At 38.3% G+C, this 72,089-nt stretch overlaps 1 non-coding gene across 1 annotated transcript; it reads right to left on the bottom strand.

Moving 5' to 3' along the window:
• Positions 1 to 28,932: 28,932 nt before the first annotated feature.
• TRNAA-AGC (transfer RNA alanine (anticodon AGC)) lies at positions 28,933 to 29,008 on the bottom strand. The gene has a single exon. It is a non-coding gene; the product is annotated as a tRNA-Ala (tRNA).
• Positions 29,009 to 72,089: the final 43,081 nt, after the last annotated feature.

Genomic DNA, 72,089 nt, shown 5'->3' on the forward strand with positions numbered 1-72,089 from the left:
TTGGGGGGGTCATATTTCCTACTTCTTTCCTCTGTTTATTTTTTTTAAGCGGTGTATTTCAGTGGTGGCTTTCTTTTGTGGGTGATTATCACTAGGATATTAAGAGAAAAATGTTCATATGTACAAATATCCTTTGTCATATGAATACTTCTTAACTCCATCCACCTTTGCTATTGCAGATCTTTATTCCCTCCCCTTTTATGTTATTATTGTCAAAGATTATCTTTGTTTTTATTGAGACTTTGCGGGAGCTTTTACTTGTAGTTTTGATTTGTTTTGTTCTTTGTATCTGGTGGAATAACCCTCTTGAGTATTTCTTGCTGTGGAGGTTTTCTGGTGATACATTCCCTAAGCTTCTGTATGTCTGCAAAAGTTTGAAGGATAACTTTGATGGATATAGTATTCTTCGCTGGTAATTCTCTTTCAGTACTTTGAATGTTTGGGTCCACTCTCTTCTGGCTTGTAGAGTTTCTGCTGAGAAGTCTGATGACACCAAAATGGGCCTTCCTTTGTATATTATGTTCTTTTCCCTAGCTGCCTTGAGGATTCTTTTTTTGTCATTGATTTTTTGACAGTTTTATAGCCATGTGCCTTGGAGTAGGTCTGTTTGGGTTGAGGTAACTCGATTTTCTGTTTGCTTCTTGGATTTGAAGCTCTAACTCTTTCCATAGGCTTGAGAAATTTTCATCCATTATTTGTTTAAATAGGCTTTCCATTCCTTTCTCCCTCTCTTCTTCTTCTGATATACCCATTATTCTTAAATTGCTCTTTCTGATGGAGTCAGGCAATTTTTGTAGAGCTCTCTCTTTTTTTTAAGTCACGAATCTCTCTCCTCTTCTCTTTGTAGCATTTCTAGTTGCCTGTCTTCAGTGTCACTGATTCTTTCCTCTATCTGGCTTGTTCTATTAGCTAAACTTACTACCTCAATTTTCAATTTATGTATTGAGTTCTTCATCTTTGTTTTTAAAGTTTTAACCTCCTTGGTGACGTGTTTGTTTTGTTTTCTGAGCACATAAAGTTGCCTATTGGTGTTTTCTCACATCTCATTGAGTATTTTTAGAACTTCACGTTTGAATTCTCCTTTATTTAACTCCAGAGTTTCCATGAAGTTGAGATTTTTTTCTGGAGATTTTTAATTTTCTTTCTGAATTACATCTTCTGTCTTATGTAGCCATGGTACTCAATTTCTTCTTCCTTCCTTGATGGCATTTGAGACTGGTATTGTTAAAAACTCTAACAAGAAAACCCCATTAAAAATATAAAAAATAAAAATTGAAAAAATAGAATATAAATATAAAAAATTTAAAAATGACAAGTAAAAAGAAAAATCACAGAAAAAAAAATAAAAAATAAAAAAATTTAAAACAAATAATACATCCACAAAAACATAATAAAAATATAAAATTAACAAAAATGAAATTCGAAAGAGAATAAAAGAAAATAAAGAAAAAAGGAATAAAATCTATTTCAGTTTTGACAGGTTACTGTATTCTTCCAGTTGTTGTCATTGTACTGCAGTTTTAGCTCTGTGAAATTTCTGAGCTGTCCTTGCTGAGATGTTTCTGTCACAATGATGTAGGCAGAACTGTAGTCACATTGGTGGGTGTGGCTTGTTGAGAGGGCTTTATGGCTTTGCAGCTTTAACAGTGCTGATCTCAAGCCTCCTGGTACTCCTCCCCATGTCTCAACAGACCAGTAGACCAGACACGAGTACTTCTGTTCTTCATGGGAGAGAGTGGCTTTGTAGAGTTAGCTGTGGGGTCTGTCTCTGACACTCTTTGTACTTGGTAGGTAAGGAAGGCAGTATCTGGGAGGCAAGGGGGCTGTACTTTGGTTTTCTCTCTCTGCTGAGTGCAGGCTGCAGGCAGACCATGGGAACACTGGCTGTGACCCCATGCTCTGCTGCCCCTTTGATTTAGTGTCTCCCCTTTTGCCTCTCAATCTATCTGTTGCTCCTGTCAGATGAAGGCTCAGGTTTCCATCTTTGTATCTCAGCAGACAAAACTCAGACAACCTGAGCTTCCCTCCTCCCTGTAGTCCAGCAGAGAAAACAAACAAACAAACAAACAAACAAACAAAAAAACACCGAGTCACTCGAGGTTTGTCTCCTCTTTGGAGCTGACTACAAGTGCATTTTACCTTCTGCTTCTCCTTTTCATCCCACCCCATCTTTAGTCCATTCATTGCGTGGATCTTTCAGGCACACCTGTGAGCCCAGTTGAAGTTCCTTTGCTGCATTATAGTTGTTCAATTTGTTGAAATTTCAAGGGGAGATATCAGGAGTATCTCTCATGGTGCCATTTTTCTGACATCAAGTTCTACATCGTCATTTTTCATGGCTCTATAATATTCCATTTTACACATGTATTATCTTCTACTTAACCAAATTCCCTATTAGGGAGCTCTGGGGCACAAAGCCATAATAAAGATATATACACTAGTTTTACAAAAATATTTGCAAATAAGCAAAAAGGTAAATATATCATTAAGAATATGTACAAGAACACAGACAATTCACAGGAAAACAATAGGTCAATATAGACATGAAATTATGTTCAGCTTCACATCTTACCATGCAGGTAAGGACACTGAATTATGTTTTATTGACTCGATTGCCAAAGAATGAAAAGACTAACAAACTCAACATTAGTGTTTGAGAAAATGTATACTTTTTCTCTATTAGTAAAAAGTTTAAATTGGCGCCATCTTTCATGGGGGTAGATTATCTATACTTTTAAAAATTTTTAATGAGCATATCCTTAAAACCAGCAGGTACCCTGTTTGGCTAATAAATCTCTATTGACTTTTATAAACAATTCCTTATTTAGGTCTCACTGTGGACTGCATGCTTTGTTAGATTGATGGGCATGAAGAATCTCTGTTCTTTACTTTTCCTCAAAAGCTTGTGATAAACACACTTTTGAGCAAATTGGGCTTACAAAGAACCACAAGACTTTCCCCAAGACTTCTGAATACCCATTAATAATAATACATTTGGCTATAATCATAATTAGAATACTGAAATTAATCAAGCTTTTCCTAAACAGATATTTTCTCCACTTTCAGGAGGGATGAAAAGAAAGTTTAAATTGTCAGAAGTTCCTGGCAGGGCTAGCCTTTGTTCTTAGTTGTGTGCTAGCATTATACCACTGGCAAGCCTTCTAGTGAGTGCTAATGAAGGGCAGCTTTCAGAAATCAAGGTTTTGTATTCTGAGACAGGTGCATGTCTTTTTTATCTTGCACACTGTCTCTACTGTATTTCCATCATGTTCCCTACTTTAGTCACTGAACAGTAGTCAACTGGATAAATAAGATAAAGAAGATAAACCAATTCAGCTAGAGGCTTCTTGAAGAAATGAGTTATACTATACCCACCGTGGTGACCCTAGTAACCAGGGCTTGTTGCCTAGCCTATTGGGTGGACTCAGTAAGTATTTGTTATGAAAGAACTTCATGAAAGGTAATGTTAAGAGCTTAGACCTTTGAAAGTGAGCTCTAGATAGAAAGCCTGGTCATGGATCCTGTCCACATTCATGTACTTTTCAACTGTAATTTCCTAGATATAAAATCACCAAGTGTAGAAACTTGATGGACAAATGGAAATTTAGCTAAATGAGAATTTTGAAGATCAAGTATTTATAAGTGCTCCTTTGTCAAAATCAGACCATGTGATTAAGATGGAGTATCAATACACAGGTGATTTCATAAATATGAAAATAAAATGGAAGGAGGAGGAAAGGGATAAGAACAAATATGTGTTAAGTACCTTAGTATTTCTAGTGCCTGTATGCATATATTGCAATAATTCTCCCTACAATGCTGCAAGATTACTGATATTGTGCTTTTTTTACACATGAGTTTCTAACACTTTAAATAATTTGCTGCAGACTACTGTTTGCTCATGGAATAAATGGAAAATAAAATTCCCTCTTCCTTGTTACATGAACAGACCTGCTGAAGATGGCTAATCAAAGGGACAGCATCAGAATAATCAGTTTGATAAACTGGGACAGTAGTTCTCAAACTTTAATGTATACCAGAGTCATGTGAGAGCTAGTTATAACCAGCTTTTTGGTCCCCAGCACCAGAGTATCTGAGTCAAAAGGTCTAGCAGGGGCCAGTCAATCTGTATTTCTAACTAGCTCCCAGGTGCTGTTGCTGCTGCCAGAAAGGGGACCATACTTTAAGAAGCACTGGAACTTGACTATTATCATTTGTATTGATTTTTAAAAAGCATTTGAAAATGCTTTTTTATAATATTCATTTGGTCGAGACTTTTCCAGGATTAACCCAGACTTGGTTCATTCAATGAACAGTTCATTCAACAAACTCTTCACTCAACAAGTAGAGTAATGAGGGAGATGGGACATGGAATTACAGATTGAAAGCTGCTCCCAACCAATGAAATATTATTTAATGGGAATTAAAGACAAGTTCTGATCATAAAGTCAATATATGGTTAACAAGAAAGAGAACCTCTAAAAATTCCTAAGGTTACTTCAGAACTTATTAATACGGTCTGACATTACAATTATATCCTCTGTACCCTGGGGTGCAGAGAATAGCTGGATTAAAGTGGTTTAATCCCAGCTGCCACAGAAGGGAGTAAAATAGAGTCTAAGTGCAGAGAGTTTAGCTAAGCTACTCCATGCCATTGCTGCCCTGGCCTCCCTTTTCTTTGGCAAAGTGGTCTACAGTGGCCCTAAATCAACACAAGTGATGTCCCCACCCATGCAAGTGCAAACCCTAGGTAGCCCACAATGTCACAAGTAAAGAAGTTCCTGATATAACTTTTCCAATGGCTTTGTGATAAACAGTCTCCCCACCCCCATCCCAGGGACTTCCTCTGTGCTCCTCAGATAAGACTCCCAAACAGCTTACTAAAACCTTACTCTTTTTGGTTTAAAATGACCGATCAGTGAGGCTCAGAAACCCCAGAGCACTCCTCTATGGACCCTAATAAAGACATTTGCCCAAGTCCTGTCACGTATTCTTGATCTACCTGAGTGGCCCCTTCAGTTGTGCCTGCACTTCCTCCAGGCCCTGTGAGTAATACAGTTTTCTGTTTCAATCTCCCTGTGATCTTTTATTAACCAACCTCACCATCTGACATTGCAGGACTCTACTTAGCAAATGTTTATCTAGCAAAGTCACAATACTGTGGTACTGAGAGGTCTAGAACTGCCACAGTTTTTACTGAGAGGTAAAAATGCCAGAACACAGATTTGATGACTGAAAATGCTGGGGATGTAATAGCAGTACTGCAATGGTGAGAAGTTGTACTAAAAAATAAACTCTATCTGCTTCTGACCTAAGATTTAGGATAAAACTATGTCTAAAGACACATAAGCCATTGTTATGCTATAAAACAGGAAGAGCTAACTGATACCATTGGGCTGATTAAAAATGTGCTGGGAGACAACAGGAGAGAGAAAATAGATAAGACCACCAAAATCTGGCAAGGTCTTACAATGATGTTCCATCTGAGGTGGGTCATGGGAAAGAAAAGAATTTTCAAATGTAGAATTTAAACTTCTTCAATTCAACCAACACTTGTGGGTCATTCATTGCACATGGAGCCTGCACCTGGGATATGAAGACAAATCAAACACACTGTCTACCTCCAGAGTGCCTAGAGAGTAGGGTGGTGAGAAGAAAATAAAGTGGGTTCCAGGTCTTAGGAGGTTCACATCGTAGTGGAGAGAAATTTGCAGTGTAGTGGGATAAAAATTTTGGAAAAGGGTGGTAAGGGCCTCTGGGGAAAGGCCATGAACCAAAACACAAGCATGGTTGTGACATGGAGAATGCCCTCTGAGTGACGGAGTAATCTAGTGGTTGGCATTTATGGGAATAAAGAGTGAATAGATGCAGTGGGAGACTTGTGTGGGAGAGTGATAATGGAAATGAATGAAGTAGACATGCCTGGTGAAGTTTGGGACTAATTATTGGAGTAACAAGATTTATAGAAAAAGTATTGGAGAGTAGAGGATGACATAACCCAATCTGTATTTTGGGTGGATAAATCTAATTAAGGATAGATTTGAGAAGCAAGAAGTTGGATGTGAGGAATTAGGTGAGAGGTCACTGCTAGAGAACACGTGAAAGATGAGTGCTTTTGTTTCATCATATTAGAAACTTCAAAGATGAATCCAGGTCAAATCATTTGAAAAGGAAAATATATATGATGTATACTTAAAAATAATCGATAGTCATTGCTTTCTTCCCTCCCTTTTATGTCTATTTATTTCTACCCATCCCTCCCCTTCCCCCTCCCCAACACTTTTCTTACAAACTGTTTGGGAAGATTGTCTCTAAGTCCAGAAAGATTCTTTTGTTAAAATCAGTAGAGTGTTTGGCTTAGAAATTCTAAAAGCTGTATTACTAAATTACATTTCTTATTTATCAGTTGATAACAACTGAATTTATATTTTTATGTCATTCACTATGATTTGGACCATAGGACAAGGGCACACATTATATATTTTTGTTACATTTTCCTTTCTGGTTTGCTGCATGTTAGAATTACTTTTTTATGAAACCCTACTTTTAATGCAGTGCTATTCTGTGTTGAAGAGATTGTGTCATCTGGTCAGTGAATTTTCTAGACTACTTAACTGCTTGTGTGCTTATTTTATACTGGTGTACTATCCTTTAGTGTGGGAAGATGACAGGAAACAGGTTTTTAGGCTAAACAGTTTTGAAGCCAACAACATTTTTTATTTCAAACAAGGCAGTAAGTTTCCTCTTAGAAGTAAATGTCAAATATTCTACCTAGTGAGTAGTGAGTCTAAGGAGTTAAATAACAAAGGCATATAAAATAAAACTTACTTTAGCACTAAATTGCTCTAAAAATTTATTACCTAATTCTCTTATTTTGGCTATATTGCATCAATAAAAATAACGAGAGGAAATTCTACCTAATTTCTTGATAATAATCATATATGATAGTGATTAAAATTTGTAATACTATTTGTTTTCATAGAGAGGGTACTTGATGTGGTTTTGAGCCATTCTTTGAAGGGATTTTATTTATTGAAAAGGTATTTCCAATGGCTATGGATTGAGATAGCATTTATTTGTACATAAGGTTGATCAGGTTACTCCAACTAATTTTAAAATGAGCAAGACAGATAATTGCATTTCCTTTCTCCCTTCCTTCCTTCCTTCCTTCCTTCCTTCCTTCCTTCCTTCCTTCCTTCCTTCCTTCCTTCCTTCCTTTCCTCCTTCCCTCTCTCCCTACCTCCCTCCTTTCCTTTATTGGTGTAGATAAAGCTAATTTTATTTTCTTGGATAAAATAAATCTTAGGATAGTACTATTTCTGTTAGTTATTATCAATAGAATAAGAGTATGTGATAATTATTGAGGGACCACAGCTCTAACATTTAGCAATTCTTTTTCTTATTGACTTTTTAAAAATTGAATTTATTAGGGTGATATTGGTTAATAAAATTATATAGGTTTTAGGTGTACAATTCTCTAATCCATCATCTGTATATTGCACTGTGTGTTCACCACCCCAAGTCAAGTCTCCCTCCATTACATGACATTTTGCATAGAACAATAAGAATACATTTCACAGTTATGCAGCAATACTGGTGGTATTCTTGACTGTTTCTATAAATCTAGCCCTTGATGCTAGGACTAGAAGTGCTATTTTTGAGTAAAGAAATATATGAATTTGCAATTCTAAGTGGATGAATAAGAAATGAAATTCACTTAAATAATCTCAACTAAGACTCATCTAGGAGTCTGCTCTTTATGAGTGAACAGATATTAGCATATTCCATTTCAGTTGTTTTAGGGGACTTCTCTTTTCCCTAGGTCACATCAGAATCAGGAAGGCTTTGAGGAGCTGTGAGAGAGCCTCTAATCTCAGTCCTGAGAGGTTGCTGATATATCATTTATGAGGCTGGCCTGAGCCACGTAGTCTGGGGTGCTGCTACTCCTGGACCAACCTCAGTGTGAAGTCCTGGCTTAAGCTGACAACAACTGCTATTGGGCCTTTTATTGCACAGTCTTACCCTCTGAAGTATTTCTTCAAAGTTCTGGCACTGCATGGAAAGTGGCTTCCCAGTAGTCTTGGGACAATGCAGACCTTATCTCCTCTCCAGCCTCTGGAAATTTCTTGTTTCTCTTCTTACAAGACAATTCTTTTTTCTCCCACTCTTCTTTTGGGATACACAGGACAATCTTTAGTAGTACAGACATTTAGAGAAGACAAGAAGAGTCTATGAATTTAAATCCCAGGGAAATAATAAAGGTCTTGCTGCTTGCTTGGAATGGGACAAAATTATAAGGCATACAAACATAAAATAGTATGTTGGTGCATCGTAAACTATCTTATGTGGCTCCCTTCTTCTGGTAATACAATGCAGGGTTTGCTAGTCTAGACTGGTTTTGTGTCTTTATGACTGTCCAGGCTGCTGTGCTACACAGTTCAGGGCACCGTTCCCATCAGAGTCTGCGTGCATGGTGCCCCCTGTAGTTGAGCAGTGCAGAGGTAGCATGGCTGTGTACAGCCATGTACTTACTACTTCAGGGCTGGCAATGCAGGAAACCTCCGCTACTATTGTGGGTTACAAGGCTAATCCTAGATTTTGCCAACTCCATTCACTACTCCCCCATCCTCCTATACTTTGGAATATGTAACTTTGGCTTATTTTCCTATATTTTCTTTTGCTTACTTATTTGACTCCATTCTTCTGATTTTCTAATCTTAAGTTTCCCTTTGATGCAACATTTCAAAAATTTAAACATATATGCAATGGATTAGTATTTTGAATGACATCTGAAATGTGTAGATGTGACTCAGGCCAATATAGCTTCTTAAATAGCTGTCTCTCAGAGTATGAATGACATCAGTTTCTTTAAAGCAGAGCGCTCTCTTCAGACATTTTTTGAAGTTTCCATGTCTAATAGCATTATTTTTAATGTGAATGGAATGCCTAAGTTTTGTTCTAGACTATAATCTCAAACAAATGGCACAGAAGATCTGTGAAATTCCTGGTGTGATTTCCTAATATTGTGTTTATTGATTATATTTTAAGTAAATAAAACTAAATATTTTCTCAAATGAAAGCATACACATTAAATTTTAAGGAAATAAAATGAAATAATAAAAATTGATTCACTGACCAAGAAGTACATTTTTGAGACATGATATACCTAATACTGTTTTAAGTGCCCAAGGACACCCAAAAGACATAGAAGAATTGTTTCTGCCTATAAGCATCTTTAAATCTAGTTGGAAAAAACTATACATAGGAAATAAAACAAGGACAGTGTAAAAATCAACAAATTTCATTTGATAGGTAAAAATATTAAGTACAATACTAACCAGAATATAGTCTCATTGTAGGTTAAATTAGAAAAATGGAACCAACAGGAAAAAAAAAAAGGAATAAATTTTCCACTTTGTAGATATATTTGAGGTCTTGCTGGTGGTTTGAAAAAGATACACTGATGCTGAACACGCTTTATTAAACTAAAGCAGTGGTCCCCAACCCTCGGGCCACGGACCGGTACCAGTCCGTGGGCCATTTGGTACCGGTCCGCAGAGAAAGAATAAATAACTTACATTATTTCCATTTTATTTATATTTAAGTCTGAATGATGTTTTATTTTTTAAAAATGACCAGATTCCCTCTGTTACATCCATCTAAGACTCACTCTTGACGCTAGTCTCTATCACGTGATACATTTCTCCGTCCCACTCTGAAGGCCGGTCCGTGAAAATATTTTCTGACATTAAACAGGTCCGTGACCCAAAAAAGGTTGGAGACCACTGAACTAAAGATATCATTGGTCATGCTGGGAGGTAGTAACTCCCAACTCAGGCCAAATAGACAGTAGAGAAAACATTGTCTTGGCAAGAAAACACAAGGAAAGATGAAACAATAAGGCACTTGCTAGGTTCAACAAAGATCTGTATAGACTGAAGAAGTCAGGGGAGAACAGACAGAATTATGAAAAGATCAGACAGAAAAGAATTGTGAACAAGTTTGTCTCCATGAGTCACTAAGAGTGAAATTGCTATCACATGAGCCATTTCCTGAGGTCTTTGAACTCTATGTCCATCTCCCTCCAAACCCTATGTTTCTACATCTTATATCTTTTTATGAGTGACCACTGAAGGAGTTGTTGGGAAGGTAACATAATGAAATTGCTTGAGGCTTTTTTAGAAGACAGAATACTTGAGGGAACCCTGAGTAGAACAAAAAGATTCAAACTCCAATGGCTCAAAAAATGCTACAGGTCTAGGAGACAACTGAGGCTGGTGGTGAGTAGGGGCAATTGGAGAGTACGTGTAGGTGTCAACGAACCCCCTGAAAATCAGCTTCACCATCTGTTGTTATAAGGGAGATATGGACATTTCTGGTCTTCCAATGTTTCAAGAGGAGCCAAAAATCCAATTGTTCGTGTAAAAACATCATCCACATTTAAAATACTGGTATTTATTTGTTTAAAAAAATAAAATATTGTGTAAACTAGATAAGACATGTATCTACTGTATTTTTCGCTCCATAAGACATTCGCTTCCTGACCATAAGATGCACCTAGGGTTTTAAGGAGGAAAATAAAAAAAAATATTCTGAACCAAATGGTGTGTTAAAATATTTAACAAAATATACCACAATAATATTTCAACAATGTAAACTCAACAGCAGTATTAACAACCACTGGCACTGTTATTAACAAATGAGAAGAGACTTTAATGTTCAAATACTCTTATAGTTATCTGGGAAACTGCAGCAGCTAAAAAAAATGAACATTCACTCCATAAGACGTACGGGCATTATCCTCTTCACTTTTGGGGAAAAAAGGTGCATCTTATGGAGCGAAAAGTACTGTAGTTAGTAATTGGTCTGTGGGTCAATAGGTGCAAACTCTGAGATGGTGTACCGAGCTGAACAGCCTTTATTACTTGAAGGTTTCTGCCTTTCTTTCACCAGAGAAAGCACATAGGGAGAAAGAATTATTTCTCTTTGCGCTTTTGACTTCTAGAGGGAGAGTGGAGCAATTCAGGAGAAGGAGAATGGCTTAGAGCAGGGGTCCCCAAACTACGGCCCGCGGGCCGCATGCAGCCCCCAGAGGCCATTTATCCGGCCCCCGTCGCACTTCTGGAAGGGGCACCTCTTTCATTGGTGGTCAGTGAGAGGAGCACATTGACCATCTCATTAGCCAAAAGCAGGCCCATAGTTCCCATTGAAATACTGGTCAGTTTGTTGATTTAAATTTACTTGTTCTTTATTTTAAATATTGTATTTGTTCCCATTTTGTTTTTTTACTTTAAAATAAGATACGTGTAGTGTGCACAGAGATTTGTTCATAGTTTTTTTTATAGTCCGGCCCTCCAACGATCTGAGGAACAGCGAACTGGCCCCCTGTGTAAAAAGTTTGGGGACCCCTGGCTTAGAGACTGTATGGCTGTCAATCACAGAAGCCCCAAATAACCCTTTGACCCTGTTGCTACCCTCCATACTTTATGTACCTCAGGACATCATTGTAACTAGTATAGGACTAGGTAGAACGTGAATGCTCAAGGAACATTTAAGTATTGACTCAAATATTTAATGTAGACACTACCATAGAAATGACCAATATATTATATATTTACCTAAAAAAGTCATATTTATAGTATATTTTCAGATATAATCCAGATAAACATGATTGGCTTTGGGTAGATTTTGTAAAATTATCAGAACTTATTTTAAAGGGAGTTTAACATAATAAATAAAAATATGGGCTATGGAATTAGATTGTCTATGTTTGAAAACTGGCTCTGCCATTTTGTAGCTGGTTTGCCTCAGTTTCCTCATATCTCTGATGGGTCTAAAAGAAGAATCTACCTGCTATTGACATTGTGAAGGTCAAAGGAGTTATTGCAGATGATACTTAGGAGGGTCTGGGCACATATTCAGCTGTTAGTAAATGAGAGCTATTATTTCCACTTTCTCTTTCTTCACTTCTCATAATCTGCTTAGGAATCCTCTCCTGCTACACCTGACTCTATCTAGCTTTCTCCTGACAGCACTTTATTTTATTTATTTATTTTTTAAAATATTTTACTTATTGATTTTTTAGAGAGAGAGGAGTGAGAGAGAGAGACAGAGAGAGAGAGAAGGGGGAGGAGCAGGAAGCTTCGACTCCCATATGTGCCTTGACCGGGCGAGCCCAAGGTTTTGAACCGGCGACCTCAGTGTTCCAGGTTGACACTTTATCCCACTGCGCCACCACAGGTCAGGTCCTGACAGCACTTTAAAGTGACCTCTATTCATCTTCTCCAATTTTTTTCCCCTCAATTCTAATTAGTTGTCACAAGAAATGCAGTTGAGTGAATTATGATTGACATAAGTTTAGTAAATGACCATTCCCAGTGAAATTTGCATTTAAAATAAAACAAATAAAGAAGCAATTTTTTGTTTCCCAAAACTTGTCTGGTGGTAAGAAACACCCACAACTGTGAAACTTCCAGATCCTGTCCTTGAGATTTGAATTCAGTTCATCCAGGATGAATGCTGGGAGTCTGTATTTTTAATAACTACCTCAGCAATTATTTTCAGGCAAGGTTGGAAAAACTACTTTAAGCCCAATAACTCAATTTCTGATATACACATGGCATCCTCTGTAATTGGCTTGTTTTATTATTCTTTCTTGGAGGAGGAGGAGTTTGTGTATGTACTTCTAATGTCGCCTAAATCACAAACATGTGCTACTCTCTTGTCTATTCACACTAATAACCTAAGATCTTAATTTCAGAATTAACTGTGAAACTCCAAAACTTTAAAGTTTCTTTTCTATACAGACTACAAGGAGAAAATCATGGTCATACAAATACTCTTCAGACCACTGCTATTTAAAGTGGGGAGGAAGAGTAGCATCTGAAAACTTGTCTGACATGCTCCATCTCGGGCCCCGCCTGGACTTTGTGAATCAGAGGCTGCATTTCACAGCGTCTTGGGGGTGATTCACGTGCATATTAAAGCTTGAGAGGCACAGCCTCAGAATGTGAGGAGACCTTGCTGGTACACTGAATTGACCTTATGTAAGTTTCTTGGCAGTGAAATTAAAAATGTTTTCTCCTGTATTCTTGATGCTCTTTTATATAATGAGGTAATTTTAGTGTTTGGTATTTTTTAAATATCATTTTGATGAAAATAAAAACATTCTATTATATATTACTATCGGTGAAGAGCCTCTTCTGTATCCAAATTTCCTGAACATGTGCAATATCTTAACAATTGCCCTTCAATAAAAATGTAACCATGTTGTAGATAACCATTCTGAACATCAGTTCAGCAAAAGTGCTCACATGCCTTTCATGCACCGATTTCTTGTAGAAAAACCACATTAGCATGAGCTGTATGGATATATCTGTGATTTCTTTGTAGACTGTGTCTTATCCACCTCACTAACTTTTTAGTGAAAAGTTACAGAGAAAAACTACACCCAATTCAGATTAATGACATTTATTTACTCAATAATATCCTCATTTCCATGTTTAGTAGAGAGAACAGTTTACATTTAAAAAAATCAGGCCAATTTAGATACATGTGAGAAAATTAACATTATCTTTTTGTCTTCTTAATTTTTACCTCTCATTTCCCCACCTCCAGCCTCCAACCCTCTCATGTAGTGTATGCCCCACGTGCAGTTATTGCTCATTTAATGTTTTTTGAATTAATATGCCATTGTTTCATTCTCTCTGTATGCTCTTGGTCCTATAATTAGTCTTTTAAATCATTCTTAAATAAACATATAATGTAGCATATTGTGTATAACAAAATGCATGAGGTCTGCACCATCTTTAAATGTGAAAGTGATTCAGTTCTATGTGGACACTCATCGAAGATTATATTGCTTCCACAGAGTATGTTTCTTTGAAGAGAAACATAAACAAGGCATGTTTATATACATTTTTAGTTTCTTTTTAGTCTTTTTTGGAAGCTCATCAACTTCTAAGTGACTCAGATAAAATGTTATTTCACGTAAGAAAAAGAAGCTACTGACTCAATATCTAGAGCGTGTGTTTTTATGGGAAAGATAATTAGCCTTTTTGGACAGTCATCTGCACTCTTCAGTGGGACATATTTTGGGAGAGGGGATATCTGGTTATAATTTTACTTATTAGGAATCACAGGGTTTAAATAAGGACAACCACAGATCCTGGTATTGCTGTCTTATTTGTGACAATGAGGACCTCTTTTTCTACCCACATTTATAAGTCAGATCGTATGGTTTATTTGAAATAACACTTTAGCTAATACAAACAACTTAGAAATAGAATTGTTGCTGCTTCTTAGAATTGAAATTGATGTAGGACTATCTTTGTCATCAGAATATTGTTGGTATGACTCTTATAAAGTTCAAGGTACAAAAAAAGCATAGAGTCAGTGTAATTTGGGATGGTATATAATATGATATCAACTGTTATATTTATATATAAGTATCATTTTATTTTATGATAGCTATTATATTTCACAGTTTTTCATTGCCACATGTGTTAATGTTTTCAAAAAATATCTTCTCTTTTAAATTCAAACTGGTTTGAAATTTTAAACATCTAAGTAAAGGGTTCTCTTGAAAATTTATTCATTTCATAATACTTTATTGTATTTTCAGAATATCTTATATTTCAAACTAAATTACCTATATATTCCAACACAAAGAGAGCAGACTCAAGTTCATTATGTAGTGAAATGCCAAGACCAACTGTTTTTACGATGATCTTGGGTGTATAGGTTCTAAGGACATAAAAAGGCATTAGAGAAAAACATGTTTCAACTGAAAATTCTGATAAACAAAATTGTTTCCATATTTTTCTAATTAAGAAGAAAGTGGGATATCTACATTATTATATTATTGTGCATTTTAAGCTGAATTTTTTAAAAAAATATTTTTTAAATTTATTAATTTTAGAGGAGAGAGAGCGCAAGGCAGTGGGGAAGGAGCGGGAAGCATCAACTTGTAGGTAGTTGCTTCTTGTATGTCCTGACCAGGCAAGCCCAAGGCTTCACACTGGTGAGCTCAGTGTTCCAGGTCAACACTTTATCTTTAAAAAAAATTTTTTAAATTTATATATTCATTTTTAGAGAGGAGAGAGGAAGAGAGAAAAAGAGAGAGAGAAAGGGGAAGGAACAGAAAGCATCAACTCCCATATGTGCTTTGACCAGGCAAGCCCAGGGTTTTGAATTGGTGACCTCAGCATTCCAAGTCGAAGCTTTATCCACTGCACCAGGGCAGGACAGGGTTAACTTTTTTTTTCTTTTTTTTAATGAAGGATGCTACACAGAGTGATGCAAGGCCGAGGCCCCCTTCAGAGTTCCTTATTGGCTCCACTACCTCTTCTGGATGAAGCTTAAGTCTGTGCTCCTGATGTAGTAGTCACTAGACCAAGGGGCACTGAGTGGTCAAAGTGTGACTACCGAGACTAAAAAGACGAATTTTTAATTTCATTAAACTTAATTAATTAAAATTAAAGTTTAAATGGTCATGTATGGCTAATGGTTGTAATCTTGGTAAGAGCAACTCTGTACAGTAAAAACGGAAGAGAATTCTAGTTCCTGGGGAACCATCTTGGCTTTTCTGGTGACTAGAATTCTATCAGTAGATCGCCATATCTCAGAAATTGGGGTTTGTCTTTTTGATTTTTCTAGACTAAACAGTTAATTTAAATCAAATTTTAAGTACAGTTTGTATAGAGGAGTGGTATGTGTGTTTTCTCAAGTACTTTACTACTAGGATTGCTAATGTCATTATGGGGATGTCTCCCTTCCAAGTTTTCTGGTTTTGCAAGAAGCTCGCCCCAAAAATGTGCATGAGGGAGAACGATGTTAGTGTAAGTTCTCACTCCTCTTGGCTCCATTCCACTCACCACTTCGCCCACGTAACATGTCCCCCGAGTTACTCGTTTGGGGAAAAGGAGGAATGGCTAGGATTGCAACCATATTCCACATCTTTTTATTCAGTTTCTGGAGATAGAAGGGCTATGCAAATGTGATTTCCATTCATGCTGGCAGAGACAGGGAGGTAAAGCCGCAAGCGCGCATTGCAAAGTGTAAAAGCTGAGGCCTCTTCTGATACAAGTCAGAGATGGGACAGCAGCCTGAGGAGCCAACCAAGTTCTTGAATGAAATGTGTGTACCAGTGGTGGAGAAAAGATGTTTAATGCTCTAATTTAAGTTAGAAGACATGAGGGTACAGAACCTGACCAAACAATTTCTGGATCAGTCAGATTTTAATGGTGCAAGGGATCTTATAAAGAACCATTCCCACACTTTAAGTAATGAAATTTGTCCAGGGACGATAAATGAGTCAGATCACATGTATATGGGAAGAGAACTCTGGTCAGCAGTCTGAATCGGCTGCAAGGCTAGTGGTTTTAACTTGAGAACATGTTTCTTATCTAATACTCTGTGGAGAAGGCCATTTACTGTTGCTTCTGAGGTAGGCCTAAAGACAGCATTAGAGAGCCAACCTAAAGCAGGAATGTCTCTTATCTTCTATTCCCAGAGCTACCCAGAAGAGAAATTCTTCAAACAAGTCTTCAAATATGAGCTTTTCAGTTACTCACAATAACCTATAATTTTAAGCCTTTTAAGGTCATTCTGGGAGAGAGGTTTAAGATGAGAGAGTTCTTTTTCCTTTTGAAAAAAGAAACCTCTGGTTTTCCAAACATTTCATAAACCTCTGGAACTCTTTGCAGTGAGCCAGAAGTGGAAAAAGTAACTGGAACTTCTTGGGAAAAATTAGTAGTAGCTGTTGAAAAGAGCATTTATCAGTAATCCAGACAGTAAGGAAGTTTGGACATTGCTGAACAAGCAGTGTGGCCAGAAATGACCAGACTTGGGACATTGCTGGTCAGGTAACTTGGTTTAGATGTGGTTGGGTTTGAATAATTTTCTAGGATTACCATAACAAAATGCCACAAACTTAAAACAATGGAAATTTATTTTCTCAGAGATCTGGAGTCTAGAAGTCGAAAATCAAAGCTTCTCTTTGAAGCCTCTGGGACAGTTTGTTCCACGCCTTTCTCTTACCTTCTGGTGTTGCAGGCAGTCTTAGGTGTTTCTTGGCTTATACGATAGATGCCAAGACATGACCATTTCTACCTCTGTTGTCACAAGGCGTTCTATCTTTTGGTAGTTCTTTCTTCTTCAGCATGTGTCAGTCTAATTTAGGTGTACTCCCGCACACAGTGACATTATTGGGTCTAGACACAGGCATCTGAACCGCCTTAACTGCTGGGATTCCTGTTGGTTTGACTATCCCTTAATCTGACCCTTCAGGTCTATATGTGCTTCCAAAGAATTTCACTGACACTATAGAGCTAACAACATGAAACAAATGTTCAAGTCTATTAACAGCTCTGCAAACCTGATATGTTTGTATGTTTTATCTCCCTGTTTTTGAGAGCCAATAAAATTCTAGATGAGCCAAAAAGAAACATGTCATGCAGTCATTTCCTCCACATTCTTAATAGTTTTAAGCCATAAAAGGGGCAGACTCCATCTAAAAGAAACTTTACATCTTTGGATATGATAGTTTGTTTTTATCAAATGTATCTCTTAAAAGGAAGACGAGAGATATTTTTCTCAGTCTCCTCATTGACTTTTCCTTTGCTCCCCTGCCCCTCTCCCATAGTTAACTTTGTTTTCAGCCCCTGAAAGAGGCAATTGTTTTATCCACAGTTGAGTTGATGGATCATGTTTATCTAGAGCATCTGTATACATAATCACATCCTAAGCGAAAGCTTCTTAAGATGTTCAAGTGTGGTTTGGTTTAAATATTTATACTGAGACATATAGAGAGCTGATATGAATGAGGGGACCACATATTAAATTTTAAACACCAGGTGAATAACACCAAACCAAGTAGAAATGTTTGTTTCTTGTGAATATAATCATTTGGTCAAATTTGAGTGTTAATATATCACTAGATTACTGTATAATGTTTTTGAAGTGCACAAGAACTAAAGTGACTATTTGTTCTAAGGTGAAAATTCTTGCAAAAGATATGCTATCATTTCTATTTCCTTTCTAAAAGCAGCTAAATTGGAATAGCCATAGCTAACTAATTTTTATGACTATAAATTTCATTATATAAGAACTTTCTTAGAACATGCATCATAAAATAGAGATTATTTTTTAAGTGTCTAGCTCATCTTCCTGCCTCTTTCTGCATTCCTGAGGTAGAGCTACGTTCAGACCCAAACATCGTCTGGCTTCTTAGCCACGAGTGACCTGACATGGTGGATCTTTTTGCTGAGAATTGAGTTACATTATGTTTGGAATGGCACTAGCTGAGCCAGGTCTCCTCAATTTGGAGCCCTGATACCTTAGTTAATGCTTCCTCACATTTTCCCCAAGGATTTTGACTTTGTTCTCTGAACCTCCAGCCCGGGTTGGGGTCCTGCTGTGAGTGCATCTACCTCCCAGGACCAAGATGCTGCAAACTTTCCTTCCCTTGCTGGCTCATGCCAATGGCTGTTGCTATGTCACTGGCTAGTTTGGAATTCGTGTTACCATCACTTCTGTGAGCCACACTTAAACATGTTTTGACACTGCCACGAACTGACAGGTTGCTTTCCCCTCTCTGTTTCTCAAACTTTCACAAGTCAGCCTCTCAGATACCGAGTGCCACTCTCTAGCCCTGCAGAAATATCACTTTGGGGCCACTGGCTCTGCTCATGGTGGGGAAGGGCCTGCGGTCTGGCCACTGCAGACTTTGGGTAAGGAAATGAGGACGGAAATCTCATTGGAAGGGAAAGTCTGTGAGACGTGCTGTGAAGCTGCATTTGGAAACAGACACCCCCTTTCTTCAGCTTGAGCATGTGTTTGAGGTGGCTGGGGAGAGGCTCCAGCAGCTTCTCAGTAGTGGGGTTTAAGTCCTCCAGGGACATTGTGCTGTTACTAAAACAATGTTTCTTTCTTGTTGTCTAGGAAAGCTTTCTTTAGTCAATTTCAAAACCTTGATAAATGGTAGAAAAAAAAATAACTGACCATTGTCTGTTTCTTTTTTAAAACAATATAATCATGTTAACACTTGACCAGTGGCCCTAAACTATCTTAATCCAAAGGAGCAATTAATTTCAATTACTTTAGGCATTATACTATGTCAAGGAAGGGGCACTATGCTTAGTAATTCACAATGCCTGGATTAAGATGTGGCTGGCTTCTCTAACTTTATGCATGAGGCCATCCAAATAACAGGAATAAAGTTCTTACTTTTATGTCATTTTCCCCCTAAAGTCTCAGGCATGGTATTTTGGTAACCAAACTAGCAAACTTCCTCTTGAGTATGAATATTTACTTTCTGTTTCAAGTTTCTCCATTAAAGCAAAGTCCTTATTATTGAAGTTTTTTATTGTTTGTTTGTTTTTTACAAAATACCCATTCAGGTCATTTATTCTTCTTATTATTTTCTTGACTGCTTTCCTATTTATTCTTTCTTTCTCTCTCCTTCTTTCTATAATAACTCACACTCCTGTTTGGCTACTTGCTGAGAAAATGGAATATGGGACAGAGAGAACCAGAAGACAGTTTTGATTTTGGGGGAAAAACCCAAATCTGAAATTAAGATAATCTTAGGTAAAAATTTCCACTAAAAGCCTAAACATCAGGATAGTAGTAAGAATTATTATTGAAGTAGTATTCTTATTTTTACTTTTAATGCAGTCACTGATTAGCAGCCCAAATCATCAAACAAAGACCTTTTTCTCAGAAAGTGTGAAGTCACGGAGGTTTATAACTGGTTTGAGAGTTAAATTTTGAACAAAAGAGTCAGGAACAAAGATGGCAGACGCTAAGCTTTTTCAAATAACCTGATATTGACTTGAATAATCTCCTTCACATTAGTTTTGAGTGATAGGACTACAGGTTCCAGATTTGCCTTCTATTCACTTCAAAATGGACACACATCTTCCTAGATTACTTTCTTAAGGAGCTGACGGTCTATAATATAGTTCATAGGAATATTACCCATGCGGATAGCACTCCCTAGATCTGCACAGTGAGGAGCCTGTGCAGCTGTGTGTTGAGTCCTAGCATGAGGTGGACATGAGAACTGCAGGAATATAAGTGGAGGTAGCTTTCTGACTTATTTCATAAGGCATGCCACATGATGATCTTGGCCATAGAATTGGCTTGCTTCTTCTTTCTTTACCTGGCATCACTTGTTTTTATCTCATTGTTTCTCTTTTGTGTTTTACTTTGAATCTGTGTGTGTGTGTGTGTGTGTGTGTGTGTGTGTGTGTGTGTGTGCATGCGTGTATGTGCGCACTGTGTGGCTATGTCCTAACATAGCTGGTGAGGATTCCATTTTAAATAACAAAGACAGAGTAAATCTGCTTTTCTTAAGGGGTTGAAGTTATTTAATACTTTCTTTTTTCTAATTCTAAAAGCAGTGACATTTATTGAGATAGATGGTTACAGATATGGGATGCTGTCTTCAGCAGTATGAATGGACTCAACCTGCAGGGGTGCACACGCCTCCAGAGTGAAGCACACAGCCCCAGGAGCCAGCTCTGTAAAGCATCGCCTGCACTCTGGCTTCCAAGTTACCTGAGAGAACTGAAGGAAGGCCATTGTTCTAGGCAAGTGCCCTGGTGTAGTGACATCATAACTTCTGTAATCATAACTGAAGACCCTTGATTCTCTTATTGTCAGGTTATCTTATAAATTTCTCTAATATAATCTATATAATCTTTTTTTGTGGGGGTACAGCTAAAAATGCAATATTACATGTGCAGTTTCACCTGAACCTCCTGAATCCCCACCCTAACATGTAGAATTCTTCTTATAGACCCCATGAATAGGGCTTATATAAATCTTGGACATATTTAGAGGAATTCAATAGACTGGCAACCAAAAATGCAAATTGTTAAAATATGAAAAAAAAATAGGACTTCATCTTTGCAAATTAGCATGTAAAATTTTGCTGAAAATTAGTGGGACAAAACTCAAAAGTAACTAAAACGAATGAAAAATACTGTTCAGATAAGGCATGCCACATGATAAGACCCTTTGTAAGGCTTTGGATACTGGTGATCTGCTCTGTGTTGGCCGGTCAGGGTGCTCATTATGGGCCATTTTCCATCTTGCTGAAATGACTACACGCTCAGCTCCAGGCTCAGGGGTGGACCTGCACCTCTGCATTGCATCAGACTGGGGCTAGTGACCCCACAGTGCCTCGTTGCAGCTTGGCTAGTATCTAATGAGGTGACTTGTCATAAAGCACTTTGGGGATCAGTTAAGGCTGTGGAATGAAAAGAACAATGAGAGTCAAAAAGAGGAATTAGCAAGCCACTAATACTAGTTCGATCGCAAGTATCCTCAGTGACAGTGAACTGAGGGAGCCTCTGTCACAGGCAGCCAATTAACACTTGACCCTACACGTTGCCACGATAGTTGCTGGCTTCTCAGAAAAGAGATCTGACTACTGAGCCTGGTTTCAGCACCCCTTGTAGGAAAGACCACAACACCTGCTTTACCTGAAAACCTTAACCAGCCAAACTAATGGGTAGTAAAGAGTGACTGTGGAAACAGAAAAGATGGGGTTGTGCAAATCATGGGGGTACAGGTTCTCTCTCTCTGCACGCTCCTCCGTCCTTTCCGAAGACTTCTACCTTCATCCAAATTAAAACAAAACCCTCGTTTGTGCAAATATCAACCAGTCAATGCAAAAATGAATGACTGAGGATGCTTGCAAACCATGACCTGGATTTTAAGCACACGAGCACTTTTAAATTCTGAATAATTACATGAACAAACTCATTTTAAAGTTGAACAGACAGGCTGACAGCAGAAAATCTCGAGAATTAAGCAAGGGAGCTCCTGAAATTTGTTAGTACATCATTTTAAGAAGGAGGGTGTGCCTGTGTGCATTTTTGGCAGCCGTGGTTCTGTGGGTAGGTGAAAGCATTCAGACTAACCATGAATGGGAAAGAGCTGATAATTTAGGGCAGAACACAATACGTTCAATTCAGCACGCAGGGAGTAAGATGATATGATACAATGCCAACTGTTTCCCTGAGCTCTGATGGATCTACTATATTAGTGAACTGGAAAAGTTATCTCCTCTGTTTGTACAAGCATGCCACCGATATTCCTCATCCCAAGATGCATTCCAACTGTTTAGTTTCATGCTTCCTGGAAAACAAAATCTCAGACTGCCTGGAAGGCTTTGCTACTTTATGACATTACTGCCAGCATTTCATTAAAACCATATTTCGTCGAATACCTTTGAAAGAATTTTATATACAAAAAAAGAAAAAAAGAAAAGAAAAAGACCATGAACTAAATCTTACTATGATGATATATTTTGACGAATAATTAACTAGAAAGAGAAGCAAAATTCTTTGATGATAACATTATTTGTTGACTCAGTATTTACCTATATAGCAAACTAAAATTAACTGTTACAAAAAAGAAATGATTGACTGTTTGGTTTACATGGTGCCACATGGGCACATTCTAAAGGCTCAAGAGGCAAGCTCTCAGAGGCAGCATGCAATCCGATTCCGCACGCTGTCACGGGGCCAAGCACTGGTGGTGGAGCTTTGGCCTCGGCGAAACCACTGCATATACATCAAATTCGTTGTTTAACAATAACAATAATTTGTAGTCTTCAGTTGGTTTTGTGGCTGTTAGTTCCTGGGTACCCTAAAAAATGAAGTCTTACAGAGATTCAAAAAGAAGAAAAATTTTACTTAGAATCAATCAATTGGTGGAGAGAACCTGTCAAATCATTTGGCTCAGGGGTCCCCAAACTTTTTACACAGGTGACCAGTTCACTGTCCCTCAGACCGTTGGAGGGCCGGACTATAAAAAAAAACACCTATGAACAAATCCCTATGCACACTGCACATATCTTATTTTAAAGTAAAAAAAAACAAAACGGGAACAAATACAATATTTAAAATAAAGAACAAGTAAATTTAAATCAACAAACTGACCAGTATTTCAATGGGAACTATGCTCCTCTCACTGACCACCAATGAAAGAGGTGCTCCTTCCGGAAGTGTGGCGGGGGTGGATAAATGGCCTCAGGGGGCCGCATGCAGCCCGCAGGCTGTAGCTTGGGGACCCCAGATTTGGCTGATTATAGTATACAGACTGAAGTATATAGGTCAGTAAAGAAATATTAGCACAAGTATGTACAAGAGTGAGCTCTGAATAGGACTCAAAACAGCAGTATCACAAACTTCAGATCTTTATGAGATAAAAAGAACTGTATTAGAATTTATTTTAAATATATTTATAAGAAATTCAAGCTCCATGTCCTTACTAATTGCAGAACTAAACCTCTTTTATCAAGTTGGCTTAGCCATTAAAGTCGGGGAAAATAGTAACAAAGAGTTTGATCAGCTGCTGCTGATGAATATATGGTACACAATTTCATCGAATTCAGTATCTTTGATATATAGAGAGAATAAGTTCTTTAATAAAAGAGTATTTGATTTATGAAAATTAGATATACTTCATGCAATTTTATTAACAAGAAGTTCCTTTCATGGACAATTTTATGTAAATACTGCTTTGAACCAGGTTTAACTTTTATATACTTCACTATTATGAAGTTTAAATTAATGATATTTAAAACTAGTGAGTACAAAACAAAACAAAGTCCAGGTTTATTTTTAATATTTTTAGATGCTTTTGAAAGAGAAATGGATATGATAAAACTCGTTGTATTACTAACACGTGCATAAAGAGGCTCTATAATTTGGAGATATCTATAATTAATCTATATTTTGAGATTCATTCCTAAAATTAAATCTGAGTTTGTCTTTCTGAAGTGTATTACACCACATTGACATGTGGAACGTTAGATATCCATTCAGGATTAGATTTTCCTCCTGTGACAGTTTAGAGTAATTTGCAACAGGCAAGAGTCTTCCATGCTCCGCACCTGTACTTGTGCCCTGTGCCAGACACTCCCACACAACCACATAGCATGGCTGCCTTTTCTCTTGAATCTTCATCTCTTTCTCCCTGTGGGTTCGTGGATTTTCTTTCAGGATTTTGCTTCCTATTCCTCCCCTTCCTCCTCTTTTTCTCCTCTTGCCCTCACTCTTCTTCCTCTCCAAATGCTTCTTATCTTCCTCCTTTCCTCCCCCTCCTTTCGCCTTCCTCCTCTTCTCTCTTGAGAAGCATTAAAGTATCTCAGAAAACCATTGGTATGTGGTGACAAAAAAGCAAGATAAAGAGTATACTAAAAGACAGGGTGGGCCATGTAAGGAAGGAAGTATGTGGGGAAACATAAAAGTACTCAAAGCCCTTTTTAAACTGGAGAGGTGAGGAAGCAGGTAGGATTAGAACAGCATGGTGGGGAAACAGAGATATAGTTAATACTTTGTTTTTAAAATGATCCATAGTGACACATGTGTTTGATAAAGAGAGCAGGGAAAGTGACAGTTACTATTAAGAAAAAAAAAAAATATCAGAACCTTTAAACTAAGGTGGGGAAGTAGAAATGAGCAGCAATTCAATCACACTAACAAAACTAAGGCAGAAACTAGGGAAATAACAATGTAAATTAGTAGTAAACACTGGAGTAAGGTGGAAGAAATAAAATCAACAGTAGACCTCTGCTAAATGGGAATGGACATAATTTACCCATTAAAAGTCAGAAACTGCTACTTTGGGTTAAAAAACAAAATTCAAAATTCAAATGAATTTACAAAAATGTATTAACGGTCAAGAATAGCTTGAGTTTGAAAATGAGGAACAAACTAAACCCAAAGAAATTGTGAAGAAGGAATTAACTGATATAACACCTAAACTTAATGACATAAAGAACAAAAATTATTAAAAAGATAAATAAGTCCAAAAGAATGTTCTTGGAAAGAGAATTACATATTTCCATTAAGCTTTACCTAAATATCTGACAAAATCAAGCTCCAGGAAAAAAAAATTGCTCACTTAAATTTGGATAAATTCAGGAAGGTTTGAAAAAGATGCTGTTGGCTGGTTGGCTGGCTCAGTGGATAGAGCATTGGCTGGGCATCTGGATGTCCTGGCTTGGAGTGGCGGGTTCAATTGCTGGTCAGGGCACATAAGAGAAGCAACCAGCTGCTTCTCTCTCCCTCCCTCTCCTCTTTTTCTTCCTCTTCCCCTCCTGCAGCCAGTGTCTTGATTGGTTTGAGCATTGGCCACCTGGTGCTGAGGATTGCTCTGGTTGGTCCAAGTGTCAGCCTCAGGCACTAAAAATATAGCTTGGTTTATTTGAGGTTTGGCCCCAGTCAAGGGTTGCCAGGTGGATCCTGGTCGGGGCACATGTGGGAGTCTGTTTCTCTATCTACCCTTCTCTCACTTAAAAAAAAAGAAGAAGAAAAAGATGCTCTTTATTAAGACAAGGGCATGGGGTGGGAAAAACAAAAAAGAGTAGCACAGTGTCTTCAGGTAGTAATAGCACAACTGTTACTACCATTTGCTCCTGAAGGGATGAGGAGAGCAAGCTATAACCAGAACTTGGAAAGAGAGAGGTATTCAGAGAAGCCACCTTCTGTGGCTTTCAATCAAGAGTCATTTAAAAATCTGAGGTGGACATTATAGGTAATAGCCAATAAACTATTGATTTAAGCCATAATATTTATTGGTTTTTTCTGTAGGAAAAAAACAATTGAACAATGTTTTGTTTCATCACCAAGTAGGGAAAGTTGTTAAAGTACAATTATAATTTATTATTGTCAAGAGCATAACTTACTTAAAGTTTTGAAATCATATAGAGATTTTAATTAGAAAATCTTAAAAGCTTATTTAAGAAGTTTTAGTGTCTTAACTCTCCATGTTAATCAATAGCTAAGTGACGCATATGCTACTCAGGGGAACTGAGGTTGAAATCTTATTTTGATCGAAGAAAAATTGTCCCCATCTGGTAAAGAGAAGACAGCAGCTTTTATGGTGACTTGTATTTCACTTGTCAACTCATAGTACCAGCTTTGGCTACTATGTGGTTTTACAGTCATATTGATGTGGGATTGAAGAAAATCAAGTGTGAAGCATCAATCAGTACTCTAACCAATATTAATCAGCACTGTGGCTTGACATTTGAGGCTGCTGCAGACATTTCGGAATGGCTTCCTAACCCTTGCCAAAGAAATTCCATTTTTCTCAACTGCTGCAATATAGTAGGTTTTTGAGCAGAATTGAATGGAAGAAAAAGAACAAACATGATATAGGTTTATCCCTCTTGCTCTTAGTCACATGTGCACTCTATCCCCTCTTTAATTTCATCATGCCAGACAGGACTATATGAATGATTAATCTTAAAAACCTTGTGATTTCTAAGATTAGTGGATTGGGTAGCCACAGTTTTGTTCAAACCTTTATATGTCAGTAATAATATGTGAGTCACCAGGATGTAAAGGAGGCTTGGATCTGTCCTATCCTTTTGATTTCCTGGCCTCACCCCTTTTTATAACTCCTTGAAGTCTTCTAGACTTACATCGGTAGTTTTAGTAGTAACTTCACCTATGATGTCAAGTAATAAAATAATACAAAATAAAAGATAAGAGAAATCTCAGTGATAATATAGTACAAATTCTAATTTTAAGGATGAGAAAAATGAGATCCAGGGACTTATTAATTGGCTAGAAGACACAGTTAGTGGCCAGAATGCTATTATAGAAGTCAACTCAAAATGTTATAGCACTGGAAACAAACTAAAGCTAACAAGCTATCTCTTGGTATCTAATAAATAGCTTTTTTCATTATTCCCTAATGACTCATAAATGAAAAGTTTAACTTACAGAAAATCTTTATACCTACTTGAAAAATGTATATCTAGGGAACATTTAAATAAAAATCAAAAAAGATAAATAGGACAGGACTGTGCTGCTAAAACTGATATGTATTCTTACTCTATACCTAAAGTAACCTATGATCATATGTAAGAAAAAGGTGACATAAACTATAATTTTTTATTATAACTTCAAATTAGGGTACTTATTTAATTATGTAACCTAGTGTTTGAAAGATAATATATTTCTTTCAAGATTTCTAAAAGCTATTGAGAGTAAGGAGAAAAATTTATTTCAAATACATTTTCTTTTGTAAAGAATAGTTAAATATTTTGCTTTTAATAAAAGAATGGTTAGAGTCATGGAATCCCAGAATTGGAAGGGCAAGTAGAACTTTCTAGTCTAACGTTATACCCAAAATAGGAATCCTTTCTGTAGTGTCTCTGAGAAGCAGTCTTGTGGTCTCTGCTTGCATATTTCCAGTAATAAGAAACACATTATCTGTGAAGCAGCACTTTTTACCAAGATGTCATAAAATTCTTTCATATTGAGCATGTCTGCCACCCCATCCTTATAATTTCAACTTAATAGTATTAGTTCTTCCCTCTAAAGTAAGAGGAGTTTGTTCCTTTTATTTTATTTTTATTTTTGGTAGTCATCACACAAATATTTAGAGATTGTTATCCTGTCTATTCTAAGCGTTCTCTTCTGTTGCACCAGCATTTCAAGTTTCTTTAGTTTTTCCATGGAAAGCATAACTTTGAGATGCCCAGCCATTTTAGCAGTTCCTCTGAATATAGTGATTCCTCAGTGTACCCCTAGAAACTGATGCTCATGTAATGATTGTGGCTTCCCAACACTTTCTTGTATATTTTAGGTATTGCTTACCAGCTCAAGTATGGTTGACCATTTACGTTCTTGGATTGGGGCATCAAGCTTTTATTCAGTCCTGATTCACATTGAGCTTGGGGGTAAGTAAAATATCCCTGACCATGAACTTTGTTAAGTCATCTTCCTGATTCTGATGAAATTTGGTCAATAAAACTTAAATGCAGAACTCTACATTTTTTTTCTGCTAAATTTTTTTCATGGTTAGTTCCAGGATGCTAGCATTTTTGAGCTGACATAGTTATGGCTAATCCAGAGCTTAGCCTAGGTAAGGATGGTATGGTATCTAGTGACAACTCTGGAAATGAGCTTGCATGGGGATATTCTAGCATTTAAAGAATCACACTGATAAGAATAAAAGGGTATCAAAGGGGGAGTGAGGCAGAAGGGTAAAAGTGGAAAAGCTTCCTAAGACAAAGTCCATTAATTTGCAGTTTGGACTAGAGATGGCTAGGAATAAGACATTTTTTTTCTTCTTTTCTTAGTGAGAGGAGAAGAGATAGAGAGACAGACTCCTACATGTACCCCAACTGGGATCCAATGGACAACCCCCATCTGGGGCTGATGCTCTGCCCATCTGGGGCCATGCTCATGACTGAGCCATTCTTAGCACCTGAGGAGAAGCATCCTCAGGGCCAGGGGCTGATGCATTCAAATCAATTGAGCCATGGCTGTGAGAGGGAGAGAGAGAGAGAGAGAGAAACAGAAGGGGGGAGGGAGAGGAGTAGAGAGGCAGATGGTTGCTTTCCCTGTGTGCCCTGACCAGGAATCGGACCTGGGACATCCACATGCCCGGCCAGTGCTCTACCACTGAGCCAACTGGGCTGGGCCAGGATAGGGCATTTTAAAAAAGATATTGTAAAGCCAGCAGCCAAGGCCACCATCAAAGCAGCCTGGCCCATGCAGGTTCGCATTGGATTCGGACAGTCGGTAAAGAAACAACGAAGCCAAGTACTGATGGGCTGTCATCTTTATTTTTCTTTTTTTTTTTTTCATTTTTCTGAAGCTGGAAACGGGGAGAGACAGTCAGACAGACTCCCGCATGCGCCCGACCGGGATCCACCCGGCACGCCCACCAGGGGGCGACGCTCTGCCCACCAGGGGGCGATGCTCTGCCCATCCTGGGCGTCGCCATATTGCGACCAGAGCCACTCTAGCGCCTGGGGCAGAGGCCACAGAGCCATCCCCAGCGCCCGGGCCATCTTTGCTCCAATGGAGCCTTGGCTGCGGGAGGGGAAGAGAGAGACAGAGAGGAAAGTGCGGCGGAGGGGTGGAGAAGCAAATGGGCGCTTCTCCTGTGTGCCCTGGCCGGGAATCGAACCCGGGTCTTCCGCACGCTAGGCCGACGCTCTACCGCTGAGCCAACCGGCCAGGGCCTGGGCTGTCATCTTTAATTTTAGCTTGCACCCAGCGGGCAAGTAAAAACATACACTGGGTTCCAAAACCCACTCACATTCAGTGCTCACAAAGCTACTGACTTATCCGAGTTTCCTAGAATCAAAGGTTTCTAGCTCACCAGACTTATTCACCTCTGTTCCCCATCTCCTTCCTTCTCCCTGTACAAACTCTGCACTAACTCTCTTCTCACTCAGCACTCCGCCATCTTGGCTGCTTCTCCTGGCCACATGGCCTCTTTCTGCTCTCTGCTCTGCTCTCTCCTCTAATGATAATCTCAGGAACCAAGAGAGCAAGCTCCCGCTCTGCCCCTATTTTATAATGTAGAAATCCAAACCTTTAATCCAATATACAAAATAGGGAAGTCTCTAATACAAAGTCACTTTCTGAGGCATGATAGGATTGTACCACCTCATATAAAAAAGGGTGGGAAAGGCTTAATCCCAAAACCAAGCCCCAGGCTACAAGGATCCTGCCTGCCCACAGCCTGCCCCCAACACACATTAATATCACCTGGGCGACGGCCTCCTTGTGGGCAGCGCCATCCTCAACAAAGTGAGCATAATACACTTTATCTGCCCAACAGATATTTTAATATTTTATTATATAGAGCCCATTATTTATGCTAAAAAACACATATGAGTAAATTAGGGGTGAATTAATCAAAGAATATTATTCTAATTTAAATTTTTTTAGGGCAGAGTTTTTTTAACCACAGCTTTATTAACATTTCAGGTAAAAAACTTTTTTGTTGTGGGAAGCTGTCTGTTGAATTATATATTGCTTAACAGGACACCTGACCCCTACCTACTTAAATGTCAGTAGCAGGCCTACCCCAGTTGTGACAACCAAAAATATATCAGATGTTGCCAGATGTCCTCTGGGGAGATAAAATTGTCCTTGGTTGAAAACAACTTGATCTATTTCAGTAGTTAATAGTGATAGCAATCATAATAAAACATAGGCTGTTAAATTTGTCGTTAAATAGCCAACAACAAACATTAATTTTAAGGAGAATGGCCAGTAATAACATGTCCCATGCTCATTTTTGTGCACGGTCTATATAAAGGATTGTTAATATTTTACCCAGCCTCTTTATACTATTAGAAGGACCTCATGAATTTTTCTTTACAAAATTCTCAAAATATTAATTCATTTATTGATTTCTTAAGTAAGTATTTGCTGACCTGAGAGTATGTCCCCAGTACAATTATACACACTGGGCTTATAGCAATAAATAATGTAGATAAAAATTTCTACCTTCTTAAAGCATTAATTTATATGTGCACATGTGTTCTGGAAGTGAGGATAAAAAAATGAAAATTAAAATACAAGTTATAAAGGGCTATGAAGTTATTGAGGTATTATGAAGAAAACAAAAGCAAGGTCATGATTAGAATGTAGAGGGCATATGTGCTGTTTGTGGAGGGATAGTATATAAAAAATACAAATTTGAACTCAGGTGAACATGAACCATAAGGGTCACAAAAAGTGGTTACAGGAATGACTGAGTCATTTACTCAGGACAGGATAGAACCTCCTGCTGCAGTTTCCCCTGAAGCCAGGGAGGACATTCTTATCACTTGACTGCCAGCATAGTTAATTATTCTGGAATATGGTGAACTTCCTTTGTTTCTAGAGGCTATGCACAAAAGGCTCTTCTGTAATAGTCTCCAGACAAAAATTTCCCCTAAAATAGGTAACCCCTGAAGCTCTAGAGAACTCTTCCTTATAGGTGAGCTCTTGGGTAGCTTCCCAGTCTTGTGATGTGTTCAGGGTTTGGTAAGATATGTACATGCTCATAATTCTCTTTTTTTAGTCTATTGCTTTAACACTAGAGCCCAGGCTGATGTGTCTCCATCTGGTGATGTTGTGTAGCTTATTGTTGAGTTGATTCTTTCTTTTTATTCTACTTTAGGTTACATAAATTCAATCCCCTTTTAATTTTGCCTTGATTATTTTTTAATTGTTATTAATCATAATAAACTTTCCCCTAGAATCCATCTGTTGGCCAGATAAAATGTATTATGCTCACTTTGTTAAAGATTACATTGCCCACGAGGAGGCCATCACCCAGGTGATATTAATGTGTGTTGAGAATCCTTGTAGCCTGGGGCTTGGTTTTGGGATTAAGCCTTTCCCACCCTTTTTGATGTGGGGTGGTACAATCCAATCATGCCTCAGAAAGTGACTTTGTATTAGAGACTTCCCTATTTTGTATATTGGATTAAGGGTTGTGAAGCTATACTATAAAATGGGGGCAGAACGAGAGCTGGGGCTCTTGGTTCCTGAGATTTTCAGCAGAGGAGAGAGTAGAGCCAGCAGCGGAAGGAGGCCACGTGGAGGAGGCTAGGAAAAGCAGCCAAGATGGTGGAGTGCTGAGTGAGATGCCAGTTTGTGGAGAGTTTCTATCTGGGATAAGGAAGGAGATGGGGAACAGAGGTGAATAAGTCTGGTGAGCTAGAAACCTTTGATTCTAGGAAACTCGGATAAGTCAGTAGCTTTGTGAGCACTGAATGTGACTGGGTTTTGGAGCCCAGCGTGTATTTTTACTTGCCCGCCGGGTGCAAGCTAGAATTAAAGACTATGGCTCATCAGTTTTTGGCTCCATTGTTTCTTTACCGACTGTCCGAATCCAATGCGAACCTGCATGGGCCGGGCGGCGGCTGTGATGGTTGCCCTGGCCCTGGTTACTGGCTTTACACCATCCTAGAGAAATTGCATCTCTGTACTGTGCCTCCTGCACAGCACACTGTTGTAAATGCTGTAGAGGACAAGCCTGTCTGAGAAGATGACATTTGTGCAGAGAACTGAATAATATAAAAGAATGAATGTTGGGCAGATAAAATGTATTATGCTCACTTTGTTAAAGTGGCGCTGCCCATGTGGAGGCCGTTGCCCAGGTGATATTAATGTGTGTCTCTGGGCAGGCAGAATCCCTGTAGCCTGGGGCTTGGTTTTGGGATTAAGCCTTTCCCACCCTTTTTGATGTGGGGCGGTACAATCCAATCATGCCTCAGAGAAGTGACTTTGTATTAGAGACTTCCCTATTTTGTATATTGGATTAAGGGTTTGGATTTCTACACTATAAAATGGGGATGGAGCGGGAGCTTGCTCTCTTGGTTCCTGAGATTATCATTAGAAGAGAGAGCAGAGGAGAGCAAAGAAGGAGGCCATGTGGAGGAGGCCAGGAGAAGCAGCCAAGATGGTGGAGTGCTGAGTGAGATGCCAGTTTGTGTAGAGTTTGTCTCTGGGATAAGGAAGGAGATGGGGAACTGAGAAGAATAAGGCTGGTGAGCTAGAAACCTTTGATTCTAGGAAACTCGGATAAGTCAGTAGCTTTGTGAGCACTGAATGTGAGTGGCTTTTGGAGCCCAGTGTGTATTTTTTACTTGCATGCCGGGTGCAAGCTAAAATTAAAGACTATGGCCCACCAGTTTGTGGCTCTGTTGTTTCTTTACCGACTGTCTGAATTCAATGTGAACCTGCATGGGCCGGGCTGTTGTGATAGTGGCCGTGGCTTCTGGCTTTACAATGAACTATAAAAGTTCTGGGGAAAGAATATTTTAGGCAGAGGAAAGAGCATTGTTATAGACTAAATTTTGTTCCCTCCCAATTCATATACAGAGGTCTTAACACTCAGCATTTCAAAATGTGACTCTATTTTGAGATAGATCTTTTAAAAAGATAATTAAGAAAAATGAGGTAAAAGAGGTGGTCTTTAATCCAATATGACTGGCGTCCTTATAAGAAGAGGGGATTTGGACACAGACATAGTGTTAGTCAAATAAGTTAGTAAATATGATATATATGTTTGCTCCTTATAGTTTGCATTGGGTGTGGGAGACAGGCTGTAAGCTAGCAAGGTCCTTATAGCCTAAGGCTTAGTATCCTTTTAATACTAAGATCTTTTCAATATCCTTCTAATACTAAGATCTCAAAACTGAGCTTTTCCCCACACCCTTGACTGTTGCATAATGTGGGGTGGTGCACTCTTATGAGGAATCCCATTTATGCCTCAGATAAGTGGCTTTGCATCAAAGACTTCTTTATTTGTATATTGGCTTAAAGTCTTTAATTTTCTACACTATAAAATGAAGCAGACCAGGGCTCTTGCTTTCTCAAATATTGCATCAGCATTGTAGAGGAGAGGCAGCCAAGATGGTGGAGTGCTGAAGGAGAGCAAGTTTATGCAGAGTTTGTACAGAGAGAAGGAGAGAGGGAACAGAGGTGAATAAGGCTGATGGGGCCTTTGATTCTAGGAAAACTCAGATGAGTCAGTGGCTTTTGGAGCCCTGAATGGAAAAGGAAGTGTTTTTTCACTGTGTGCATTTTCTTGCCTGCTGGGTACGAGCTAGGATTAAACGTAATGGCCCACCAGTTCTTGGCTCCGTTGTTTCTTTACCATCTGTCCGAATCCAATGTGAACCTGCATGGGCCAGGCAGCTGGGATGGTAGCCGTGGCTACTGGCCATATGAACAGCCAGCCATATGAAGACATAGGGAGAAGCAACATCTGTGCTGGGCAGATAAAATATATTATGCTCACTTTGTTAAAGATGACGCTGTCTACATGGAGGCCGTTGCCCAGGTGATATTAATGTGTGTTGGGGACTGGCTGTGGGCAGGCAGAATCCTTGTAGCCTGGGGCTTGGTTTTGGGATTAAGCCTTTCCCACCCTTTTTGATGTGGGGTGGTACAATCCCATCATGTCCCAGATAAGTGACTTTGTATTAGAGACTTCCCTATTTTGTATATTGGATTAAAGGTTTGGATTTCTACACTATAAAATAGGGGCAGAACGGGAGCTTGAGCTCTTGGTTCCTGAGATTATCATTAGAGGAGAGAACAGAGCAGAGAGCAGAAGGAGGCCAAGTGGAGTAGGCCAAGATAAGCAGCCAAGATGGCGGAGTGTTGAGTGAGAGGCCAGTTAGTGCAGAGTTTGTTCAGGGAGAAGGAAGGAGATGGGGAACAGAGATGAATAAATCTGGTGAGCTAAAAACCTTTGATTCTAGGAAACTCGGATAAGTCAGTAGCTTTGTGAGCACTGAATGTGAGTGGGTTTTGGAGCCCGGTGTGTGTTTTTTACTTGCCCGCCGGGTGCAAGCTAGGATTAAAGATGTTGGCCCATCAGTTTTTGGCTCCGTTGTTTCTTTACCGACTGTCCGAATCCAATGCGAACCTGCATGGGCCAGGCTGCTATGATGGTGGCCCTGGCTACTGGCTTTACAATCTGCAAGCCAAGGAGAGAGGCCTCAGAAGAAATCAAACCTGCTGATACTTTGGTCTTCTACCTTTAGCCTCCAGAACTGTAAGGAAACAAAGTTCTATTTTTAAGCCAACCAGACTGTAGTGTTTTGTTTTGGCAGCCTTAGCAAATCAATACAAGTGTATCAACTGGGAAGAGCTTGATAAGTTTGATGAGCAACAGGTAGGTCAGAAGGAAAAAGGAGGAGAGTGGTAAGAGGTGAGATTATAAGGTGACCAACTTTTTTACAATGAAAAGGAAGACAAAAATAAATAGAAGAAAACAATATTGTAAATAAAAGACATATTTTATTCATTGCAACAATAATACACTATAATATGATAAATGCATAATAAAAACATTTGTAATATTTTATATTGTAATTATGCTTACATGCCTATTAATTTTTAATACTAATTGTAATAAAAAAAGTACTCATTTAGACATAAACACGTCACATCACATGCAATGGATCAACTCTGAATTGATCAAATAGGGACATTTACAGATTAGTTTTCAAATACCAAAAAGGAGGACATGTAGGAGGACACTTTTCAAGGGAAAATGGAAGTTACAAAAGAAGGACTGTCCTCCGTAAAAGGGGATGGTTGGTCACCTTAGAGATTAGAAAGAAAGACAAGGGCCAGATCATATGGTGATCAGGAGGCTTGATTTTGTTCTTAGTAAATGTGAACAGGTTTTAAAGCAGGAGGTTGACATGAGTGATCTATGTTGAAGAGGGCCCTATGACTGCAGTATGAAAAATGGACTCTGAAGAGCTAGACCAGAGCAGAAAGTGGGTTAACAGGCACATACAGGAGCCCACATTAGACGAGAACATGGCTTGGACCTGGCTGCTGTTGGTGAAGGAGGTGAGAACCACTTAGATTCAGGGTATGTTCTGAGGGTAGAGTCAACAGGTCTTGTTGAAAGTACTGTGTAGAGAAAGGAGAAGAAATAAGAATCCTGTGTTTTGTACCTAAGTCAAGGGCTGAAGATGGTTCTGCTTCCTGAAGGGGGCAAACTTGAAGGAGGAATTATCCTGACCCTTGAATGTAGGTTGTTGTGTGTACACCATGAGATGTTATTCTTTTATTTGAAAAACTTTAAGAGTAATCTTTCTTGGAAAATGCAAACAATACATGAGGATCCTTTAGTAACCTCACTCTTCAGAGATAAGCACTGTGAACAGCTAATGGTGCATCTTTCCAGACTTTCTAACAGTATATTTCATCTTTCTCTCACTCCTGCTCCACACACATTTCTTAGGAACTGATGTCTATCATAATAAAAAAAGTGACATAAATCTAAAAAAATGATAGAATTCAATGACACGTGCATTTATATCCCCCTCCTCTTTTTTAATTTTAGGGGGCGCTTGTTAGACTAGTATGGAGCAGGCCAGATAGTGGGTGGTAAAACCACCACTTTGAGGCAAAGAGAGTGGCATTCTCAATGGCAGGAGTTGCTATTAATCTGGGCTCAGATCCTGGGTCTTTGTTTTCAACTGGATTTGGTTTTTATTAAGATGAATTTTGTTCAATGAATTTAAGTCTTATTTGTCTGTAATTTTACAAGAGAATCTTTCTGGGGGCTGGGTAAAGAGTTATAAACACCAAATGGAGCAGTTTAAAAATTTTTAATTTGATTATTTATTATTACGTTAAAGTCTCTAGGTCTTTTTATGTAGTAATCTATCCTTTCTGACATTTTTATATGATTAAACCAAATGTGAACAAGGCAGTTCAAGAAACCAATTTTACTTGCTGAATTCACCAAGTCTCCAGATGGGAAAAACAGAAATGAACAGATTCCATATAAAACATGCAAAGGAAAGGACAAAATAAAGTTAAATTTTTCATCTGAAATAGTTTAATAGAGTAAGTTTTTTAACCCTTAAAGTAACCATAAAATAAGATAAAATAAAAACTTATGTGTGTGGCCATGTTATGTATCACAGAAACATTGTAATATCTTGTGTATAATTCTAGAACAGAGCTTTTTTAATTATAGACCTACTGATTCTCCATAGCCCACCTGTATTGTTCTTCTGGTTCTTCTTCTTCATCCTGGTACAAAAAGAAATATGTTCTAGAACAAATGAGCTACACGATGCGGTCAAAGAAAAGGAGTGAATTCAGAGGACAGACTATAGCTCTAGGAGAATAAATAAAGATGATACAACCTAAGTAGCCTTTGGAAAGAGAAAGGATGTATCTATGTGAGTCACTGTGATAAGCTTTTAACACTGACATCTCATGTAGTCTTTCCATCAACCCTGATGAATATTATTACAGTAGTCATCCTATCTGTTGTCTTGTTTCCCTAGGTGCTTTTGTTTTAGTTATATACGATCAACCATGGTCCAAAAATTTTCATGGAAAACTCCCACAACAAACATGTTGTAAATTTTAAATTGTGTGGTGTTCTCAACAGTGTGGTGAAATCTCATGCCATCCTGTTCTGTCCCGCATAGGACGGGTAACATCTCTGTCTATCACGTCTGTGCTATAAGGCTATCCCAGTAACAGTAAAATTTATTCCTCTTCCTTGAGCTGCTAATGATTTATTTTGTAAATAGTTAAAAATGTGGTAATTTATTGCTGAACATACATTTCTCTGTCCAAATGTTAAAGTTGACATACATTATAACACAGTTTGAAAATCTCTTTCATTTCTTTATAGTTAACTAATAAGAGTTTATCTAGGACACAACTGAAGGTATTTATGCAGGCTAATTAGAAGATGAAGATGGCTAAATTCTTAGTTGTGTGGTTTCATATTAAGCAATAAATATCCTTTATACTATATATTAATTCTTAATCCTGCATTTTTACAGTACTTTAAATAATGTAGATGTTTGCTGTATTTCTCACAAATAACTTTGCCCTGTCTTATTTGACAAACAGGTTAGTGTTAAATAGGAGTGTGATTTGTATCTTGAGTTTTAAAACTGGAAAACGTGAGGATAGCACCGGTAAGATACTGAACTAATAAATTTTTGTCTTCTATAATTCTCAGTTCCAAATAATTTAACAATTTCTTTATGAAGATCTTCAGTTAGCATATATATATATATATATATATATATTTACTTTAAAGAAAAGATAACTTTCTGATATTAAAACTGAAACAAATGTTTACTCTCTGGAAGAAGTAGGGTAAGAGGTAGACAAAATTGCACCCAGAAAGGAAGAGGAATAGGAAGCCACCTGCTTCTCCCAGAGGATCACGGGAAGGGAAGTGAAGATCAAATATGTTTTCTGACTTTAGCCTCAAATATCAGAGAGCCCATTGTATTATTCAGTTTCAGAGAACATTAAAAGCAGAGAAATATTAAATCATTCCCTTTTTGGAAATCTACACTGTTTCAGAGTGTGAATTAAAAAAAAAATGACAGGGGAGAGCGGTGGTGCACATTAGTGCAGAAGTGGTAGATGAGTGTGACTGGGAGTTCTGCTGATTTGGACACTGGCATGTAAGAAGGGACCCAGAAATTCTGACATGTTCGCAGGAGGAAGTAGAACTCCTCTTACTTAAGAGTTTTACTGGTGAACTTGACAGAGGGGCTTATTGTATTAGAGGCAAATGAATGTTTCAGAAGGACTAGAGGAAGGCAGACTTGTTGAGGTAGAGACCAAACAGAAGTCAAAGGCAGACCTCATAAAAGACTCACAGTGTAAGTGAAAGCTGAAGGAGGGCTGAGTCAGCAAAATGTGCAAACAAGCCAACGCCAGCTGCCTGGAGGTCTAATGACCAGGCTGACTAGAGAGAGCACCATGGAGAGCAAAGGACCCAAAAGCCAGAGAACAAGGCATGGACTATGTGCTTGGATTGCTGTCCCTCTTCACAATGAAGGCACGCACACCTCCTTTCCCTCCAGTTTTTACCCATCTTCCTCTCGATGGTGAGGGAAGGAAATTTGAATGACTAAACATTTATTCAAAAAGGATAAGAGTAACAGAAGAGTCCTTTGTACTGGAAGATGTTTAGGCACTAAGCTGCAAAATTAATATCTTCCTCGTTTCCATCAGGTAATGAAGACTTGTGAGGAAACTAGATTTTCTTTGCTCATTTGTAAGCCAGCAGTCCTGTAATTCATAATAACAACTTTTTCTTACAGGCATTTAAAAAAATCAATCATTTTTCTAGGTCGAGACAACACTGAGGCATGTAACCCTGTCCTCTAATGTGGTAGGAAGCTCTTTAGCAGCAACAGTATATCAGCATGTATTGCTTTTCACACATTGTCCTCTTCTGAAGACATTAAACCATCTCGAATGGACTGAGTTATTTCTGTGTAGTAATAATTTGTGGCTAGGAGCACTTCCATCAGGCTCCGATTTTAAGTTTTTCCTTTTACTCTTTAAGAAATACTGATGCTGATATTCTAAGCATATGTGAAAATCTTTCTATTTGGCCTAATAGATTTCTTTGTCTTTGGTTAATTGGTTGAATCATGAACTCATTTCACAAAAATTTACAGAACATGTGCCAGGCATGGTGAACAAAGCTGAAAAGTCAGACATGGTCTCTGTCCTTGTCAAAGTCACATTTGGATTATCTGGATTATTGTTCCTGTATACTCATGACACTACTCTCACATGCAAAGTTTGTTCTTTATTGTCCACAGCAGTGGTCCCCAATCTTTTTTGGGCCATGGACCAGTTTAATGTCAGAAAATATTTTCACAGACCGGCCTTTAGGGTGGGACGGATAAATGTATCACGTGACCGAGACAAGCGTCAAGAGTGAGTCTTAGACGGATGTAACAGAGGGAATCTGGTCATTTTTAAAAACAAAACATCATTCAGTCTTAAATATAAATAAAACTGAAATAATGTAAGTTATTTATTCTTTCTCTGCGGACCGGTACCAAATGGCCCATGGACCAGTTCCAGTCCGTGGCCCGGGGGTTGGGGACCACTGGTCCACAGTACCCCATTGTCAAACAACTCAAGGGGGGGGGAAGAGAGAGACAGAGAGAGAATAAGGGAGGAGCAGGAAGCATCAACTCCCATGATCAGGCAAGCCAGAGTTTTCAAACCAGCAACCTCAGCATTGCAGGTTGATGTGTTATCCACTGTGCCACCACAGGTCAGGCAGACAACTCATTCTTTAAGTGTGTACACATTTGTTATTTCTCTCCACTTTTTATTTTTGCAGCTTTTTTCCCCCTTGTAGTTTTATACCCTTTAATAGCATTTAACTTTCTCACTATATTTGCACTTATAGGACCTAGTTTTCCAAGTACATAAGAACTTTTAGAAAGTGTTTTTAAATAAAAATACTGTTTTATAGAGAAAATTATATTGTAAGTGCTGTAATTTTAAATCTACTTATAATATATAATTTTGATGATTTCAGGAAATTATATGAAAACTTAAAGATAATAAGACCATAATGAAAAAATTTTTTTAAAAGACAATATAATACAATTTTTGGAGAAAAAAATATGTATCAAACTGATTAGTAAACTTTTTATTTTAATGTTAGCTAATCATATTTTTCTATTTTGTTTTTTATATATTTTATTTTTACTTAAAAATTATGGTGATCACTTTTTAATTTTTATTATTATATTTATATATTGATTGATTAATTCCTTAGATTAAAATTTTTTAAATTTATTCTTTTATTTTATTTTTTTAATTAAGTGAGAGGCAGGGAGAAAGAGAGACAGACTCCCTCATGCACCCTGACTGGGATTCACCTAGCAAACCCCCTACAGGGAAATGTTCTGTTCATCTGGAGCCGCTGCTCTGTTGCTCAGCAATGGAGCTATTTCAGCACCTAGGCAAGGCCATAGAGCCATTCTCAGTGCCTGGGGTCAACTTGCTCAAATCATTCAAGCTATTGCTGCAGGAAGAGAAGAGAAGAAAAGAGAAAGAGAGAGAGAGAGAGAGAGAAAGAGAAGGGGGAGAGGAGTGGAAAAGCAGATGGTTGCTTCCCCTATGTGTCTTGACTGGGAATTAAACCCGGGACTTCCACATTCAGGCCAACTCTCTATGACTTAGCCAACCGGCCAGGGCTTATTCATTCTTTTTTAGAGAGAGAGGAAAGAGAGAAGGGGAGGAACAGAAAGCACCAACTCCCATGTGTTCTTTGACCAAGTAAGTCCATGGTTTCAAACCTGCAACCTCAGAGTTCTAGGTCAATGCTTTATCCACTGTGCCACCACAGGTCAGGCATGGTGATCACTTTGTAACTTATACACTGTCTAATCACTGTGTTGTACACCTGAAACTAATATAATATTTTATGCCAACTATAATTGAAAAATAAAAAAGTTATTTTAAAAAGCAAATTATCATTTTGAAAATAATTTTTAAATAAAACTATTTTAAAGAGTTAATATAATAAAAGCAAATTTTAGTTATTAAGTAAATATTCCCCAAATTATATAACTTTAATGATTTTCATTGTGTTTGCTCATGCACAGATGTCTTTTGGTTATATTTGGTTGACAAATATAACCATCTTATTTTACTAGCTGCATGATCTTGAAAAAAGTTAACTCATTACCCTTTATTTTTCTCAACTATAAAATGGGAATAATGTTATACTTTTCAAGTTTAAGTATGAGGGATAAATATAATGTATATGTAAAGTACTAATCATAGTCTAGCAATATTAATATTATAATTGTTCTTTAAAAAGAGACTACAATCAAATAGACAACCAACAAGTGTTTAAAGAACATTTTCTACTTTTCTAACACTATGAATGTGTTATGACAAATGCAGGAATAAACAGTTTTTATAACTTACTAAAGGAGATACCAGATGCAACCATGACAATACAAGAAAATGATTTTATGTGGCAGGTTATAATTTTAAAAGCTTATCTGTATGATTACAGAAGTAGAAAAGGAGTTAGAGAAGGAGAGAATACTGTGAACTGGTATTATCATTTAGTCATTACAACATGCCTATTATTATGTAAGGAGCTAGAAATACAAGAAGACAGAATTCTTATTCACTAGAAGCTCAGTATCTCCTGAGTCAAGGGAAGTTTCACATGTCCAGTGAGTGGCATTATTTTAAGCAGAAGAGTGGAGCTATACATGGCAGGGAGTAGGCATTTTAGGGTGAGTGAACTTAACTGATGTGGGTTATTGGCTTGGCTAGAGCAGAGGGAATGTTGGAGAGTGGTGGGAGTTCAGGCTGGGTTAGCAAAGAGAGACATTCTGCAATAAAAACACTTGGGATTGCTTTCTGAGCATGGCATTATGTTGCCTGGCATAAAAATATTTTCCTGATTCCTGTTAGGTTGCTAAGTATTTCTTTATTAGCTTTATAATTCTTACATTCCTCCTGTATTGCACTGAGAGCCACCAATATGGGCTACAATCTTTTTAACACTTGTTTCTCTGTCACCCAGTTCTCAATCATGTGGAATGGTGGAATTAGGAGCCACACTATGGTGTGGAGTAATCATGTGCATAGATTTTTTTTTTCCCAGGCATTTGACACAGAAAGACATTCTGTACCTCCATATCATATTAGACACCATTCCCTAATTCTATAAGAGGAAACCGAGGTGTAAAGCAGTTGCCTAACACCATAATGAGTGTGTGGAGGGCTGGGGCCCAAACTCAGACTCTGATGCCCAGTGTTGGCTTTTCCACTAGATCAGCATCCCAGGAATGGGCTTCTAGGACACTCTTTCTGGAGGTGTTAATTAGGGCTCCTAGAACAAAGAGTTCTGGGGAGGAAAATACTCTTGGGAGTGCTGCGTGTTAAATCCTTCTCTTGAAGATCCAAATTTTATGGTAGCACATTAAAAATATGCAGGAGTTTGACAGTACAAATAGAAATGCGTTTGGTAATGTCAAATTGTGAAAATGACCTATTTACAGAGGAATACTTTCCTTTGTACACATGTCTTCTTCTGAGAGGAGGGAGGCAGGGAGGCAGAGACAGACTCCCGCATGCGCCCTGACCTTGATCCACCTGGCAAGCCCCTTACAGGACGATGCTCTGTCCAGCTGGGGCTGCTGCTCCATTGCTCAGCAATTGAGCTATTTCAGTGCCGGAGGCAAAGCCATGGAGCCATCCTCAGTGCCTGAGGCCAAATTGCTTGAACCATTCAAGCCATGGCTGGGGGAGGGGGGGAGAGAGAGAGAGAGAGAAGGGTGATGGGGAGAGATGGAGAAGCAGATGATTGTTTCTCCTTTGTGCCCTGATTGGGAATCAAATGTATACATTCCTTCTAATAGGGAGTTATTTTCCCTTAACACCACTTAGGGATGACCTCACTAACCTTTGTCCTCATTCTCAAATTATGGTAGCCAACAGGCTTTGCTGGGTACAGTTATGGTGAGGAGGACCAGAATTCTTACTGAGAAGAAAAGTCAGAGGGCCTCACAGCAGGACTTCACCCTTGCAAGTACTACAGGAATAACGAGAACTTTCATTTTGCTGAGTGCGGCCAGACTGATGAGGTATACAGGGCTAAAATATAAGAATCTTAGTTCTCATTTTCTGAAAGCAGTAGGGCCAACAGTTAAAAAAGAGATTGGATTTCGTGCCAGCTAGGTTTTTGTTTGTCTAGCTTTGCCATTTAGCAGTTCTGTGATCTTGGGGGAGTTATTTAACTCTTTGAGCCTCCATTTCCCCATCTGTAGAATGGGGACAATAATTCCTAAACCTTATAATTTTTGTTAAGGATGAAATAATGTATAATAGAATCTACAGCAAATCACACATAGTATATGTTGGGCGGATAAAATGTATTATGCTCACTTTGTTAAAGATTACGCGGCCCACGAGGAGGCCGTCACCCAGGTGATATTGATGTATGTTGAGAATCCTTGTAGCCTGGGGCTTGGTTTTGGGATTAAGCCTTTCCCACCCTTTTTGATGTGGGGCGGTACAATCCAATCATGCCTCAGAGAAGTGACTTTGTATTAGAGACTTCCCTATTTTGTATATTGGATTAGAGGTTGTGAAGTTACACTATAAAATAGGGTCAGAACGGGGGCTTACCCGCTCTTGGTTCCTGAGATTTATCATTAGAAGAGAGAGCAGAGGAGAGCAAAGAAGGAGGCCATGTGGAGGAGGTCAGGAGAAGCAGCCAAGATGGTGGAGTGCTGAGTGAGATGCCAGTTTGTGTAGAGTTTGTCTCTGGGATAAGGAAGGAGATGGGGAACTGAGGAGAATAAGTCTGGTGAGCTAGAAACCTTTGATTCTAGGAAACTCGGATAAGTCAGTGGCTTTGTGAGCACTGAATGTTAGTGGGTTTTGGAGCCCAGTGTGTATTTTTACTTGCCCGCCGGGTGCAAGCTAGAATTAAAGACTATGGCCCACCAGTTTGTGGCTCCGCTGTTTCTTTACCGACTGTCCGAATCCAATGCAAACCTGCAAGGGCTGGGCTGCTCTGCTGGTGGCCCTGGCCATGGCTCCTGGCTTTACAGTATATATTTGTTTTAGGTTCTTAGCAGAATTCTTGACATCTTGTATGTGCTTGTGTTCAGTGTAGCTATGTAAGTACTATGTGATAGCTGACACTTACTGAGTGTATGTGACAGGCATGCACTCAGTGCCTTTACACATCTAAACTACATGTACTACTATTCTGCAGACACATGTATATAAATGTGCTTTATATTATGTAAATTAGTGATAATAGTTGTCACTTAGTAAAATTTCCTGTGTGCCAAGCACACAGGAGAGGTTTTTAATGAATTATCTAATTTAATCTTGAGAATACTCAGGACAGGTTGGTCCTGTCGGTATTTTCACTTTATGGAGGAGAGAACTGAGGCACAGAGAGGTTAACTCAGCCAAGGGTACACAGCCGAGACAGTGGTGGAGGGGGCTTCGGACCCGGCCACACGCGATCTTCTACTTCTTTAGTGAAGATAAAAGTTTGTTTCATATTGAATTTTAGGTTTCTATTTTTTGTGTTATTCATATAAACAAAGTATAATACAATTGATGTTCAGAAGTTGTTTTTAAATTTACAAAACAACACTAAAATTGGTCTAAATTTTGTTTAAAAACCCATTCCATAGCCATCCAAACAATTTTTATGTGATGTACTCCCTGCTAGCCTTTGACAACATATTGCTCCATGATTGTAATCAATGTTGTGCTATTATCAACAATGGTTTTAATGTTTCATTTTAGTTTTCCTAGTTAACATTATTAACACCTGCATAATATGTCATCATGATAACGTAATTTGGCTAATCATTACCTGCCCTTCACTTTCAGCCTTTCAATTATCTGCACACATTAACGAAGGCTACTTTTAATGAAAACGAAGTAACACAAAACAAAAAACCCAACAACCCTGAATCATTCATACTATTTGTCAAATTTGAACTCAGTATTTTTTTAAGGCATTTGGGATTCCTGTCACAGGGTATTGCTATATTTTGGAGAGGCTATTTCATATTTTTTCGAGTTCTTAAAGCCCGAGTGGGGTTTGCAGATATAATGTAAGCCTTTCCTCGGGGCCATGGTCCAGCCTGCTCACTCAGGCATCCCCGGACATTATCTTCTCGCATTCTTTACCTTCAGAACTGGACCAGGGGAGAGACCAAACCTCACCAAGCTCCTGCTGCCCAGAAACACATTTCCTGTTATAAGGCACCCCTTGAAATAAGCTGCACAGTGTCAACTATTCTGCTAAAATGAACCTCTACATGTTGTCTGCTGAATACCTTTTCTGGCTACCCTTCCTGTTTTGCTCTGAATGTTGCTATTAATGAAAGAATACTCCTTTACTTTTTCACTCAAAAGATACCTATTAGGCCTCTGCAATTTCTAGATTCCCCAACCCCCTCCCCCCAATTGAATCCACCTGCACTATAATTACAAATTTCATTCTCCTTACTGCCTTCATTATTATAGGTTTTGACAGAATATGAGATACTCATACTCATTTTAGTCACTGGACTTTCTGATTTGCGGTTTTGGAATAATATAGAAATGGCTTGGCTACAGGACAATTTGCCATCTCACTTTTAACTACCAAGCTATGTCACGTTATCTACCTTTGGATCATAGTCCTATTAGAAATAAAAATTTATTGAGGTTTAAAAACCCCTTTCTCCCCTCAGTGTGAGACATACAGTAAATTCAGTATCATAATTTATCCCAACAGTGCAGAGTCTGCTTAGGAAATGGCTCATTTTTCCAGAGTATTCCGAGAGGTTAAGCTTTGTGTATCTTTCTTGGAGGGCCAAGTACAGCTTGCCTATATTTGCACCCCGACAGGAAATGATCACTGCACAAACTGCGTATTTCAAAACGGAAAAGAAAAAAAAAGCAATAGCTCTCAAAAGACTCTTTTAAGAAAGACTGAAATTATAAAACTTGAATATTTTCTTAAATGTTTGGCCTCATGATGTATTTACATTAGGAACCCGCTGTTTTCTTTGAGCCCTCCAACTTTTATTTTAAGACCTATATCATTCTAAAGCTATAAGTTAACTGCCGATGGAGGGAATTTTACAGGATGTGTTGTGGACAGGGTGCGGGTGGAGGAAAGCATATGTTTTTGCACTTTAAGTTGTTAGGGGGAAAAGGGTATTTGAGCGTAAATTGGCATTAGAAGGCAGGAAAGTCTTGGTTGGTTGGAACAAAAAAATGTCTGCTCTGTTGAACCACAACATTTGAGTCCTTCAAAATCATGTACAATATATCTATTATTTTTCATGTTTCACATTTGAAGCGAACTTGGAGGAAACGTTAGGAAGGAAGGGATCTGTGACCCCAGATTGAAGCTGGATTTTATGGCATTTTCATTTTCCGAGTGGTACCAGCTCCATAATACCCACTCTCCTCCCAGCAGACGTTTCCATTAAAAATCTTACTGCCATCTGAAACTGATTTAATGTTCTCCTCATCTTTTTGCTGCTCCCTAAGACTATTCCTGTCCCACATTCCCTATGTTAATCTCATCATCATTTTCTCATTCCTCGAACATAAAGGCTTGAAACTAATTTTGACTTCTTCTCCCTCCCATCCAAAAAGTCACCAATTCCTACTGATTTTACCTTTGTTCTAGTTTTCCCAGGTCTCCGACCCTTCTGGGACATCCCCATAGCCCCTTATTATATTATGCCTTGGGAGCAGCACATATCTGATTCAGAATGGATTTTGGAGTTAGAAACCCTAGGATCAAATCCAAACCACATTACTTACCAGTTTGGGTAACTAAAATAGGGCTGATCCAGCCACCTTAGAGGATTGGGGTAACTGCAAAATAATGTACATAATGTTTGATGCAAACCAGACTGTGTAAAGGAAAGTTAAAATTATTCAGCACTTTCCTTCTTGATGCTATCCTTTCTTCCAACTTGACACCATCAAATCAATCTTACTAAAATACCTCCAAAATATTATCTCCACCTCCTGGAACCCCCAAAGCCGGGCTCTGAGCTACCTGGTTAGCATTCTCTCTCTCTGCATACTTGAGTGCTACACTTGAGCCAATCGGAGTTTTTATAGTGTCCAGAAACTGGTTGCATTTCCCCATCTTTCATGATCTCCTGCTTTGGCTCATACTGCCCTACTCACCTGGAATCCTTTATACCTATTCATATCTTGTAAATTCTTCAGGATAAGGTCAAATTCAATTATTTCTGCTAACTCACCCCTAATCATGGCAGATGGGTGTAATTTTTTCACTTTTTTATTTTTATTTTTATTTATTCATTTATGAGAGGAGAGGGAGAGACAGAGAGCGAGAGGGAGAGGAGAGACAGAGAGAGAGAAGGGAGGAGCTGGAAGCATCAACTCCCATATGTGCCTTGACCAGGCAAGCCCAGGGTTTTGAACCGGTGACCTCAGCATTTCCAGGTCGACACTTTATCCACTGCGCCACCACAGGTCAGGCCTAATTTTTTCACTTTTAAACTCCACTAGTTCTTGAAGTTAGTTACTAACTTGTTAAAAGTTAATCACCTCACGTCTTATGACATAGTTTTCCATATTATTCTGAGGATTTTTTTTTTCTCTGAAGCTGGAAACGGGGAGGCAGTCAGACAGACTCCTGCATGTGCCCGACCGGGATCCACCCGGCACCCTCACGGGGGGGGGGGGGCGATGCTCTGCCTATCCCGGGCGTTGCTCCATTGTGACCAGAGCCACTCTAGCACCTGGGGCAGAGGCCACGGAGCCATCCCCAGTGCCCGGGCCATCTTTTGCTCCAATGGAGCCTTGGCTGTAGGAGGGGAAGAGAGAGACAGAGAGGAAGGAGAGGGGTAGGGGTGGAGAAGCAGATGGGCGCCTCTCCTGTGTGCCCCCCGGCCGGAAATCGAACCCAGGACTCCTGCACACCAGGCCGACGCTTTACCACTGAGCCAACCGGCCAGGGCCCGAGTTTTTATTGAAATATCTTATTGCTGTGTTGTTACCTGATGACCCCCTGTACTGGGTCTAGCCTTTCTCTAGTTATATCTATCTTAGAGATAGTGGTCAAAGTGATGTTCTCAGAAGGTTTCAGAGGCTTTCTATTGTCTACCAGATACTTTAGTCAGGGGATGCTGATGCCAGTAGTCTAGAACAGTATAGTCCCCAACCCCCAGGCTGCAGACTGGTACCAGTCCGTGGGCCATTTGGTACCGGTCCGCAGAGAAAGAATAAATAACATTATTTCCGTTTTATTTATATTTAAGTCTGAATGATGTTTTATTTTTAAAAAAGGACCAGATTCCCTCTGTTACATCCATCTAAGACTCACTCTTGACGCCTGTCTCAGTCACGTAATACATTTATCCATCCCACCCTAAAGGCCGGTCCGTGAAAATATTTTCTGACATTAAACCGGTCCATGGCCCAAAAAAGGTTGGGGACCACTGGTCTAGAATACACATTGAGAATCACTGCATTATAGTGTTCTAGTTGAATTTGGAAGAGGAAATTAAGCCATGAAAGGTAAGAATCTGGTAGGGAGAAAATCGAATAGCAGATGGTAATACCCGGAAAACCTAATGAATTCTTTTGCATTTACCTGGATGCTTGGCATCATATGACTAGAACTTGAGACTAAACATGCTCATCCCTATGCAAGGTTAATGTAAAGAAAACTGATCCACAGATTTTCGTATGTGCATTAAAAGAATGTCTGAGGAATGGAGATCTGCATAATCTTTGAAAATCATAGTGGAAGTGTGTGTCCTAATTTTTTACTTTGTTATGTAATTTTATGAAGCTGTTTTTGAAGAATCTGGTTTTCCCAAGCTGTCAGATATATGTTTTATTAACATAGTTTAATAATATATATTTACATAGTTAAATAGACACTAGTTGGTTTGAGTTCTTCCTTAATGTGAAACTGGGTAGACAAGATGAGGGTAAGTTACATTTTGTATCTTCTCACATTCTTTGGTTTGTTTAGATTGAAGTTGAGAAAAACAATTGCTTTTAGAAACCAAACCCTCCTGTGGCTGGTGCTTAGCTGGCCTTCCACTGGGTGTGGCATGTGTGAGTGTGTGGGGATGTGTATCGTCACTCTAAGATCAGGACTCTTGAACAACTCTAATTAGAAGAGTAAATAAAGATAGAATGCTTTAAGAATTATTATCTCCACTATTTTTTCTTTCTTCAGTCTCTGTTGTGATCATAAATGTCGACAAATGGATTCTTTTCCTCTGATTTTATTTTTTATAACTCTGAATCTGACCATGCTTTTTAAATTAAGTGTTTGTCATGCTTGGCGGTTCATTCCATGTTTGGCCATTCCTAAGCTTCAGTGATTCTTTTGAGGGCTCGAAAAGGTCGTTGTGTGCCCTGACCGCCTGCTAGGTGAACAGCTTTTCTTTTTCTCTCTCCAGATGTTTTCCAGTTCAAACTTTTATAGCCGTAGTCTGTATACAAGTCATATATGAAAAGTGTCAGCTATCATTGTCCAGCAGTAAAATTAGGACCCTTTCAAATTGGAGGGAAATGTTAACAAAATGCAACTGTGTCCTGCCAGTATTTCTCCTGGCGAGCTGGCTCAGGGTGGCTGTTTTCTCTTTGGCCATCTGTGCTTCCATAAACAATCTGCCGTGGTTTCTTCTTCTAACTCAAATTCTAGCAGCTGGATTCCAGTCTTAGCTCCTTTTGATGTTGGGACACCAGTAGCAGCATAGTCATGAATCTTGGTGCTTCTTTCTACTTTTAGGGATTATATCACCAAAAACGTTGAATAAGTAGCTCACATGAGTATTCCTCACATGAGGGTCTGCAATGCAGGTGCTAAAGTAGGCCAATTAGGGCCTGCTGAGAAAATAAGATAGAGTATTTTAAGCCCCCACACCCAACTTCAAATGTCCATATTTCTTCTTTATCTAAAAACAAATAAATTCTCCTATTTAACATTTAAAAGTATATATATTTTTTACTTGTTGAGATCCTCTTGTTTTTATTCTACCCCTACTACCCATCAATGTTGCCAATTTCCAAAATCATGCACTTCAGCTCCTTGGATTCAGTTCAGAAAAAGTGCTTTCATAAATAAACACCTGATTTTATTAGATACTTGTCAACCTTACTCTTCCTAGTAAAAGTCTTTAGATGTAAAATTAGTATATATATATATGATATATATATATATAACACACACACACACATACACATATGCTCTCTCTCTATACAAATATATATATGTAATCTCGTCATAGAATACAATAACACTTTTTGTTTCTGTTTAAATCTATCTATTGGCATAAATACTTTGCCTTTCAATTCAGTCAACCGTCTAAAATTATGGAAATTTTCAGAACATATTATATTTGCTCTTTTACAATTTAAGGGTTAAAACCAAATCTCTGATAGTGATTTCTTTACTACTATTTCTTGCAAAAAGTTGTGTTACAAAGTCTATATAAAAAGTTTTCTTTAAAGGAAAGGCAAATGTCATAAAGTTAGATAACATATAAGCAAAAAAGAAATTTAAAAATACCTTCCAGAGAGCTTTGTGAGCAATTGAATTAGAAACCTGATAGTTGAATTCTGTAATTCTTCTGAGGGTAGATGCCCAACAGTAAGCACAAAGATCTTACACACAGAAAAAAGTATCAGATGCCTAAATAGTATAAAAAATCTTCAAATAAACATGAAAACAGGCCCTGGCCAGTTGGCTCAGCAGTAGAGCATCAGCCTGGCGTGCAGGAGTCCCGGGTTCGATTTCCGGCCAGGGCACACAGAAGAGGCGCCCATCTGCTTCTCCACCCCTCCCCCTCTCCTTCCTCTCTGTCTCTCTCTTCCTCTCCCGCAGCCGAGGCTCCACTGGAGCAAAGATGGCCGGGGCACTGAGGATGGCTCTGTGGCATCTGCCTCAGGCGCTACAGTGGCTCTGGATGCAACAGAGCGACGCCCCAGAGGGGCAGAGTATCGCCCCCTGGTGGGCATGCCGGGTGGATCCCGGTCGGGCGCATGCGGGAGTCTGTCTGACTGCCTCCCCGTTTCCAGCTTCGGAAAAATGAAAAAAATAAAAAATAAAATAAACATGAAAACATTGAACATTAAATATTTTTTTACTCTAATACCGAAGACTCAAATTTAACAAAACATTTAAGTGATTGGTCAATATTTTCCCTTTTCACTGTCAGGCTCTGTTGACTCTGTAAGATACAGATATTAAAAGTGAGCTTGACTCTCAGTCTTAAGCTCTTTCATGTTCAGATGCTTTTCCTTTCATGTAGAATTATATTACTAAACTCAGGAAAAATATTTTTTCCCTTGAATAAACTGGGGTTTTTTTTGAGGAAATAAACTGTTCTTAAACATCTGTGAAATATCAATGAATTAATGAACTTTTATAAATAAGATTAAGTATCAGTATTTTATTCCAGGAACCAATTTCCACTAACTAAAACCTCCATGGGGTCAGTGTCTATCTTGTTTATTGTGGCCCCAATGCCAACATGGTAGGCACTCATTGAGTGAGTGAAAAAAAGTGAATGGCTGTTGGTTGATGTTTAAAATTTATTGCACTGAAGTGGTAATGTGGGAGATACAAAGACTAAGAATCAGAAATGCTGGTGTTGCCACTTGGACAGTTGCATGATCTTGAGTCGTCTGATACCTAATGATTTCCTTAGTCATAAAATGAAGAAATTTGAGAAGATGGTTTTTAATTTTCTTTGCAGCATTATTCCAGTGCAATCTCTAGGAAGAGAAATATCATCTTATTTTTGCAATAAATATTTTATTGAATACTTTGATTACAGCATGCAGAAGTGATTCACCCCATGCTTCTGTAATTTACAGTGTAAGTTAGAGAAAAAGAGGTGAAAAGGGTGTTGCTGGGAGATATTAAAGAGAATTTAAAGTCCGGAGGAACTGAATGAAGACTTTATGTGGTAGGAGCGTACTGGATGATGGAGAAATAGTATAGAGAAGAGTCAGAGGGGTAGAGGAGAGACAAATTAGGAGGCTGTTATAGTGGTCCAGAGGAGGAATGATAAAGGCTGGAACTAGAGTGGGACAGTGGGACTGGTGAAAGTGAATGTGTTTGGAACCTATTGCATGTGTAGAGCTGACAATAGTTAGAATGGGTTTGTTTTTTTTTTCAAATAAAGAATAAATGATCAGGCATCATCGAGAATGATGCTCAGAATTCCTGCTTGAGCAAGTGGGTGATGAAGGGGGCCTGGACTAAAGTAAAGAACATGAGTGGAGGAGACTTGTGCTTATCAAGGTTGGTTGGAAAACAGCAAGTAGAGGTACTAAGTAGGGAATTGGATGCATGGAACTCAGATTTGAGTCAAGGATGTAAATATAAATTTCGAGTCATCACAATATATAGATCATATTTAAATTATGGAACTGGGAATAATAACAGCAACTATGCTAAAGCTTGAGAACACCAATACTATTTGTTTAAAATGGTACTAATGTTATCTGACCCGTTAAAATGACTCTTTCAGTTGAAATAATATATGAACTACCTACTAATGACCAGATGTTTCAGTGGCAAAATTATCAAAATATTTGTGCCTTTTAATCCACATATTTCAAATATTGCAAAAATATATGTGTATAAAAGATGCTTTTGATTAGAGACAGATTTCTCTTACATATGCATTTAGATTTAAATTTCTTCCATGAAACTCAGATAGGAGAAAAGTTACATTTTTATCTTTTTTATTTCTCAAATATAGCCTAAAAATTTCATGCTTTACTGGTTGGAAAATATATCCTTAGTTTTACTCTTCTTAGAGGGTTCTATTCTTCCAGAGGCCTTGGCAAAAGTCCCAAGGGGTTAAAGCAGGGGTAGTCAACCTTTTTATACCTACCGCCCAACTTTGTATCTCTGTTAGTAGTAAAATTTTCTAACCGCCCACCGGTTCCACAGTAATGGTGATTTATCTATATAAAGTAGGGAAGTAACTTTACTTTATAAAATTTATAAAGCAGAGTTACAGCAAGTTAAAGCATATAATAATAATTACTTACCAAGTACTTTATGTCAGATTTTTGCTAAGTTTGGCAGAATAAATCTTTATGAAACAACTTACTATAGTTAAATCTATCTTTTTTTTTTTTTTCTTTTTTTTATTTTATTTTATTTTTATAATTTTATTTTTTTAATGGGGTGACATCAATAAATCAGGATACATATATTCAAAGATAACAAGTCCAGGTTATCTTGTCGTTCAATTATGTTGCATACCCACCACCCAAAGTCAGATTGTCCTCTGTCACCTTCTATCTTGTTTTCTTTGTGCCCCTCCCCACCCCCTATCCCTCTCCCATTTCCCCCTCACCCCCGTAACCACCACACTCTTATAAATGTCTCTTAGTTTCACTATTATGTCCCACCTACGTATGGAATAATACAGTTCCTGTTTTTTTCTGATTTACTTATTTCGCTTCGTATCATGTTATCAAGATCCCACCATTTTGCTGTAAATGTTCCGATGTCATCATTTCTTATGGCTGAGTAGTATTCCATAGTGTATATGTGCCACATCTTCTTTATCCAGTCATCTATTGATGGGCTTTTTGGTTGTTTCCATGTCCTGGCCACTGTGAACAATGCTGCAATAAACATGGGGCTGCATGTGTCTTTACGTATCAATGTTTCTGAGTTTTTGGGATATATACCCAGTAGAGGGATTGCTGGGTCATAAGGTAGTTCTATTTTCAGTTTTTTGAGGAACCACCATACTTTCTTCCATAATGGTTGTACTACTTTACATTCCCACCAACAGTGTATGAGGGTTCCTTTTTCTCCACAGCCTCTCCAACATTTGCTGTTACCTGACTTGCTAATAACAGCTAATCGAACAGGTGTGAGGTGGTATCTCATTGCCGTTTTGATTTGCATTTCTCTAATAGCTAAAGAAGATGAGCATCTTTTCATATATCTGTTGGCCATTTGTATTTCTTCCTGGGAGAAGTGTCTATTCATATCCTCTTCCCATTTTTTTATTGGATTGTTTGTTTGTTTGTTGTTGAGTTTTATGAGTTCTTTGTATATTTTGGATATTAGGCCCTTATCTGAGCTGTTGTTTGAAAAAATCATTTCCCATTTAGTTGGCTTTCTGTTTATTTTGTTATCAGTTTCTCTTGCTGAGCAAAAACTTCTTAGTCTGATGTAGTCCCATTCATTAATTTTTGCCTTCACTTCTCTTGCCATTGGAGTCAAATTCATAAAATGCTCTTTAAAACCCAGGTCCCTGAGTTGAGTACCTATGTCTTCTTCTATGTACTTAATTGTTTCAGGTCTTATGTTTAGATCTTTGATCCATTTTGAGTTAATTTTTGTACAGGGGGAGAGACTGTAGTCCAGTTTCATTCTTTTGCATGTGGCTTTCCAGTTTTCCCAGCACCATTTATTGAAGAGGCTTTCTTTTCTCCATTGTGTGTTGTTGGCCCCTTTATCAAAAATTATTTGACTATATATATGTGGTTTTATTTCTGGACTTTCTATTCTGTTCCATTGGTCTGAGTGTCTATTTTTCTGCCAATACCATGCTGTTTTGATTGTCGTGGCCCTATAATAGAGTTTGAAGTCAGGTATTGAAATGCCCCCAGCTTCATTCTTTTTCTTTAGGATTGCTTTGGCTATTCGGGGTTTTTTATAGTTCCATATAAATCTGATGATTTTTTGCTCTATTTCTTTAAAAAATGTCATTGGAAGTTTGATGGGAATTGCATTAAATTTGTATATTGCTTTGGGTAATATAGCCATCTTGATTATATTTATTCTTCCTAGCCAAGAACAAGGTATATTCTTCCATCTCATTATATCTTTTTCGATTTCCCTTAACAATGGTTTATAGTTTTCATTATATAAGTCCTTTACATTCTTTGTTATGTTTATTCCTAAGTATTTTATTTTTTTTGTTGCAATCGTGAAGGGGATTATTCTTTTGAGTTCCTTCTCAGTTGTTTCATTGTTGGCATATAGAAAGGCTATTGACTTCTGTATGTTAATTTTGTATCCTGCGACCTTACTGTATTGGCTTATTGTTTCTAGTAGTCTTTTTGTGGATTCTTTGGGGTTTTCGATGTATAGTATCATATCATCTGCAAAAAGTGATACCTTTACTTCTTCTTTTCCGATATGGATGCCTTTTATTTCTTTGTCTTGTCTGATTGCTCTGGCTAGAACCTCTAGTACCACATTAAATAAGAGTGGAGAGAGTGGACAACCCTGTCTTGTTCCTGATTTAAGGGGGAAAGCCTTCAGTTTAGTGCCATTTAATATGATGTTAGCTGATGGTTTATCATATATGGCCTTTATCATGTTGAGATATTTTCCTTCTATACCCATTTTGTTGAGAGTCTTAAACATAAAATTGTGTTGTATTTTATCGAAAGCCTTTTCTGCGTCTATTGATAAGATCATGTGGTTTTTGTTCTTTGTTTTGTTGATATGGTGTATTACATTAACCGTTTTACGTATGTTGAACCATCCTTGAGATTCTGGGATGAATCCCACTTGATCATGATGTATTATTTTTTTAATATGTTGTTGTATTCGATTTGCTAGTATTTTGTTTAGTATTTTAGCATCTGTATTCATTAGAGATATTGGTCTGTAGTTTTCTTTTTTTGTGCCATCCTTGCCTGGTTTTGGTATGAGGGTTATGTTGGCTTCGTAAAATGTGTTTGGAAGTATTGCTTCTTCTTCAATTTTTTGGAAGACTTTGAGTAGAATAGGAACCAAGTCTTCTTTGAATGTTTGATAAAATTCGCTGGTATAGCCGTCAGGGCCTGGACTTTTATTTTTGGGGAGGTTTTTAATGGTTTTTTCTATTTCTTCTCTACTGATAGGTCTGTTTAGGCTTTCTGCTTCTTCTTGACTCAGTCTAGGAAGGTTGTATTTTTCTAGGAATTTATCCATTTCTTCTAGGTTGTTGAATTTAGTAGCATAAAGTTTTTCATAGTATTCTACAATAATTCTTTGTATATCTACGGTGTCCGTGGTGATTTCTCCTCTTTCATTTTGGATTTTGTTTATATGAGTTCTTTCTCTTTTTTCCTTGGTAAGTCTTGCCAAGGGTTTGTCAATTTTGTTGATCTTTTCAAAGAACCAGCTCCTTGTTCTATTAATTTTTTCTATAGTTTTTCTGTTCTCTAATTCATTTATTTCTGCTCTGATTTTTATTATCTCCTTTCTTCGGCTGGTTTTGGGTTGTCTTTGTTCTTCTTTTTCTAGTTCCTTAAGGTGGGAAGTTAAGTGGTTCACTTGGGCTCTCTCTTGTTTGTTCATATATGCCTGAAGTGATATGAAATTCCCTCTTATCACTGCTTTTGCTGCATCCCATAGATTCTGATATGTCGTATTGTCATTTTCATTAGTCTGTATATATCTTTTGATCTCTGCACTTATTTCTTCTTTGACCCATTCATTTTTTAAAAGTATGTTGTTTAGTTTCCACATTTTTTTGGTATTTTTTTCCTCTTTTTTGCGGTTGAATTCTAGTTTCAAGGCTTTATGATCAGAAAATATGCTTGGTACAACTTCAATTTTTCTGAATTTGCTGATGTTGTTTTTGTGGCCCAACATATGGTCAATTCTTGAGAATGATCCATGTACACTGGAGAAAAATGTATACTCAGTCACTTTGGGATGAAATGTCCTGTAGATGTCTATCATATCCAGGTGCTCTAGTGTTTTGTTTAAAGCCACTATGTCTTTGTTGATTCTCTGTTTGGATGACCGATCTAGAGCCGTCAGCGGTGTATTGAGGTCTCCAAGTATGATTGTATTTTTGTCAGTTTTTGTTTTAAGATCAATAAGTAGCTGTCTTATATATTTTGGTGCTCCTTGGTTTGGTGCATATATATTAAGAATTGTTATGTCTTCTTGATTCAGTGTCCCCTTAGCCATTATGAAATGGCCATTTTTGTCTCTGAGTACTTTTCCTGTCTTGTAGTCAGCATTATCCGATATGAGTATTGCTACACCTGCTTTTTTTTGGATGTTATTTGCTTGGAGTATTGTTTTCCAGCCTTTCACTTTGAATTTGTTTTTATCCTTGTTACTTAGATGAGTTTCCTGTAGGCAGCATACAGTTGGATTTTCTTTTTTAATCCATTCTGCTACTCTGTGCCTTTTTATTGGTGAGTTTAATCCGTTTACATTTAGTGTAATTATTGATACTTGTGAGTTCCCTATTGCCATTTTATATCTTGCTTTCTGTTAGTTTTGTGTCTTGTTTGATCCTTCTCTTTTGTTTTTCTATCTTTTGTTTTTATTTGGTTGTATTCCATACATCTTTCCACTGTTGCTATCTTTTTCATCTCATGTGCTTCTGTGGTGGTTTTTTCAATGGTGGTTACCTTTGAATAATGAAAAGGGTCCCTACCCTGTTCATTGTAGCGAACTATTTTGTGAGTACTTTTGCACTCCATCGTCCTTTGCTACTGTTAATCTCCATCTTCTCCCCCTCTTTCTTTTTGTTGTTGTCACAGTTTAAATTTGGTTTTATTGTGTTCTTCTTGGAGCTTTTACTTGTGGCTCTGTTTTTTTTTGTTCTTTGTATCTGATTGGAGAACCCCCTTTAGTAATTCCTGGAGTGGGGGTTTTCTGATGATAAATTCCCTCATCTTTTCTGTATCTGTGAATGTTTTTATTTCTCCTTCATATTTGAAGGATAGCTTTGATGGGTATAGTATTCGTGGCTGAAAGTTCCTCTCTTTCAGGACTTTAAATATTGGGGTCCACTCTCTTCTAGCTTGTAGAGTTTCTGCTGAGAAATCTGATGATAATCTAATGGGCCTTCCTTTATATGTTGTATTCTTCTTTTCCCTGGCTGCCTTGAGAATTTTTTCTTTGCTGTTGGTTTGTGTCAATTTCATTATGATATGCCTTGGAGTAGGTTTGTTGGGGTTAAGAAAACTTGGAGTTCTGTTTGCTTCTTGAACTTGAGGCTTTAGTTCTTTCCACAGGCTTGGGAAGTTCTCATCTATTATTTGTTTGAGTATGTTCTCCATTCCATTTTCTCTCTCTTCTCCCTCTGATATACCTATTATTCTTATGTTATTCTTTTTGATGGAGTCAGATAATTCTTGTAGGGCTATCTCATTTTTTTTAATTTTTGAGTCTCTTTCTTCTTCTCTCTGTTGTGCCTCAAGTTGCTTGTCTTCTATTTCACTAATCCTCTCTTCTATCTGACCTGTTCTATTAGCTAAGCTTGTTACTTCGTTTTTCAGCTCGTGAATTGAGTTTTTCATCTCTGTTTGATTTGTTTTTATAGTTTCAATTTCCTTGGACATATATTCTTTGTGTTCATTGAGTTGTTTTCTGAGCTCCCTAAATTGCCTTTCTGTGTTTTCTTGTATATCTCGGAGGATTTTTAGGATTTCTATCTTGAATTCTCTGTCATTTAGCTCCAAGGTTTCTAATATATTAAATTTTTTCTCCATAGATTTTTCCTCATCTAGCTGTGTTACCTCTCTTTCTTTTGTATCCATGATATTCGATTTTCTCTTCCTTAATGGCATCTGAGGGTGGTTTTGTTGATAGTATTAATGAGATTTAATAAAGAATAAAAAGTTTAAAAAAATAATAAAAAAAAAATCGAAAAGAGTTGTTTTTTTAAAAAAAAAATTAATAATGAAATAAAGAAAAATAAAATAAAATAAAAATTTAAAAAAAAAAAAAAAAAAGGAAATTATTCCCCCCCTCCTTTTTTCCTCTCCTCTCCTCTCCCCTCTTTCTTGATAAAATCTTGTGGTGGACTGTGAATTATAACAAACAATGCCTGTGATGGAGGGCCTGAATTGGGGAAAAGTAATAAAGGGGCAAAAAAAAAAAAAAAAAAAAAAAAAGAAAGAAAAAAGAAAAAAAAGAGCGTATGGACCCACAAAAAGCAAATAAGGAAAAAATTTGGGTCAAGAATAAAATGATTTGCTTTTAGGTGTTGGTTGTCTCAGAGTTATGATGAGAGGATTAAGAGGAAAACGGAAAAATGGGAGGACAAATTAAAAAATTACTATTGTATTTAGCGGAACAAGAACTAGATAATATGGAGAGCTAGGGATGGGAGCACTGCTAGTGAGTTAAAAAGGTGAAGTAAAAACCCCCCAAAATGCCACAAACATAAGTTTGAGTCCCAGATAAGATAATTTGTTTGTTATTGAGGTTTGAATGAGAGGAGATGTAAAGGAAAAAGGAAGAAACTAATATAGAGGGAGAAAAGAAAGAGAGAGAGAGAAAAAAAAAAAAAAAGAGGGAACCACTAAAAGAAGAAAAAAGAAAGGAGAGAGAGAGAGAGAGAGTTAAGGGTTTTGGAGTGCAACCCTCATAGAGAGAAAGGAAGAGAAGAGAAAAGATAATGGGAGATGTAACACTTATGGGTAGTGTAGTTCAAGGAGAGGAGAGAGTAAGACCGGTAGAGAGTTAATCGGCCAAATTGGAGGAGGAAAAAAAAAAGTATCAAGAATGAAGATAAGAGAAACAAACGAACAAATATAATAAAATGGGATAGGTTATAAAGTCTGCAGATTATTCTTGATTTTGAGAGGTTATCTTCTTGCTTTTTCTTTTCTCTCCCTCTTCCTGGTCGGTGACTCTGTACCCCGGGTTTTGCCCCTTTGCCACGCTCAGGTGGAGGTTTGCAGTTGATAAGTCTCTATGGCAATGTCATGTATTGTGCTTTAGTCTCGTTGGCAGTCGAGGCTATTAGCATTTATAGGCTCCGACAGTGAGAGAGTCCGTGTTCCTGGAGCCTTTCTCCTAGTCTTTCCTTCCTCAATTAGTAGCCTGATAATCCAGCTATGGGGTTGCTGCTGCCTCTGCCTGGATAGTAAGAGGCTCAAAGAGCTGGCAACTCCCCACTCTATTTCCACTCAGCACAGGGCTCTGGGTAAGGCTCAGTCAGTCAGAGCTGCTAGCATAATCAGGCGGGCTTTCCACCCACTCACAGACCTCTGGCTCTGCCACTCTGTCCGGTAACACAAGCGGGTGCCCACTTCCGGGGCGCTTGGAGGAAACTCTCACTCACTGGCTGCGCGCGCAGACCAGGATATCCGGCCAGCAGTCTCACGCTCTGAGTGAAACCCCCGACCGCAGGGAAAAGTTGCAGCGTTGGAATTGAGTCTCGCTCTGTCCCCGTGCGCGGCTTTTGCAAGGCGCTGGGGCGGCCCGAGATTCCGCTTTGGCCCACACAAAGGCCCCTGACTCTGCTCCTCTGTGCGATGACACGGGCGCGCACTGCCGAGGCACTCGGAGGAATCGCTCACTCCTTATCTGCGCGCGCAAACCAGGATATGAGGCCTGCCGCTTTCCCTCTGAGTGAAACACCCTCCAGTACGGAAAATCTCCACCGTTGGAATTAGTTCTCACTCCCTCCCGTGCGTGGCTTTCCCAGGGCACTGGGGCTGCCCAGAGACTCTGCCCTCGGCCCACAGAAAGGCCTCTGACCCTGCCTCTCCGTGGGGCAACACGGGCACTGACTCCCGGGGCCTAGGAAGAAATCTCTCGCCCACTAACTGCGCACCAACCAGGAGACCGGGTAAAATGGCCGTGCCACTTGTCTTTCTTTGTTTGGGTTTGGCGCGAGTGTTAGCTTGTATTGCCCGGGTTGCCACAGGATCAGATTTTCCTCGGCTTGGATCTCCGTGCCACAGCCTGGTTCGGCCGTTTGTATTCACCCCCTTTGCCCGCCTCAGTTTCTATATTCACAGTTACCAGAGAAAGCCGCCCTGTTTAGGTTAGTGAGGAAGGCGGAGCATTTCTTACTCCCTATTTCCTTCGGGGTTTGGTTATATATTTAGCCAATTTTTCACTCAATCATACCTTTGGGTGTATTGCGAAGCATCTGGAAGCTCCAAGTATAGGTTTTTCTGTTTCTGGTTGAAGATCTTGTTGAGTTTTGGGGGAGATTTATCGGTATCGCTTCCTACCCCGCCATTACTCTGACGTCATCTCCAAATCTATCTTTTTATTTATACTTGGTTGCTCTGCTACCGCCCACCATGAAAGCTGGAATACCCCCTAGTGGGAGGTAGGGACCAGGTTGACTACCACTGGGTTAAATGGTCAGAAATCTTGGGTGAAGACCCTCTGAGTTCTTCACTTTCACAGCATCAAGTAGTGAGAAGCTCACTGTACCTTAAAGGAAACCATATAAGATATAATTCTGAACAGAAGTTTGGGCTGATATTCCAATTTCTAATATATTATTCATTTTCCCTCAGCCTCAGACTCTCGAAATTTTTACTAAGGAAGTCTGTCATGTTTTAATTCCCTTTCTGTTTCTACTTAGGTCCCTGGGAGAGGAGGATCCCGGCTGTGAGCACTGCAGGCCCTTCCTGTGCCCATGTACTTGGTGCTGCCAAGTCACAGCAAACTCCTTTTACTGTGTGTTCAGCACCAGGTGTAAATTCAGGTTCTTTCCTCTCCTGTAACTGGATCAGTTTCTTGTGAGACCAAGGCAATCTGTTTCCCTAACTGGTTTGTGGTTTTCAGGATCCACCAGGTCCTCCTTTGTGTTCATGTAACTCTCATGCTTTTAATTTTATACTGTTGAGTGCAATCTGCCACAAAATGTCTACCTTCACTGCAAGCAATGCTAAAAGATGGACAGTTGTACGTTTTTCCATCCTCTAGTGTCTCTGAATCTGCCTGTTGTGGTTGTGCAGTATTGTTTTCAGCCTCACTATGGGCTCAGACCTCCTACTAATCCTTGTACCTTTGCTTGTTGCCCAGTCACATGGCAGACAGGTGGATGGGCCTGCCCACTAGCAGGAAATTGTACTCTTATCTTGCCAGTGTATTTTGGAAGGGACCTCATCAAAGGTGTTTACCTTGGGCTTCCCTAAAGCTGATTAGCAGCTGATTAAGCTTTCTGCTGCACTGATAATGTCTATTCTACCTGGTTTAGGGACTGGGCTGATTCCCTTGAAATCATCCATTTGACATCTGTTTCTCAAATCTGGGATATGAGCCATTGCTGTCTTCCTCTGCTCTTACCTTTATTAACATCAGTAGTTGAAAGAAGATGAGAGAAGTGTCAAAGTTTAGTCAGGTTGATCTCAGAGCAAAGCAAGTTGCCAAAATTGCCCTGCCTCACTTTTCTAAAAAAACCTCTTTTTTAAAAGGGACCCTTTACATTTCTAAGTCTAAAGATACCTTGGCCAGAACCCTTCTGATCATTCCATTACTTTAGTCTGTATGTTCACACCTTTTCAACCAACCTCCTGGTGTTTATCCAAACAACTGACATGTGATTTCTGTATTCAACACATCCAAGTCTGTTTTGATTAGTTGAGACATTCACAGTCACTAAAGCACTAATGGGTGGGAATGCCACTCTTTTGGAAAGTAAACTCAGTAACTGATGATTTGCTTTTCCCATCAAAGGGAATACAGCCTTCTCCACTGTCTACTCCTACACATTAGCCAATGTCTTGAGTGATGTGTTTAGGTGTGGAGATGGGACGTAGGAGTGTTTTCATACCCAGAACTCTGGCATTTAGGTCTCCACCTACAGTTCTAATTTAAGAAGAGCTTTCCTGTTTGGAAATTTAGGGTCTGAGATAAGGACTTTAAAAATCAATTTACATGCTTCTTTATTTTTGGTATTTCTCTGATAATGACAGAGAAATCCATCTCTTGGCAGACTCTTCAGACTGCACTAATGTTTTTTTTTTTCCCTTTTCTAAACTTTTTAGTTTTACTCTACATTTCCTTAGGAGACTTAAAGCATTCTCTATCTGCTTTCAAACTCAGTCCTATCTCATCCATTAGTATTTCCCACATTCATCTAGTTCCGAGTCCACATTTATCTTCACATTACAGTTCTCCAACAAGGTCACAGCTGTAACTGGTCTCTTGATCAGTCTGAACTCAGTGGGGAGTGAATATGAAACCATTCTGCTTTTCTCCAGTCACAGACTAGAACCATGTTCAAATGAATTTCTCTTTCTTGTAACATGGATGACATTTTGGACAGATTAAAATTGGGGTCCCTTTTGATGACTTAGAAATGAGTTGATTTTTCAGATTGAAACCTTAACTCTTCCTCTCTCTCAGTAGATTTAAAATGAGGAGTATGAAGGGTTCACTCTTTTATTTCTCTTTCACTTGTGGAAAGGGAGGCTGAGACCACAATACGTCTGGGATAACTATTCTCCTTCTCTCATTAAAGGCAGACAATGGTGGTCATTAGTGCTATTCCCAAGTGTTTCTATTCTGCTTGGCACATGAAGAAGTTACACTTCCCCACTTCCTCATATCCTTTCATAATGACAGACCGAAGAAGAAGGGAATGTGGGGAATCCCACATTCTCAGCGCTGTCATCTGGAAGTGACTTATCTTATTTCCAGTTAGTTATTGTTGGCCAAAGTGAGCAGCTCTAATCACTACCATAATTTACCTTTCTGGTCCCCAAATAGTTGGCTACTTCTTACCCAAAATTTCATTCTAATATTGCATCCAGTCCCAAGTCCAGAATCTCTGAGTGATATTCCATAGTCCCTTTACCATGTTTGGACAGAGCTTCTTTTAGTCTTAAGACCTGTGAATATAGTAGAAAAATTATCTATCTCTGACACACCCACTATAGAATGGTGGAAGAGGGATACAACAACTAAAACATTCTCATGTAGAAAGAGAGAAGAGTGAGAGACACAAAGCAGCTAGAGTATAGCAATTCTTAAATCCATTCTGACAGTGAGGAATGTTTTCTGATTAGACCCCAGTAGCTCCCTGGGAGAACTGCCTGGTACACTGTTCCCATAGCTCTTGATTCTGTCACTCTAGAAGATTCTTCCTTTTCTATTATTCTTTAATGTAATCAAAACAGAAACTGGAAGATGTGTGTGCTATTGAGTACTGAGCTGTTTTATAAATCTGCTTCAAAACTGAAAAGTAAGATAATTTTAAGTCTTTATTTTTGGTTCTTTGGTAGTATAACTCTGTTGAAACATAGCAAGCACCATATCTATTAGATTTCATTCAGTTGTATGTGTCGATAACCACACACAGTTCATTTTTAGACATTCTAATTCATTTTGCTGAAGTTCTCCTGTCTCTACCTTGAGTTAATTAGAGCCTACCTGGTTTGGGTGATTTTTCGTTTCTCCCTAAGCCCTCCCTTTTTTTAATTGAAAAAAATAAATGAGCATTAAACCTTTAGTAGTTTCTTGTTGTGCTTGTGTCCTTAATCTATTCAGAGATTTTAACAATGAGTTTGAAAGCCACACCCTCGATTTTATTCTTGATTAACTGTAATTGGTATTTAATGTTCTAAGATATTATAACATCACAGTCACCTGGCTTTTGCAGGTTTGCATTTGATTCAGACAGATGGTAATGAAACAATGGAGCCAAAAAACTGGTGGGCTGTTACCTTTAATCCTAGCTTGCACCCAGCAGGCGAGAAAATACACACAGTGGGAAAACACTTCCCTTTCCAGTCAGGGCTCCCAAAGCCACTGACTCATCTGAGTTTTCCTAGAATCAAAGTCCCCACCAGCCTTATTCACCTCTGTTCCTCATCTTCTCATTGCACAAACTCTGCACAAACTGGCTTCTCCTTCAGGACTCCGCCATCTTGGCTGCTTCTCCTCTGAAATGCTGATGGCAAGAACTGATAGAGAGCCCTGGGTCTGCTTTATTTTATGGTGTAGAAAATTAAAGCCTTTAAGTCAATATACAAATAAGGAAGTCTCTGATACAAAGCTTATCTGAGACATAAATGGGATTCCTCATAAGAGTGCACCACTCCTTATCATGGAATAGTCAAGGGTGTGGGCAAAAGCTTAGTTTTGAGAAGATCTTAATATTAAAAGGGTGTGAAGGCTTAGTCTTAAAACTAAGCTTTAGGCTATAAGGACCTTGCCAGCTTACAGCCTGTCTCCCACACCCAATGCAAACTATAAGCGAGAAACATATACATCATATTTACAAACTTATTTGACCTACAGACATGTTTAAGTTTTTCTTTTACAACTTAAGAAAAAAGAAAATTAGTAGCCTCTTGAACCTTATTTGCAGATTTTTTTTTTTAAATAAATTTTTATTAATGGTAATGGGATGACAATAAATCAGGGTACATATATTCAAAGAAAACATGTCTAGGTTATTTTGTCATTAAATTATGTTGCATACCCCTCGCCCAAAGTCAGATTGTCCTTTGCCACCCTCTATCTAGTTCTCTGTGCCCCTCCCCCTCCCCCTAACTCTCCCCCTGTCCTCCCTCCCCCCACCCCTGGTAACCACCACACTCTTGTCCATGTCTCTTAGTCTCATTTTTATGTTCCACCAATGTATGGAATCATGTAGTTCTTGTTTTTTTCTGATTTACTTATTTCACTCCTTATAATGTTATCAAGATCCCACCATTTTGCTGTAAATGATCTGATGTCATCATTTCTTATGGCTGAGTAGTATTCCATAGTGTATATGTGCCACATCTTCTTTATCCAGTCTTCTATTGAAGGGCTTTTTGGTTGTTTCCATGTCTTGGCCACTGTGAACAGTGCTGCAATGAACATGGGGCTACATGTGTCTTCACGTATCAATGTTTCTGAGGTTTTGGGGTATATACCCAGTAGAGGGATTGCTGGGTCATAAGGTAGTTCTATTTGCAGTTTTTTGAGGAACCACCATACTTTCCTCCATAATGGTTGTACTACTTTACAGTCCCACCAACAGTGAATGAGGGTTCCTTTTTCTCCACAGCCTCTCCAACATTTGCTATTACCCGTCTTGTTGATAATAGCTAATCTAACAGGGGTGAGGTGGTATCTCATTGTAGTTTTGATTTGCATTTCCCTAATAACTAATGAAGCTGAGCATCTTTTCATATATCTGTTGGCCATTTGTATCTCTTCCTGGGAGAAGTGTCTATTCATGTCCTCTTCCCATTTTTTTATTGGATTGTTTGTTTGTTTGTTGTTGAGTTTTATGAGTTCTTTGTAAATTTTGGAAATTAGGCCCTTATCTGAGCTGTTGTTTGAAAATATCATTTCCCATTTAGTTGGCTGTCTGTTTATTTTTATATCAGTTTCTCTTGCTGAGCAAAAACTTTTTATTCTGATGTAGTCCCATTCATTTATCTTTGCCTTCACTTCTCTTGCCATTGGAGTCAAGTTCATAAAATGTTCTTTAAAACCCAGGTCCATGAGTTTAGTACCTATGTCTTCTTCTATGTACTTTATTGTTTCAGGTCTTATATTTAGGTCTTTGATCCATTTTGAATTAATTTTAGTACATGGGGACAGGCTGTAGTCGAGTTTCATTCTTTTGCATGTGGCTTTCCAGTTTTCCCAACACCATTTGTTGAAGAGGCTTTCTTTTCTCCATTGTGTGTTGTTGGCCCCTTTATCAAAGATTATTTGACCATATATATGTGGTTTTATTTCTGGACTTTCTATTCTGTTCCATTGGTCTGAGTGTCTATTTTTCTGCCAATACCATGCTGTTTTGATTATCGTGGCCCTATAATATAGTTTAAAGTCAGGTATTGTAATGCCCCCAGCTTCATTCTTTTTCCTTAGGATTGTTTTGGCTATTCGGGTTTTTTTATAGTTCCATATAAATCTGATGATTTTTTGTTCCATTTCTTTAAAAAATCTCATAGGGATTTTGATGGGAATTGCATTAAATTTGTATATTGCTTTGGGTAATATGGCCATTTTGATTATATTTATTCTTCCTATCCAAGAACAAGGAATATTTTTCCATCTCATTGTATCTTTTTCGATTTCCCTTAACAATGCTTTGTAATTTTCATTATATAGGTCCTTTACATTCTTTGTTATGTTTATTCCTAGGTATTTTATTTTTTTTGTTGCAATCGTGAAGGGGATTATTTTTTTGAGTTCGTTTTCTAATATTTCATTGTTGGCATAGAGAAAGGCTATGGACTTCTGTATGTTAATTTTGTATCCTGCGACCTTACTGTATTGGTTTATTGTTTCTAATAATCTTTTTGTGGAGTCCTTCGGGTTTTCGATGTATAGGATCATATCATCAGCAAAAAGTGATACCTTTACTTCTTCTTTTCCGATATGGATGCCTTTTATTTCTTTGTCTTGTCCGATTGCTCTGGCCAGAACTTCTAGCACCACGTTAAATAAGAGTGGAGAGAGTGGACAACCCTGTCTTGTTCCTGATTTAAGGTAGAAAGTCCTCAGTTTTATGCCGTTTAAAATGATGTTGGCTGATGGTTTATCATATATGGCCTTTATCATGTTGAGATATTTTCCTTCTATACCCATTTTGTTGAGAGTCTTAAACATAAAATTGTGTTGTATTTTATCAAAAGCCTTTTCTGCATCTATTGATAAGATCATGTGGTTTTTGTTCTTTGTTTTGTTGATATGGTGTATTACGTTAACCGTTTTGCGTATGTTGAACCATCCTTGAGATTCTGGGATGAATCCCACTTGATCATGATGTATTATTTTTTTAATATGTTGTTGTATTCGGTTTGCCAGTATTTTGTTTAGAATTTTAGCATCTGTATTCATTAAAGATATTGGTCTGTAGTTTTCTTTCTTTGTGCCATCCTTGCCAGGTTTTGGTATGAGGGTTATGTTGGCCTCATAAAATGTGTTTGGAAGTATTGCTTCTTCTTCAATTTTTTGGAAGACTTTGAGTAGAATAGGAACCAAGTCTTCTTTGAATGTTTGATAGAATTCACTAGTATAACCGTCTGGGCCTGGACTTTTATTTTGGGGGAGGTTTTTAATAGTTTTTTCTATTTCCTCCCTGCTGATTGGTCTGTTTAGGCTTTCTGCTTCTTCATGACTCAGTCTAGGAAGGTTGTATTGTTCTAGGAATTTATCCATTTCTTCTAGATTGTTGTATTTGGTGGCATATAATTTTTCATAGTATTCTACAATAATTCTTTGTATATCTATGATGTCTGTGGTGATCTCTCCTCTTTCATTTTGGATTTTATTTATTTGAGTCCTGTGCCTTTTTTCCTTGGTGAGTCTTGCCAAGGGTTTGTCAATTTTGTTGATCTTTTCAAAGAACCAGCTCCTTGTTTTATTAATTTTTTTTATAGTTTTTCTGTTCTCTATTTCATTTATTTCTGCTCTGATTTTTATTATCTCCTTTCTTTGGCTGGTTTTGGGTTGTCTTTGTTCTTCTTTTTCTAGTTCCTTAAGGTGTGAAGTTAAGTGGTTTACTTCGGCTCTCTCTTGTTTGTTCATATAGGCTTGAAGTGATATGAACTTTCCTCTTATTACTGCTTTTGCTGCATCCCAGAGATTCTGATATGTCGTATTTTCATTTTCATTTGTCTGTATATATCTTTTGATCTCTACGCTTATTTCTTCTTTGACCCATTCATTTTTTAGAAGTATGTTGTTTAGTTTCCACATTTTTATGGGTTTTTCCTCCTCTTTTTTGCAGTTGAATTCTAGTTTCAAGGCTTTATGATCAGAAAATATGCTTGGTACAATTTCAATTTTTCTAAATTTGCTGATATTATCTTTGTGGCCCAACATATGGTCAATTCTTGAGAATGTTCCATGTACACTAGAGAAAAATGTATACTCTGTCGCTTTGGGATGAAGTGTCCTGTAGATGTCTATCATATCCAGGTGTTCTAGTATTTCGTTTAAGGCCACTATATCTTTATTGATTCTCTGTTTGGATGATCGATCTAGAGCCGTCAGCGGAGTATTGAGGTCTCCTAGTATGATTGTATTTTTGTTAGTTTTTGTTTTAAGGTCAATAAGTAGCTGTCTTATATATTTTGGTGCTCCTTGGTTTGGTGCATATATATTAAGGATTGTTATGTCTTCTTGATTCAGTGTCCCCTTAATCATTATGAAGTGACCATTTTTGTCTCTGAGTACTTTTTCTGTCTTGTAGTCAGCATTATCAGATATGAGTATTGCTACACCTGCTTTTTTTTGGGTGTTGTTTGCTTGGAGTATTGTTTTCCAGCCTTTCACTTTGAATTTGTTTTTATCCTTGTTGCTTAGATGTGTTTCTTGTAGGCAGCATATAGTTGGATTTTCTTTTTTAATCCATTCTGCTACTCTGTGTCTTTTTATTGGTAAGTTTAATCGATTTACAATTAGTGTAATTATTGACACTTGTGGGTTCCCTACTGCCATTTTATAAATTGCTTTCTGTTAGTTTTGTATCTAGTTTGATTCTTCTCTTTTGTTTTTCTATCATTTGTTTTTGTTTGTTTGTGTTCCATACTTCTTTCTTCTGTTGCTACCTTTTCTAAGTCAAGTGTTTTTGTGGTGGTTTTTTCAAGGTTGGTTACCATTAAGTAATGAAAAGGGTACCTACCATATTCATTGTAGTACCCTATCTTATAAGTATTTCTGCACTTCATCGTCCTTTGCTACTGTTAATCTCCATTCTCTCCCCCTTTTTTTCCTTTGTTGTCACAGTTTAAGTTTGGTTTTATTGTGTTCTTGGTGGAGCTGTTACTTGTGGTGTTGTTTTCTTTTGTTCTTTGAATCTAGTTGGAAAACCCCCTTTAGTATTTCCTGGAGTGGGGGCTTTCTGTTGATAAATTCTCTCATCTTTTCTGTATTTGTGAATGTTTTTATATCTCCTTCATACTTGAAGGATAGCTTTGATGGGTATAGTATTCTTGGCTGAAAGTTCCTCTCTTTCAGGGCTTTAAATATTGGGGTCCACTCTCTTCTAGCTTGTAGAGTTTCTGCTGAGAAATCTGATGATAATCTAATAGGCCTTCCTTTATATGTTGTACTCTTCTTTTCCCTGGCTGCCTTGAGAATTTTTTCTTTGTCATTGGTTTGTGTCATCTTTATTATGATGTGCCTTGGAGTGGGTTTGTTGGGGTTAAGAAAACTCGGTGTTCTGTTTGCTTCTTGAATTTGAGGCTTTAGTTCTTTCCACAGGCTTGGGAAGTTCTCGTCTATTATTTGTTTGAGTATATTCTCCATTCCATTTTCTTTCTCTTCTCCCTCTGATATACCTATTATTCTTATGTTATTCTTTCTGATGGAGTCAGATAATTCCTGTAGGGCTTTCTCGTTTTTTATTATTTTTGAGTCTCTTTCTTCTTCTCTCTGTTGTGCCTCAAGTTGTTTGTCTTCTATTTCACTAATCCTATCTTCAATCTGGGCTGTTCTGCTAGTTAAGCTTGTTACCTCGTTTTTCAGCTCGTGAATTGAGTTTTTCATTTCTGTTTGATTTGTTTTTATAGTTTCAATTTCCTTGGTAATATAGTCTTTGTGTTCATTGAGTTGTTTTCTGATCTCCCTATATTGCCTTTCTGTGTTTTCTTGTATATCTCTGAGTATTTTTAAGATTTCTATTTTAAATTCTCTGTCATTTAGCTCCAAGGCTTCCAATATGTTAAGTCTTTTCTCCATAGATTTTTCCACATCTATTTGTGTTACCTCTCTTTCTTTTGTATCCATAATATTCGATTTCCTCTTTCTTATTGGCATCTGAGGGTGGTCTTGTTGATAGCACTAATTAGAATTAATAAAGAGTAAAAAGTAGAAAAAAAAAAAAAAGAAAAAAGGTAAAACACCCCACAAAAAAAAGCAGTAATAATTTATTATTTCCCCCTTTTTTTCTTTCTTCTCTTTCCCTCCTCTCCCCTCCTCAGGGAAATATCGTGCCTATAATGGAGGGCCTGATTTGCGGTGAAGAGTTCAAGGGGCAAAAAAAAAAGGGGAGTTGGGACCTACTAAATGCAAAAAAAAAAAAAAGGAAGAAAATCTTAGACAAGCATAAGATGATTTGCTTGTGGGTGATGGTCAACTAAGAGATATAATGAGAGGGATAAGAGGGAACCAGAAAAAAGGACAAAAAAGGAATAATAAAGAAGAAAAAAATAAAAATAATAAGTAAAAATCTGTTGTATTAAGTGGAGTGGAGACTAAATACAATGGAAACCTTGGGTTGGGAGGACCCAAAATGCCACAAAAATAAACAAACAAGAAAAAAACAAAAACAAAAGCGAAAAAGAAAAATAAAGCCAAAAAAAAGCCTTGAGTCCCAAATTAACTAATTTGTTCGTGATTGAGGATTAAATGGGAGGAAAGTAAAACGAGAAAAGAAAAAACGAATAGAAAGGAAAAAATAAGAAAAAGAGAAAAACGAAGGAAGAAATAAAAAAGGAAGAGAAAAAAACAAAATAAAGCAAAACAAACAAAAAAAAACAAAAGAGGAGAAAGTGAGAGTTAAGTGTTTTGGAGTATAATCTTAAAGGAGGGTGAGGATGAAGAAGAGAAATAAAATGTAACACTTATGGGTAGTGTAGTTCAAGAAAAGGGAAGCATAAGATGGGCAGAGAATATAAGGACCGAGGTGGAAGAAATAAAGGCAATAAGATAGAAGAAACAAACAACAACAACAACAAAAAAAAAAAATTAGTGGAACAAGTTGTAAAGTCTGTGGATTTTTCTTGATTTTGAGATGTTAACTTCTTCCTTTTTCTTTTCTCTCCCTCTTCCTGGTCGGTGACTCTGTACCCCAGGCTCTGCCCCTGTGTCACACTTAGGTAGGGATTTGCAGTTGATGGGATTCTATGACAATGTCATATAATTGGCTTTAGTCTTGCTGGTAGTCAAGGCTTGTTGGCGTTTGCAGGGTCCAACGATGAGAGAGTTTGCTTTCGTGGATTCTCTCTCTTAGTCCCCCCTTCCTGAATTAGCAGCCTGGTGATCCAGCTATAAGGCTGCCACTGCTTCTGCCTGGGGAGTAAGAGGCTCAAAGAGCTGGGAAATCCCCACTCTATCCCCACTCAGTGCAAGGCTTTGGGAAAGGCTCTGGCAGTCAGGGCCTCCAGTGTAATCAGGCGGGGGTGGGAGTCAATTGTTGTCAAGGTGACTGTTCAGCGCCTAGCATTCAGTTGGACCTCTCAACCCAGGCTTTCCACACTTTGTAGCCTGTTTTGGCTGGGAAGAAGAGGCACTAGTCTCTGCTTGTGACTAGTGTAGTATAGATCTTATTATCTGCCAAGTCCTTCTTGTTAGCGTTTATCCCTGAATATGGAGGCTCTATCAATCAGAAGTTGCCCCCGCCCCTTTAGCGAGAGGCACTAAAAAATATCACGCCTCTTGTCTTGGGTCGCTGAACTGAGAGAGATCTTATCAATTAGAACCGAGGGTGCGCAGATTTCATGGGTTAAGTTAATTTCAGTAATTGGGTCGCAGCTGTGCTACCGAAGGTATTTCAGGCTGCCTGCACGCGCCCCTCCCCCAACGCTTGATTGTTAGCTTGAATGGCTGGGTGAGGTGCCCCGCCCACGGAGAGAATCTCCCAAGTAGGGAATACCGCCCTGGGGCCTCTCCCGCTCCCTGTGCGCGGGCCGCTGGGAACGTTAGCGGTGCTCGCTCTGCAACTGAACCGGGTGCTGCTCGCGGCTGCTCGCGGCGGCTGCTCGCGGCGGCGGTGCTCGCTCTGCAACCGACCTGGGCGCTGCTCGTGGCGGCTCGCGGTG

Source organism: Saccopteryx leptura, chromosome 1, assembly GCF_036850995.1.
Source record: "Saccopteryx leptura isolate mSacLep1 chromosome 1, mSacLep1_pri_phased_curated, whole genome shotgun sequence".
NCBI lineage: Eukaryota > Metazoa > Chordata > Mammalia > Chiroptera > Emballonuridae > Saccopteryx > Saccopteryx leptura.